Below are 72,089 nucleotides of genomic sequence, written 5' to 3' on the forward strand. Positions count from 1 at the left end.
CTTCTAAAATACTCTGTGTTGCTTTCCCACCCCTAGGGGTGCTAGGGGTGTGTGACCCCCACAGTGTTTGTGCCCACATTGTAAGTCATCTGTGTATTAAGTTTAGTGTAAATTGCTCCATGCATTCCAGAGTTATGCTGTCTGCTGAAATACTCTGTGCTGCTGCCTCACCCCTAGGGGTGCGAGGGTTGTCTTACCTCCACAATGTTTGTTCCCAGATTTTAAGTCATATGTGTACCACGTTTGGTGTAAATTGGTACAGGCATTCCGTAGTTATGCTGTCTCCTGATACACTCTGTGCTGCTGTCCCACCCCTAGGGGTGCTAGGGGTGTCTTACCCCCACAGGGTTTGTTCCCAGAGTGTATATCATATGTGCACCAAGTTTGGTGTAAATTGCTCCAGGCATTCCAGAGTTATGCTGGAATATATATATATATATATATATATATATATATCACTGTATATATACAAATGCTTTGTGGCATTTGCGTAGTAATGGCTTTCTTCTGGCGATTCGACCATACAGCCCATTTTTCTTCAAATACCTCCTTATTGTGCATCTTGAATCAACCACACCACTTTTTTTCAGAGAGTCCTGTATTTCAGCTGAAGTTATTTGTGGATTTTTCCTTGCATCCCGAACTATTTTCCGAGCAGTTGTGGCTGAAATTTTTGTTGGTCTACCTGACCGTGATTTGGTTTCCACAGAATCCCTCATTTTCCACTTCTTAATTAGAGTGTGAACACTCCTGATTGGCATTCTCAATTGCTTCGATATCTTTTTATATCCCTTTCCTGTTTTATACAGTTCAATTACCTTTTCCCGCAGATCCTTTGACAATTCTTTTGCTTTCCCCATGACTCAGAATCCAGACATGTCAGTGCAGCACTGGATGAAAGATGCAAGGGTCTTTCAGGAGTCCAGAAACTCAATGACCTTTTATACACACACACTGATTACAAGCAAACAGATCACAGGTGAGGATGGTTACCTTTAGTAGCCATTCAAACCCGTTTGTGTCAACTTATGTGCATGTTATCAGGCCAAAATCTCCAGGGTATGCAACTTTTGATCAGGGTCATTTGGGTAGTTTCTGTTGTCATTATGATTTAAAAAGAGTAAACACAGTTGTTTGACAATAAATGGCTTCACCCAACCACTAACCATGAGTGAAAGAAAAGTTTGTGAGTTATCATTCATATTCTCTGACAAATGGCCAGAAAATCACAAATTCTGCTAGGGTATGTAAACTTATGAGCACAAATGTATGTATGTATGTATGTATGTATATATTTATACGTGTGTGTGTGTGTGTGTGTGTGTGTGTGTGTGTGTGTGTGTGTGTGTGTATATATATATATATATATATATATATATATATATACTTCTTTGCACGCCCGGCACTCCTGATGCACATAAAATAGTAATGCCCGGTGCCCTCTCAGGCAGTGTTACTTGCTTGCATATCGTAATATCAGAGTGGCACTCACAGGACTTCTTCATAAATAACAGGGCATCACCCCATTAATGTCTGCAACGTTTCGGTTTAATTCAAAAACCGTCTTCAGGCTTACATAAGAAATACAAAAACAGTTCTTACCTATATACACGTAAAACACCATGTGCAAACCTATCCAGGTGCGTCCAGCTACTCCCACTTCCGCTGACGTCACCCGGACTGAAATCATGTGACTTCACATTAACCCATCACCCATAATCCATATAACAGTGTTGCACTAAAATACATAATAAAATGTTTAAATATTTTGCTGGTTCAATAATGCTTTGTCACTAACAATGATGCCCATCTATGATACAATAGACACAGATCCACGTATATTCAACATCCATTTGTATAATACGGCATTCTGCAATCATTTGGTATGTCTCTCTTAAATGACCCACGCTTGATGTTTATTTAGTAAAGGAAACTAGAAAAAGATAAAGATTCATTAAGACCATAAGGTGCTACTGTATTAAGGGAATAAATCCACTTAGTTTCGCAGCGCAAAAGCAATTTGTTACGATCACCCTGCCTGCGACTTTCAGGTATATGATCTAGTGATGAGCACCGGCAATTTTTCGGGTTTTGTGTTTTGGTTTTGGGTTCGGTTCCGCGGCCGTGTTTTGGGTTCGAACGCGTTTTGGCAAAACCTCACCGAATTTTTTTTGTCGGATTCGGGTGTGTTTTGGATTCGGGTGTTTTTTTCAAAAAACCCTAAAAAACAGCTTAAATCATAGAATTTGGGGGTCATTTTGATCCCAAAGTATCATTAACCTCAATAACCATAATTTCCACTAATTTTCAGTCTATTCTGAACACCTCACAATATTATTTTTAGTCCTAAAATTTGCACAGAGGTCGCTGGATGGCTAAGCTAAGCGACCCAAGTGGCCGACACAAACACCTGGCCCATCTAGGAGTGGCACTGCAGTGTCACGCAGGATGGCCCTTCCAAAAAACACTCCCCAAACAGCACACGACGCAAAGAAAAAAGAGGCGCAATGAGGTAGCTGTGTGAGTAAGCTAAGCGACCCTAGTGGCCGAAACAAACACCTGGCCCATCTAGGAGTGGCACTGCAGTGTCACGCAGGATGGCCCTTCCAAAAAACACTCCCCAAACAGCACATGACGCAAAGAAAAAAAGAGGCGCAATGAGGTAGCTGTGTGAGTTAGCTAAGCGACCCTAGTGGCCGACACAAACACCTGGCCCATCTAGGAGTGGCACTGCAGTGTCACGCAGGATGGCCCTTCCAAAAAACACCCCCCAAACAGCACATGACGCAAAGAAAAATGAAAGAAAAAAGAGGTGCAAGATGGAATTGTCCTTGGGCCTTCCCACCCACCCTTATGTTGTATAAACAGGACATGCACACTTTAACCAACCCATCATTTCAGTAGAGATGAGCGGGTTCGGTTTCTCTGAATCCGAACCCGCCAGAACTTCATGTTTTTTTTCACGGGTCCGAGCGACTCGGATCTTCCCGCCTTGCTCGGTTAACCCGAGCGCGCCCGAACGTCATCATGACGCTGTCGGATTCTCGCGAGGCTCGGATTCTATCGCGAGACTCGGATTCTATATAAGGAGCCGCGCGTCGCCGCCATTTTCACACGTGCATTGAGATTGATAGGGAGAGGACGTGGCTGGCGTCCTCTCCATTTAGATTATAAGAGACTGAGAGAGATTTACTGGAGCTGACTAGGAGGAGTACTGTTACTGTAGAAGTGTAGAGACTGAGTGGAGAGAGTTTACTAGTGAGGACAGTGCAGTTTACTTTATAATCCGTTCTCTGCCTGAAAAAAGCGATACACAGCACACAGTGACTCAGTCACATACCATATCTGTGTGCACTGCTCAGGCTCAGGCCAGTGTGCTGCATCATCTATTATCTATATATAATATTATATATATCTGTCTGACTGCTCAGCTCACACAGCTTATAATTGTGGGGGAGACTGGGGAGCACTACTGCAGTGCCAGTTATAGGTTATAGCAGGAGCCAGGAGTACATAATATATTATATAGTGAGTGACCACCAGACACACAGTGCAGTTTATTTAATATATCCGTTCTCTGCCTGAAAAAAGCGATACACACAGTGACTCAGTCAGTCACATACCATATCTGTGTGCACTGCTCAGGCTCAGGCCAGTGTGCTGCATCATCTATTATCTATATATAATATTATATATATCTGTCTGACTGCTCAGCTCACACAGCTTATAATTGTGGGGGAGACTGGGGAGCACTACTGCAGTGCCAGTTATAGGTTATAGCAGGAGCCAGGAGTACATAATATATTATATAGTGAGTGACCACCAGACACACAGTGCAGTTTATTTAATATATCCGTTCTCTGCCTGAAAAAAGCGATACACACAGTGACTCAGTCAGTCACATACCATATCTGTGTGCACTGCTCAGGCTCAGGCCAGTGTGCTGCATCATCTATTATCTATATATAATATTATATATATCTGTCTGACTGCTCAGCTCACACAGCTTATAATTGTGGGGGAGACTGGGGAGCACTACTGCAGTGCCAGTTATAGGTTATAGCAGGAGCCAGGAGTACATAATATATTATATAGTGAGTGACCACCAGACACACAGTGCAGTTTATTTAATATATCCGTTCTCTGCCTGAAAAAAGCGATACACACAGTGACTCAGTCAGTCACATACCATATCTGTGTGCCCTGCTCAGGCTCAGGCCAGTGTGCTGCATCATCTATATATATTATATATCTGTCTGACTGCTCAGCTCACACAGCTTATAATTGTGGGGGAGACTGGGGAGCACTACTGCAGTGCCAGTTATAGGTTATAGCAGGAGCCAGGAGTACATATTATATTAAAATTAAACAGTGCACACTTTTGCTGCAGGAGTGCCACTGCCAGTGTGACTGACCAGTGACCTGACCACACTGACCACCAGTATAGTTAGTAGTATACTTATATTGTGATTGCCTGAAAAAGTTAAACACTCGTCGTGTGACTTCACTTGTGTGTTTTTTTTTTTTTTATTCTATAAAAATAAAACTCATTCTGCTGACAGACAGTGTCCAGCAGGTCCGTCATTATATAATATATAATATATACCTGTCCGGCTGCAGTAGTGATATATATATATTTTTTATATCATTTATCATCCAGTCGCAGCAGACACAGTACGGTAGTTCACGGCTGTGGCTACCTCTGTGTCTCTGCACTCGGCAGGCAGTCCGTCCATAATTGTAATACCACCTAACCGTGGATTTTTTTCATTCTTCTTTATACATACATAGTTACATAGACATCTTCTCTTTATCAACCAGTCTATATTAGCTGCAGACACAGTACAGTACGGTAGTTCACGGCTGTGGCTACCTCTGTGTCTGCACTCGGCAGGCAGTCCGTCCATAATTGTATACCACCTAACCGTGGTTTTTTTTCATTCTTCTTTATACATACATAGTTACATAGACATCTTCTCTTTATCAACCAGTCTATATTAGCTGCAGACACAGTACAGTACGGTAGTTCACGGCTGTGGCTACCTCTGTGTCTGCACTCGGCAGGCAGTCCGTCCATAATTGTATACCACCTAACCGTGGTTTTTTTTCATTCTTCTTTATACATACATAGTTACATAGACATCTTCTCTTTATCAACCAGTCTATATTAGCTGCAGACACAGTACAGTACGGTAGTTCACGGCTGTGGCTACCTCTGTGTCTGCACTCGGCAGGCAGTCCGTCCATAATTGTATACCACCTAACCGTGGATTTTTTTTCAGTCTTCTTTATACATACATAGTTACATAGACATCTTCTCTTTATCAACCAGTCTATATCAGCTGCAGACACAGTACAGTACGGTAGTTCACGGCTGTGGCTACCTCTGTGTCTGCAGTCGGCAGGCAGTCCATAATTGTATACTAGTATCCATCTCCATTGTTTACCTGAGGTGCCTTTTAGTTGTGCCTATTAAAATATGGAGAACAAAAATGTTGAGGTTCCAAAATTAGGGAAAGATCAAGATCCACTTCCACCTCGTGCTGAAGCTGCTGCCACTAGTCATGGCCGAGACGATGAAATGCCAGCAACGTCGTCTGCCAAGGCCGATGCCCAATGTCATAGTACAGAGCATGTCAAATCCAAAACACCAAATATCAGAAAAAAAAGGACTCCAAAACCTAAAATAAAATTGTCGGAGGAGAAGCGTAAACTTGCCAATATGCCATTTACCACACGGAGTGGCAAGGAACGGCTGAGGCCCTGGCCTATGTTCATGGCTAGTGGTTCAGCTTCACATGAGGATGGAAGCACTCAGCCTCTCGCTAGAAAAATGAAAAGACTCAAGCTGGCAAAAGCAGCACAGCAAAGAACTGTGCATTCTTCGAAATCCCAAATCCACAAGGAGAGTCCAATTGTGTCGGTTGCGATGCCTGACCTTCCCAACACTGGACGTGAAGAGCATGCGCCTTCCACCATTTGCACGCCCCCTGCAAGTGCTGGAAGGAGCACCCGCAGTCCAGTTCCTGATAGTCAGATTGAAGATGTCAGTGTTGAAGTACACCAGGATGAGGAGGATATGGGTGTTGCTGGCGCTGGGGAGGAAATTGACCAGGAGGATTCTGATGGTGAGGTGGTTTGTTTAAGTCAGGCACCCGGGGAGACACCTGTTGTCCGTGGGAGGAATATGGCCGTTGACATGCCAGGTGAAAATACCAAAAAAATCAGCTCTTCGGTGTGGAGGTATTTCACCAGAAATGCGGACAACAGGTGTCAAGCCGTGTGTTCCCTTTGTCAAGCTGTAATAAGTAGGGGTAAGGACGTTAACCACCTCGGAACATCCTCCCTTATACGTCACCTGCAGCGCATTCATAATAAGTCAGTGACAAGTTCAAAAACTTTGGGTGACAGCGGAAGCAGTCCACTGACCAGTAAATCCCTTCCTCTTGTAACCAAGCTCACGCAAACCACCCCACCAACTCCCTCAGTGTCAATTTCCTCCTTCCCCAGGAATGCCAATAGTCCTGCAGGCCATGTCACTGGCAATTCTGACGAGTCCTCTCCTGCCTGGGATTCCTCCGATGCATCCTTGCGTGTAACGCCTACTGCTGCTGGCGCTGCTGTTGTTGCCGCTGGGAGTCGATGGTCATCCCAGAGGGGAAGTCGTAAGCCCACTTGTACTACTTCCAGTAAGCAATTGACTGTTCAACAGTCCTTTGCGAGGAAGATGAAATATCACAGCAGTCATCCTACTGCAAAGCGGATAACTGAGGCCTTGACAACTATGTTGGTGTTAGACGTGCGTCCGGTATCCGCAGTTAGTTCACAGGGAACTAGACAATTTATTGAGGCAGTGTGCCCCCGTTACCAAATACCATCTAGGTTCCACTTCTCTAGGCAGGCGATACCGAGAATGTACATGGACGTCAGAAAAAGACTCACCAGTGTCCTAAAAAATGCAGTTGTACCCAATGTCCACTTAACCACGGACATGTGGACAAGTGGAGCAGGGCAGGGTCAGGACTATATGACTGTGACAGCCCACTGGGTAGATGTATGGACTCCCGCCGCAAGAACAGCAGCGGCGGCACCAGTAGCAGCATCTCGCAAACACCAACTCTTTCCTAGGCAGGCTACGCTTTGTATCACCGCTTTCCAGAATACGCACACAGCTGAAAACCTCTTACGGCAACTGAGGAAGATCATCGCGGAATGGCTTACCCCAATTGGACTCTCCTGTGGATTTGTGGCATCGGACAACGCCAGCAATATTGTGTGTGCATTAAATATGGGCAAATTCCAGCACGTCCCATGTTTTGCACATACCTTGAATTTGGTGGTGCAGAATTTTTTTTAAAACGACAGGGGCGTGCAAGAGATGCTGTCGGTGGCCAGAAGAATTGCGGGACACTTTCGGCGTACAGGCACCACGTACAGAAGACTGGAGCACCACCAAAAACTACTGAACCTGCCCTGCCATCATCTGAAGCAAGAAGTGGTAACGAGGTGGAATTCAACCCTCTATATGCTTCAGAGGTTGGAGGAGCAGCAAAAGGCCATTCAAGCCTATACAATTGAGCACGATATAGGAGGTGGAATGCACCTGTCTCAAGTGCAGTGGAGAATGATTTCAACGTTGTGCAAGGTTCTGATGCCCTTTGAACTTGCCACACGTGAAGTCAGTTCAGACACTGCCAGCCTGAGTCAGGTCATTCCCCTCATCAGGCTTTTGCAGAAGAAGCTGGAGGCATTGAAGAAGGAGCTAAAAGGGAGCGATTCCGCTAGGCATGTGGGACTTGTGGATGCAGCCCTTAATTCGCTTAACAAGGATTCACGGGTGGTCAATCTGTTGAAATCAGAGCACTACATTTTGGCCACCGTGCTCGATCCTAGATTTAAAGCCTACCTTGGATCTCTCTTTCCGGCAGACACAAGTCTGCTGGGGTTGAAAGACCTGCTGGTGACAAAATTGTCAAGTCAAGCGGAACGCGACCTGTCAACATCTCCTCCTTCACATTCTCCCGCAACTGGGGGTGCGAGGAAAAGGCTCAGAATTCCGAGCCCACCCGCTGGCGGTGATGCAGGGCAGTCTGGAGCGACTGCTGATGCTGACATCTGGTCCGGACTGAAGGACCTGACAACGATTACGGACATGTCGTCTACTGTCACTGCATATGATTCTCTCAACATTGATAGAATGGTGGAGGATTATATGAGTGACCGCATCCAAGTAGGCACGTCACACAGTCAGTACTTATACTGGCAGGAAAAAGAGGCAATTTGGAGGCCCTTGCACAAACTGGCTTTATTCTACCTAAGTTGCCCTCCCACAAGTGTGTACTCCGAAAGAGTGTTTAGTGCCGCCGCTCACCTTGTCAGCAATCGGCGTACGAGGTTACATCCAGAAAATGTGGAGAAGATGATGTTCATTAAAATGAATTATAATCAATTCCTCCGCGGAGACATTGACCAGCAGCAATTGCCTCCACAAAGTACACAGGGAGCTGAGATGGTGGATTCCAGTGGGGACGAATTGATAATCTGTGAGGAGGGGGATGTACACGGTGATATATCGGAGGGTGAAGATGAGGTGGACATCTTGCCTCTGTAGAGCCAGTTTGTGCAAGGAGAGATTAATTGCTTCTTTTTTGGGGGGGGTCCAAACCAACCCGTCATATCAGTCACAGTCGTGTGGCAGACCCTGTCACTGAAATGATGGGTTGGTTAAAGTGTGCATGTCCTGTTTTGTTTATACAACATAAGGGTGGGTGGGAGGGCCCAAGGACAATTCCATCTTGCACCTCTTTTTTCTTTTCTTTTTCTTTGCATCATGTGCTGATTGGGGAGGGTTTTTTGGAAGGGACATCCTGCGTGACACTGCAGTGCCACTCCTAGATGGGCCCGGTGTTTGTGTCGGCCACTAGGGTCGCTAATCTTACTCACACAGTCAGCTACCTCATTGCGCCTCTTTTTTTCTTTGCGTCATGTGCTGTTTGGGGAGGGTTTTTTGGAAGGGCCATCCTGCGTGACACTGCAGTGCCACTCCTAGATGGGCCCGGTGTTTGTGTCGGCCACTAGGGTCGCTAATCTTACTCACACAGCTACCTCATTGCGCCTCTTTTTTTCTTTGCGTCATGTGCTGTTTGGGGAGGGTTTTTTGGAAGGGACATCCTGCGTGACACTGCAGTGCCACTCCTAGATGGGCCCGGTGTTTGTGTCGGCCACTAGGGTCGCTTATCTTACTCACACAGCGACCTCGGTGCAAATTTTAGGACTAAAAATAATATTGTGAGGTGTGAGGTATTCAGAATAGACTGAAAATGAGTGTAAATTATGGTTTTTGAGGTTAATAATACTTTGGGATCAAAATGACCCCCAAATTCTATGATTTAAGCTGTTTTTTAGTGTTTTTTGAAAAAAACACCCGAATCCAAAACACACCCGAATCCGACAAAAAAAATTCGTTGAGGTTTTGCCAAAACGCGTTCGAACCCAAAACACGGCCGCGGAACCGAACACAAAACCAAAACACAAAACCCGAAAAATTTCAGGCGCTCATCTCTACATTTCAGTGACAGGGTCTGCCACACGACTGTGACTGAAATGACGGGTTGGTTTGGACCCCCACCAAAAAAGAAGCAATTAATCTCTCCTTGCACAAACTGGCTCTACAGAGGCAAGATGTCCACCTCATCATCATCCTCCGATATATCACCGTGTACATCCTCCTCCTCACAGATAATCAATTCGTCCCCACTGGAATCCACCATCTCAGCTCCCTGTGTACTTTGTGGAGGCAATTGCTGCTGGTCAATGTCTCCACGGAGGAATTGATTATAATTCATTTTAATGAACATCATCTTCTCCACATTTTCTGGATGTAACCTCGTACGCCGATTGCTGACAAGGTGAGCGGCGGCACTAAACACTCTTTCGGAGTACACACTTGTGGGAGGGCAACTTAGGTAGAATAAAGCCAGTTTGTGCAAGGGCCTCCAAATTGCCTCTTGTTCCTGCCAGTATAAGTACGGACTGTCTGACGTGCCTACTTGGATGCGGTCACTCATATAATCCTCCACCATTCTTTCAATGGGGAGAGAATCATATGCAGTGACAGTAGACGACATGTCCGTAATCGTTGTCAGGTCCTTCAGTCCGGACCAGATGTCAGCATCAGCAGTCGCCCCAGACTGCCCTGCATCACCGCCAGCGGGTGGGCTCGGAATTCTGAGCCTTTTCCTCGCACCCCCAGTTGCGGGAGAATGTGAAGGAGGAGATGTTGACAGGTCGCGTTCCGCTTGACTTGACAATTTTGTCACCAGCAGTTCTTTGAACCCCAGCAGACTTGTGTCTGCCGGAAAGAGAGATCCAAGGTAGGTTTTAAATCTAGGATCGAGCACGGTGGCCAAAATGTAGTGCTCTGATTTCAACAGATTGACCACCCGTGAATCCTTGTTAAGCGAATTAAGGGCTCCATCCACAAGTCCCACATGCCTAGCGGAATCGCTCCGTGTTAGCTCCTCCTTCAATGTCTCCAGCTTCTTCTGCAAAAGCCTGATGAGGGGAATGACCTGACTCAGGCTGGCAGTGTCTGAACTGACTTCACGTGTGACAAGTTCAAAAGGTTGCAGAACCTTGCACAACGTTGAAATCATTCTCCACTGCGCTTGAGACAGGTGCATTCCACCTCCTATATCGTGCTCAGTTGTATAGGCTTGAATGGCCTTTTGCTGCTCCTCCAACCTCTGAAGCATATAGAGGGTTGAATTCCACCTCGTTACCACTTCTTGCTTCAGATGATGGCAGGGCAGGTTCAGGCGTTTTTGGTGGTGCTCCAGTCTTCTGTACGTGGTGCCTGTACGCCGAAAGTGTCCCGCAATTCTTCTGGCCACCGACAGCATCTCTTGCACGCCCCTCTCGTTTTTTAAATAATTCTGCACCACCAAATTCAAGGTATGTGCAAAACATGGGACGTGCTGGAATTTGCCCAGATTTAATGCACACACAATATTGCTGGCGTTGTCCGATGCCACAAATCCACAGGAGAGTCCAATTGGGGTAAGCCATTCTGCGATGATCTTCCTCAGTTGCCGTAAGAGGTTTTTAGCTGTGTGCGTATTCTGGAAAGCGGTGATACAAAGCGTAGCCTGCCTAGGAAAGAGTTGGCGTTTGCGAGATGCTGCTACTGGTGCCGCCGCTGCTGTTCTTGCGGCGGGAGTCCATACATCTACCCAGTGGGCTGTCACAGTCATATAGTCCTGAGCCTGCCCTGCTCCACTTGTCCACATGTCCGTGGTTAAGTGGACATTGGGTACAACTGCATTTTTTAGGACACTGGTAAGTCTTTTTCTGAGGTCTGTGTACATTTTCGGTATCGCCTGCCTAGAGAAATGGAACCTAGATGGTATTTGGTACCGGGGACACAGTACCTCCAACAAGTCTCTAGTTGCCTCTGCAGTAATTATGGATACCGGAACCACGTTTCTCACCGCCCAGGATGCCAAGGCCTCAGTTATCCGCTTTGCAGCAGGATGACTGCTGTGATATTTCATCTTCCTCGCAAAGGACTGTTGGACAGTCAATTGCTTGGTGGAAGTAGTAAAAGTGGTCTTACGAGTACGACTTCCCCTCTGGGATGACCATCGACTCCCAGCAGCAACAACAGCAGCGCCAGCAGCAGTAGGCGTTACACCCAAGGATGCATCGGAGGAATCCCAGGCAGGAGAGGACTCGTCTGAATTGCCAGTGACATGGCCTGCAGGACTATTGGCATTCCTGGGGAAGGAGGAAATTGACACTGAGGGAGTTGGTGGGGTGGTTTGCGTGAGCTTGGTTACAAGAGGAAGGGATTTACTGGTCAGTGGACTGCTTCCGCTGTCGCCCAAAGTTTTTGAACTTGTCACTGACTTATGATGAATGCGCTGCAGGTGACGTATAAGGGAGGATGTTCCGAGGTGGTTAACGTCCTTACCCCTACTTATTACAGCTTGACAAAGGCAACACACGGCTTGACAAATGTTGTCCGCATTTCTGTTGAAATACTTCCACACCGAAGAGCTGATTTTTTTGGTATTTTCACCAGGCATGTCAATGGCCCTATTCCTCCCACGGACAACAGGTGTCTCCCCGGGTGCCTGACTTAAACAAACCACCTCACCATCAGAATCCTCCTGGTCAATTTCCTCCCCAGCGCCAGCAACACCCATATCCTCCTCATCCTGGTGTACTTCAACACTGACATCTTCAATCTGACTATCAGGAACTGGACTGCGGGTGCTCCTTCCAGCACTTGCAGGGGGCGTGCAAATGGTGGAAGGCGCATGCTCATCACGTCCAGTGTTGGGAAGGTCAGGCATCGCAAACGACACAATTGGACTCTCCTTGTGGATTTGTGATTTCGAAGAACGCACAGTTCTTTGCTGTGCTTTTGCCAGCTTGAGTCTTTTCATTTTTCTAGCGAGAGGCTGAGTGCTTCCATCCTCATGTGAAGCTGAACCACTAGCCATGAACATAGGCCAGGGCCTCAGCCGTTCCTTGCCACTCCGTGTGGTAAATGGCATATTGGCAAGTTTACGCTTCTCCTCCGACAATTTTATTTTAGATTTTTGAGTCCTTTTTTTACTGATATTTGGTGTTTTGGATTTTACATGCTCTGTACTATGACATTGGGCATCGGCCTTGGCAGACGACGTTGCTGGCATTTCATCATCTCGGCCATGACTAGTGGCAGCAGCTTCAGCACGAGGTGGAAGTCGATCGTGATCTTTCCCTATTTTTGGAACCTCAACATTTTTGTTCTCCATATTTTAATAGGCACAACTAAAAGGCACCTCAGGTAAACAATGGAGATGGATGGATACTAGTATACTTATGATTGACGAGCGACTGCCGACACAGAGGTAGCTACAGCCGTGGACTACCGTACTGCGTCTGCTGCTAATATAGACTGGATGATAATGATATAAAAAATATATATATATCATTACTGCAGCCGGACAGGTATATATTATATAATGACGGACCTGCTGGACACTGTCAGCTCAGCACTGCAGACTCCTAAAGTAAGCTACTAGTAGTATCAAGAAGATAGAAAAAAAACAAAACACCACAGGTAGGTGGTATACAATTATGGATGGACTAGCGACTGCCGACACAGAGGTAGCTACAGCCGTGGACTACCGTACTGCGTCTGCTGCTAATATAGACTGGATGATAATGACATATAAAATATATATATATCACTACTGCAGCCGGACAGGTATATATTATATAATGACGGACCTGCTGGACACTGTCAGCTCAGCACTGCAGACTCCTAAAGTAAGCTCCTAGTATCAAGAAGATAGAAAAAAAAACACCACGGGTAGGTGGTATACAATTATGGATGGACGAGCGACTGCTGACACAGAGGTAGCTACAGCCGTGGACTACCGTACTGCGTCTGCTGTTAATATAGACTGGATGATAATGATATAAAATATATATATATATATATATATATATCACTACTGCAGCCGGACAGGTATATATTATATAATGACGGACCTGCTGGACACTGTCAGCTCAGCACTGCAGACTCCTAAAGTAAGCTACTAGTAGTATCAAGAAGATAGAAAAAAAAAAAAAACACCACAGGTAGGTGGTATACAATTATGGATGGACTAGCGACTGCCGACACAGAGGTAGCTACAGCCGTGGACTACCGTACTGCGTCTGCTGCTAATATAGACTGGATGATAATGAGATATAAAATATATATATATCACTACTGCAGCCGGACAGGTATATATTATATAATGACGGACCTGCTGGACACTGTCAGCTCAGCACTGCAGACTCCTAAAGTAAGCTACTAGTATCAAGAAGATAGAAAAAAAAAAAACACCACAGGTAGGTGGTATACAATTATGGATGGACGAGCGACTGCCGACACAGAAGTAGCTACAGCCGTGGACTACCGTACTGCGTCTGCTGCAGTGCTAATATAGACTGGATGATAATGATATAAAAAATATATATATATCACTACTGCAGGCCGGACAGGTATATATTATATAATGACGGACCTGCTGGACACTGTCAGCAGAATGCGTTTATAGAATAAAAACACCACACGACGAGTGTTTAACTTTTTCAGGCAGACAATCACAATATACTGGTGGTCAGTGGTCACTGGTCAGTCACACTGGCACTGGCAGTGGCACTCTGGCAGCAAAAGTGTGCACTGTTAAAATATGTACTCCTGCTATAACTGCTCCCCAGTCTCCCCCACAATTAAGCTGTGTGAGCAGTGAGCACTCAGCAGCACAGTCAGATATACAGTATTACATAGATGATGCAGCACACTGAGGGCACACTGAGGCTGAGCACAGATATGGTATGTGACTGTGTCACACTGTGTATCGTTTTTTTTCAGACAGAGAACGGATTAATTAAACTGGTGGTCACTGGTCACACTATCAGCAAGTAGTACTCCGTCCTAATATGCTCCCCAAAATTAGTAAATCAAGTGTCTCTACTCTCTACTACTCTCTAGTCTACTCTAAACGGAGAGGACGCCAGCCACGTCCTCTCCCTATCAATCTCAATGCACGTGTGAAAATGGCGGCGACGCGCGGCTCCTTATATAGAATCTGAGTCTCGCGATAGAATACGAGCCTCGCGAGAATCCGACAGCGGGATGATGACGTTCGGGCACGCTCGGTTAGGCCGAGCAAGGCGGGAAGATCCGAGTCTGCCTCGGACCCGTGTAAAAAGCGTGAAGTTCGGGGGGGTTCGGTTTCCGAGAAACCGAACCCGCTCATCACTAATATGATCTATCATTTTATACCTCAAACTTGTACGTTTTGAGAGCGCATGGCACAGCACAGAAGTGCCATTAAGTTGGCCATCAAAGGGAGGTCAAGTGAGCAACCTGTGGCCAAACATTTCAAGGCGAAGAGTCATAATCTATCAAGTTTGAGTTATAAAATGATAGATCATATACCTGAAAGTCGCAGGCAGGGTGATCATAACAAATTGCTTTTGCGCTGCGAAACTAAGTGGATTTATTCCCTTAATACAATAGCACCTTATGGTCTTAATGAATCTTTATCTTTTTCTAGTTTCCTTTACTAAATAAACATCAAGCGTGGGTCATTTAAGAGAGACATACCAAATGATTGCAGAATGCCGTATTATACAAATGGATGTTGAATATACGTGGATCTGTGTCTATTGTATCATAGATGGGCATCATTGTTAGTGACAAAGCATTATTGAACCAGCAAAATATTTAAACATTTTATTATGTATTTTAGTGCAACACTGTTATATGGATTATGGGTGATATGTTAATGTGAAGTCACATGATTTCAGTCCGGGTGACGTCAGCGGAAGTGGGAGTAGCTGGACGCACCTGGATAGGTTTGCACATGGTGTTTTACGTGTATATAGGTAAGAACTGTTTTTGTATTTCTTATGTAAGCCTGAAGACGGTTTTTGAATTAAACCGAAACATTGCAGACATTAATGGGGTGATGTCCTGTTATTTATGAAGAAGTCCTGTGAGTGCCGCTCTGATATTACGATATATACATGCATACATACATACATACATACATACATACATACATACATACATACATACATTTTTGGCGATTTCCATGGATGGACAGTGACATTTGTAAAACCGGTTCTTAGCAAGCACCTGGGACCTAAGGAGAAGCTACCTGCTAAGTTTCAGGATTGTAGGCCTTGTGGTTTAAGAGATTTCGTAGTGAGTCAATCTCCTTTTTTAGCCTTTTATATATAAGAAGATATATATAAAACAGTATATAAAATTACTAATGTTCTGACTGCCTTTTTCTCAGTGAATTCAGGATGGCCAGTATTACATGTTAACTTTTGCCATATTGTGGATTCCCTATTGTGGATTACAAATACATGCATGGGCAGTGGCCACCTAGCATTGAAAGACTGCGCATGCTCTGGGAACACACTGTGCATGTGTGAAAGCAGCATTGCATTTGCCATGCATTCGCAGCCTCAGTGAAATGCGATTGCAGAGTGATTGAAAGGAAGTGACATTTGTGGGTGTTAACGTGGTGTTTGTGGGGACTGGTTGGAAAAATGCAGGTGTGTTATGGCCGTTTTCAGGGCGTGTCTCTGACGATCGCTTGAGATTAAAAACATGACGCCGGTGTGACTGCATCCACATTATTCTGAGTAGGCATGGGTCAACCGCAACTGTCGATGGTACTCAATTTCAGCGCATGGATCGCAACTCTCCGACTGCATACGAAGAGTTGCGATAGCAATTTTAGTCTTAATAGCGATCCAAGCTGAATAAGAGCAAGTGTTACCAAGCAGTAAAAATTCAAGCTGATGACTGAGACTCTTTGCACATGTACCCCCCCAAAAATGAAAAACTGGATTTAAAATATAATAATTTAATCATAATTTCAATCGTATTAGTATCTTCTTGTAAAAAGCAAGTGGTGAGTATTGTTGTATGAAGGGCAGTTTCAGATATTTGATAGCAAAGGGCAAAACGATAAGGTGCAACCCTACTACAAAACAAAAATCATTGATTTGTAACTTGCAGCCTATTATCATTGTACATTGATAGTTTTTTTTGTTGTTGTTGTTTTTTTAGTCAATGTCCTTTTTTTCAACTTGGTTCTATTTACAGCATAGTGTACATTTTACACCTACAGTACACGTGTGCCGTAAATTTGTGTCATACTCTAAATCAGGCATACAGTATTGCAAGTTTTTCTCCCAGCTGTGACTAACAAACAACCTGTCACCAGATGGAGCCATTGATTATTTTCTGAAACTGTTACTATACTAGCAGTGCCAGAGCAGGGCCGTCTCAATAGTAGTGCGGGCCCCTGGGCAAAGTATTGCACGGGGCCCATATTCACCTATCCTTCGAGGGGGGATTTGGACATAGAAACATAGAATGTGACAACAGATAAGTACCACTTGGCCCATCTAGTCTGCCCCTTTTTTTTTAACCATATTTTTTTACCTTAAACCATATTTGAGCCTTATTTTTTTGTAAGGATATCCTTATGTATATCCCATGCATGTGTAAATTGCTTTACTGTTTTAGCCTCTACCACCTCTGATGGGAGGCTATTTCACTTGTCCACTACTTTTTCTGTGAATTAACCTTTCCTCAAATTTCCCATGAACCTACTTCCCACAAGTCTCAGTGCATGCCCTCATGTTCTAATACTTTTCTTCATTTGAAGAATGTTTCCCTTCTGAACTTTGTTAAAACCCTTGATATTTTTGAACGTTTTTATTATGTCCCCCCTTTCCTTTCTCTGCTCCAAACTATACATATTGAGATTTTTGTCTTTCTGTGTATGTTATGTGATGTAGGCCATGCACCATTTTAGTTGCCTTTCTTTGTACAGTCTTTAATATATTAATATCCTTCTGAAGATATGGCCTCCAGAATTGAACACAATATTCTAGATGAGGCCATACAAATGACCTATACGTTGGCATTATTACTTCTTTCTTTCTGCTGCTGATTCCTCCCCCTAAACAACCAAGCAGCTGACTTACATTCCTCACTTCTTTTACCCCTTTTCCACTAGCTCAAAAAACACTGGTAAATGCACGGAGGGCGCGCATTTACCCATGCTTTTTGCTAGTGAAAATGGCTCCCTCAGGAAAAATCCGGATCAAGTTACCCGGGTAGCTACCTGGGTAGGACACGGTAATGATCCAGGTAAGATGTAGTGTAAATGGAAGCCATTTACACTGTATGGAAGGGCGGCGCTGGGAGATCATGTGATCTGAAATCAGAGCCGGATTAAGGTAGGGGCGACAGGGGCGCCCCGAGCAGTAAGCCCGTCCGCTCTGCTTTGTAGTCTCCTCTGTACCTGCCGCTAGCAGCGCCAGCATGGTCCCCAGCCGCGGAGTTAATGTCTGCTGACAGGCCAGAGTAATAGGGTAAGGAGTGGGGCAGGGGCTGGTGGAGGTGTGGGGGTTGGGGAAGGGTGGGGGGGGGGGGGAGGCTGACTGCTGGCAGATGGCTGGTTTGGGGGCCTCCACAACCTACATTGCCCTGGGCCCCAAGCCTTAATCCGGCCCTGCCTGATATAGTGACTCGTAGATCCTTCTCCTCCTCAGTAGTTTCCAGTATAGTGCCATTAATATTATATGTAGCTTTTGGATCTTTGAGACCCAAGTGCATGATTTTGCATTTTTTGGCATTAACCTGTAATTGCCACGCTCTTGTCCATTCCTCTAGTCTACCTAGATCCTCAATCAATTGTTTTTACCCCTCCTGGTGTGTCTACCCTGTTACATACCTTTTGCGTCATCTGCAAAAAGGCATACTTTCCCTTTAATGCCATTTGCAATGTTACCAATAACCAATAAACATATTAAGAAGCACTCGTCCAAGTACAGATCCCTGGGGTACTCCACTGGTAACATTTCCCTCCTTTGAATGCATGCCATTTACTACAACTCTCTGGGGGTCAATCAGATCTGATTGCTAGGCAGTGATTTTTGCTGTCCTGCCATCAGATAGTCGTCGCCTACAGGGGGAGTGTATGTTCGCTGTGCAAGTGTGTGATCGCATGTGTAGCAGAGCTGCACAAACTGATTTTGTGCAGTCTCTGCGCAGCCCAGGACTTACTCAGCTGCTGCGATCACATCAGCCTGTTCAGGACTGCATTTGATGTCAGACTCCCTCCCTGAAAACACCTGATCCCGCCTCAGTTTTCCTGGACACTCCCTGAAAATGGTTAGTTGCCACCCACAAATGGCCTCTTCCTGTCAGTCTCCATGTGAACGCCTGTGCGAATGGATCCTTCGCACAATCCCGTCACTGACCAGCAATCCCCGTTGCAGCCGTGCGATGCGGCGGCACAGTGCAGTGCATATACAGTTCAGATCTGATTGCCCAATGTGCAAAAATGCACAGCAGTGATCAGATCTGAATGACCCCTTCTGTTTTCTATCCTGCAACCAAGATCTTATCCATTTAACTATCTTAGTATCCAATCCCATGCTTTCAAGTTTATTTAGCAGTCTGCGATGTGGAGAGTGCCAAAACCCTTCTAAAGTCTAGATAAGCGATATCTATGGCTCCACCTTTATCTATTACTTTAGTCACACAGTCAAAAAAGTCAATTAGGTTTGTTCTGCATGATCTCCCACCAGTGAATCCATGCTGTTTGGGATCCTGCAAATTGCTGGATAATCTACAACTCTTTCTTTTAAGAGAATTTCCATCAATTTCCCTACTACTGATGTAAGCCTCTTCCTTGCTTCCACTTTTGTGCAGTTCACTCTTTTTCAGTCCCCTGGAATTACTCTTGTAGCTAGTGACTGGTTGAATAATTCTGTTAATGGTGCTACTAGCACCCCATTAAGCTCTTTTAGTATCCTTGGATGCATCCCATCTGCAGGGTTGTATCTACCCATTGGCCAGGATGGTACTTGCCAGGGGCACCGGGCAAGGAGGGGGCGCCGCTTGGTGGTGCCATCCACGGGCAGGGGGTAGAATCCAGTAGTACTGTCAGACTTGGTGAATGTGTGATAGTGCCGGTTGCCGGTGCCAGGCAGCAGTACACCGCACCTCACTAGTAATCAGACTTAACATAAATTACACTACTGATGTCACTCAGCTGCCCTGAAAATGCAGACTAACTAACCCCATTTGCCCCACGCCACCACTGCAATAGTCTGTCACCACCCCCTGCCCATCACGAGGATGCCTCTGCCTGTCAAAAAGATCAGAATATGATCCAATTGCATTTGGCGGTCGCACATGCACAGGACGGGGCGCTGAGAAAAGGAATATTGCAGTCACATCCCTGAATGCGGTTTGACCGCATTCCCTTTATAAAAATAGAAATATATTTATTAGTACTGGTCCACATTTCCATTTTTTATATGTATTCCCCATATGTCTTCTATAGGCAGTGTTTCCTATAGGGGTACTACGTACACCAGTGTAATGTGATAGTGTATGGCATAATTTGAATTGGAACTACTATTGTGTGGCCACGCCCCTTCCCCATAAGACCTTTTTTTAATACACCCTCCTTATTTAAAATATGTGTGTGTGGGGGGGAGGCACCAGCCCTTACTTTGCCAGTGGCGCTCGGACCCCTAGATACACCCCTGCCCATCTGGACCCATTGATTTATCCACTTTCAGCTTTGACACATCTGTTAGGACCTTATCCTCTGTAAATGTACTAGTTTAATTTTTCTGAATATCCCTGCAACTGAACTGTGGCCTCTTCCTCTCTCTTTCAGTAGTGAATATTGAGCAAAAATAATTATTAAGATGATCCGCTATTACATTGTCTCCCTCAACAAGACTCCCAATCTCTATCTTTAGTCTTATTATCCCACCTTTTGTTTTTTTCCTTTTGCTTACTGTATATACCTGAAAAAAAGTTTTGCCTCCTTTACCCACTGACTGGGACATTTTCTCCACAGCTTGTGCCTTTGCACATCTGATTACCTTCTTAGCCTCCTTTTGTCTAACAAGGTATGTCTCTTTGTCTTCATTTTGTGTCTGCTTATATTTCCTAAAAGCCATCTATAGATGGAGCCAAGCTCATCTGAGGTGGCTCCATTGCAAACGAGTACTCCCGACGTGACTAGGCGATCCATCCACCTAGTCATGTCGGGAGTGCACGGAGACGCTCCCATTCAGAACATCTCTGTCCAGGTGCGCGGATGGAGATGCTCTCCATTCAAGTGAATAGGGTGCGTCTCTATCATGGGCGCACGTACCCGGGGGACAGGGATGCTCTAGGTGAAAGGCTCCATCTGTATTTTTCTTTTCCAATACTTGCTACTTTTTTCGCAAACCACACTGGCTTCCTTTTCCTTGTGTTTTTCCTAACACTTTTGATACAAAGGTCTGTTGCTGAGCACCTGGAACTCAGGGAAGTATGCGGCAACTGGGAAGTTTCAGTACTCACGGGTAAAGCTGCGGCTAAAATGGATGGCCGCAGCAACTTGTGATCTACCCCTGACTTTGTTACTAATCCCAGTGGTCGGTTGGTGCCTGCAGGACTAGTCTTCTCCTTTAGTAGTTGCATTTGAATGGCTGAATTAGGTCCGCCCAGACTCCGATGCCCCCAGGTCTTATGAGGTAACAAGGCACCAACCGAGACTGCGAGTGAGTAAGGGGAAGGCTAACTAACCCTGCAACACTAAATACAGGAGTGATAGTGAAAGCAACAATGCTCTAAGATGTTATAAGCAAATAAACAGTGAGAGCAACAATGCTCAGGGATGTTATAAATAGAAATGCAAAGAACTGTTTGTGTGGATACTCCACAAAAACCTGAACACAAGGCTGGCTTGATCTGGTCAGGTAATCGATCAGGCTAGGACTCCAGGTCATGGGCACAACACAGGCTGACAGGATCTCCTACAAGCTGACAGGTTCATACAGAAGCAGGAACTATTACCAGCATTTTGGGAGTGACCAGGAAGGGAATATAAATGGAGCTGCACCAATCACCGCACAAACCCTAAATTACAAAATACCATGCAGCTGCCCTGCTGCATGTCCCTGTACCACAGCTGAGTACTTCCTTCTCAGCTGTCTGCTTCTGGCGTCCCCATTTCCAGGGATCCGGCGGCTCTCAGAGCCCGGCATCTGCCTGTTGCTAGGTGCCGGGCGGGGACCAGGAGATCTTGTGCCTGGCCTCCGCCTGTTGCTAGGCACCGGGCAGGGGTTCAGCGGAAGGCGCTGCGTCCCGGCTCCTAAGCAACGGCCAGGATGCGTGCCTCCCGACGCTAACAGTTGCCTTGAATATTGCACTTTTTAACGTGTCCGACCTCTTCTGCACTCCTTCTAAGTTCCTTCACTCTGCCAAAGAATTGCTTACACAATTTCCCATCCTTACAAAATCAGCCTTCCTAAAATCTAACACCTTTGTTTTTGTATGGGTTGAGTAAGTCTTTGTCTTTATGCTGAACCATACTGCTTGATGATCACTGGATCCCAGGTTTTCACCCACTTTTAAGTCAGATATTCTGTCTCCATTTGTAAGTACTGTATTAAGTCTAATATAGCGTCTCTCCGAGTTGGCTCCCTCACCAATTGTGGAGGGATGCTCCCTGCAAGGAATTAAAAATGTCCCTACTTCTAGTGGAACTAGCAACGGACACCTCCCAGTTTACATCAGGAAAATTAAAGTCTCCCATGATTACTTCTCCCTTTAATGCCATTTTAGTGATGTCCTGCAATAGGTTCTTGTCCAGTTCCTCTTCCTGACCTGGTGGCCTGTATATCACCCCAATATGAAGAATTGACTTCTCCCCTGTTTCTATGGTCACCCAAAGTGCTTCCGTTTTTTATTCAATACTTTGTATTAAGATAGTATTTATGCTCTTTTTAAAAACAAATACATTGATGCCCCTACTCCTATGCCTCCCATTATGTCCTTCCTAAATAAAGTATATCCCAGTATACCTATGTCCCAGTCATAATTTTCATTTCACCATGACTCTATAATAGCCACAATACTTAGTTCATCCCTTGTCATTATTGCAATTAGTTCTGAGATTTTATTTTCTAAGCTCCTAGCATTTGCACACATAGCTTTTTGAGTTTTGTTTGTGCTTTTCCTGTTCCTATCTATGTTCATCTCTCTGTCTATGCTTATTTGGTTTTGATCTAAATTATCTTTTGTTGCTGTGGATATGCTTCCTATTCCCTTTGATTGCAGAAACAATACCTCTGGGTTGTGGGAGCAGATTGCTTTATTTCTATTTGGATCACTGCCCATCTCTGCTAGTTTAAATAGTTCTTGGTGATCGCTGCCACCCGGGTGAGCCGCGGTCTTGGATGAGGGTGCTGGGGCCTATCACTGCTACTGCACGACGCACATACCGGATTGGACTGGCACGGCTGGCACTCCGTCTCCGGCTGCATATTGCCTGAGTGGGCGCTGTGCTATACATTTCCTCCCCAGGTACAAACTTGGTCTGTCTACCCCAACTGCTTCTTTTACTAACTTCCTCATTTTCACTTTCTGCACACCCCGAATCTTTGAACCTCCCCACCTCTTGTGTCACCCTTACCCCCCTCCTTCCTTACCATCATCATATGTTCCAATTTACCCCATCTGTACTCCCTACTTCTTGTCTTGCTGTGTGTGCTGGAAACAGAGACTGCTGGTGGCCACAATAACTGTATCCAGCTGGGAACTTTACATAGGCTGCTTACCTTTAAGCTAGTTTGCAGCTGTGAAGGGCTCACTGAGACCCTTAATCAAAGTGGGACTGACCTACTGTTGGTCGTACATTTGTGACTGTTATCTCATTATTTTTTTATTATTTTTTCTGTGTCCGTTTCTGTGTCAAAAACTGCCCCAGATGTCCTCTATTTACTCCTGCTGGGAGGCCTCCCGTATCATCGGACACTACGTGGTACCGGCTGGTACTGCTCCGGCACATCCTACTCTCAGAAGAGAACTCTCCATTTGGCCTATTTGATTTCCGGCCGCAGACCTTCTTTGCAGTCTCTGCCTTACGCATCCTAATTTTACCCCGCTGTCCACTGGTTCCTTTTGGAATCTATTTGTGCTGTTTGTTATTTTTCATATTTTATTGAATATCGTATTTTATCTTAAATTTTTTTTTTTTTTCCCCCTGCGGAGAATCTTCTGTGACGTTTGTTATTTTACCAGATTCTCTATTCTGTATTGCTTGACATAACATATGGTTTATGGATATATAGAATATTGCTTCTAGTCATATGTTTTCTTACACTTGCAAGTTAAGTTGGTGGCCTTACTGATTGTATGGAATTTAATCTACCGCAGTGGTGCCATCTAGTGGTTCTTTAGTTGAATTTCTCACACTATTGAATGTGATATTTTTTGTTTTTCTCCTGCTGGGAATTTTTATGTAATGTTTATTGTTTCTTCTCACGCTGAGGATTCTGCGTGATATATTCTCCTTTCTCCTCCTGCGGAGTGCTTAATGTGACGTTTGTTATTTTGCACATACCAGGAATTCTATGCGATATTTCTCTGTTCTTCCCATATGGGAACTTCTATATGACGTTTGTTATTTTTCTGCTTCAAAATATTCTGTGTGAGATAATTTTCTTCTCTTTGCCCGCTGTGGCCTAAATGTAACGTTTGTTATTTTTATTCGATATTTCCATTCTGTATAGCTTGACATCTCAAATTGTTTTCAAGATATAGGTTTGCACCCAAGTCGGGGTCTCCCATGCGGGTTGCGGTATGCTTTAGATAATAGGCTTGGCCTAGCACCTCCGCCCAAGCTCTATATGTAACTGCTTCTGTATCTTTGCCACTGTCCATATTAGGGGAAACAATATTTAGAGGTGACGTTGATTGCCCCATTTTTCACCCTCTGGGGTATGGACAAATACCTCGACAAGACCATGCCCCCGAAACAATCCAACACTTCCTATAAGGGGGGAAAGGGGAAAGAGCCCCTCCCTAAATCAGGTCCACCCTCCCCGGTTGGACACGGGTCGGAACCACCTAATTTGCCCAGTGACAAAACCCCTCCTCTAACAGCTAAAGAGATTTCTGATTTTCTCATGCCCTTACTTGATAGGCGATTTGACGACCTTCAAGCCCGCTTAGAATCGGGCCTGGCTCGCATAGACTCTCATGCAACGCGTCTTACCGCGTTGGAGACGAGACTGGGAGACACTGAGGACCTGGTCCAATCCTGTCAGGCGGGGATAGCTTTCCAGCATACCTATATACAGCAACTGCAGGACAAAGTCGAGGACCTGGAGAATAGGTCTCGTAGGAATAACCTCAGATTTATAGGTGTTCCGGAGTCCTTGGTGGGCCAGGCCCTCTCCTCATATCTCTCTGTAGACCTCCCAAACTCGTTGGGAATTATAGACGATATGGAAATCCCACATCTCGAAAGAGTCCATAGGTTGGGTGCGATGCAGGACGGAGCGCGGCAGCGCTCGCGCCCGGTCATTGCTCGCTACCTTGATTATAGAGCCAAAGAACAGGTTATCTCGGCCTACCGTAAAACTAGAGAACTGTTGGTCAAAGGTCATAATATCTTGATATTCCAAGACTTCTCAGTTGCAGTGGCTCAGAAACGAAAGGAATTCTCTGAAGTTTGTTCCTATTTACACAGTAAAAACATTAGGTTTGCTCTGTTGTACCCAGCTAAACTACGGGTCACAGAGAACGGTAATTAGATGTTTTACACGGACCCGGAAGTGGTGAGATCTCGTTTTCTGACTCATAAATCCCCATCAAAATCACCTAATGGATAGGATGTTGGTCGGGAGGGAACAACGGGTTGATTATATCGGGAACTCCCGCCTCGGGCGGATATGTGCTAGCCATTGATTGGTGTAGTATCCAGTTTATAGATAATATAGTACTATACTATAAGTGTTCACCTTAATAATTTAATACTTATTTTGTTGAATTTTTGTGTGCGCACCACTGGACCCAGTTGGTGCCCACTACGGTTTTGGAAGTTGAGAAAATGTTGGAAAAAGGAGTTACGAGTCATCATGGTTCATTATTGTTGTTTTACACATTAAGACTGTTTTATAGATTTTATGTCATGCTGGTGTTTGTATGGTTGAAATTGCTGATGTCCTGGCGACCTTGGTGTGGGAGGGGGGCCGCAGCTATCCGCCTGAATTTATTGATTACCAGTCAAGTTTCACATTGCCCTGAGGGGATTGGGTAGCCATGCCGTCTGTAGTCGCTTCCTCAGATGAGGTACTACCCCCGAAGCCGATACAATTAATTTCCAGGAAAGTAGGGGGACTTAATTCCCCAATCAAGCGACGACGTGTGACCGCACACCTCAAACGTTTCCACCCAGACGTTATTTTCTTACAGGAGACCCACTGGCTGGTGGGGGAGAAAAATGTCCTGAAGGCACCATGGCTTGGCCCCTGTATAGCTGCCCCCTTTCGAACGAAGTCCAGAGGGGTAGCGATACTTTTTCAGAAAAAACTACCTGTTACTATCCTGTCAGAAATCATAGATCCCGAAGGCAGGTACATCATTATGGACATAGAGCTTTTTCATACCAAATACACACTTGTCAATTTATACGGCCCCAATGTCAATACACATACATTTATTCAGGACATTGCCCACATTCTTTTAAGCAGAACTAACTACTCCTTGATAGTGGGGGGGGACTATAACATGGTGGACGACCCCACAGTTTACAGATCACCAAGTGTGCCGAGAACTACTGACTCCCAGAGCAGGCATCTATTGGCCTTTCGAGACTCACTAGACCTCTCTGACCCATGGAGATTGCTGCACCCGACTGACAGGACACATACCCATTTGTCGCTAGCACATGGAACCTTGTCTCGTATTGACAGGTTTTTAATAGCTGATGACTTATTATCCCAGATCGCGGGGGTAGACATACTCGATATATTGATCTCTGATCATGCCCCCGTCACGCTAGCGCTGGCCCATCCCTATATGCACCCGACAGATCGTACTTGGCGGTTCCCGCAATATTTGGCAAATTCAGAGGATTTTAAATCATACCTAACCTATCATTGGACCAATTACATTGATGACAACATAGAATATTGGGACAAGCCCGAGATTTTCTGGAATGTATCAAAGGCAGTGATGAGGGGTCATATTATTAGTTATGTCTCTCTGAAGAAAAGAGACTCTAAATTGGAATACACAACGTTAAAAGCTACTATGTCCAGGACCTTCCAAACATATACTGCTAACCCTACAGAGGCTACTCTTGACGAATACAAACAGGCCAGGCGCCTACTTGAAACCTATTTAGCCACCCAAGCGAAACATTCCTTAGACTACACCAAAAACAAATTCTACAGATGGGGCAATAAGGCTGGTAGATTATTGGCGGTCATCTCTAGACCTCCCCAAAAACGTCACGTTATAACTACCATACATCACCCCAGGACCGGTCGGGTTATCACAAAGTCGCAGGAAATAGTAGAACAATTCCATTCCTACTTTCAGTCCTTGTTCCAATCGACACAAATAGACACTGAAACACAAACACAGTTGCTCACGGATGACGTGCTGCCCCCTCTGACCAGAGACCAGAGAGAAGCCCTTATGGGTCCAACAACGGCGGAGGAAGTTAACACCGCCATCTCTAATTTGCCCCATGGCAAGTCCCCGGGCCCAGATGGTTTGTCGGGTGATTATTACCGCATGTTACAGGCCCAAATTGTCCCCTCTTTACTGGAACTGTTTCGTGCAATACACAAACGGAGTTCCCCGTCCCCGCTTTTTAATGAAGCTTTTATTACACTTATCCCTAAACCTGACAGGGACCCAAATTTCCTCTCCTCCTACAGACCAATTATTCTCCTAAATGTAGATTACAAACTTTTAGCTAAGATTATGGCAACGAGACTCCAATCCATCCTTCCTGATATTCTCACCATGACACAAATGGGTTTTGTGACTGGCAGACATGCGGTTAAGGCGATCCGCACGGCACTGGCGGCGGTGGCGGCATCCCAGTCTCCCTGCACAGACTCTAACATGTTTCTTAGCCTCGACGCCAATAAGGCTTTCGACATGGTACTATGGCCACACTTATTTACTGTGTTGGAGAAAAGGGGGTTTGATGTGTTTTATTAACTATATACGATATATCTACAGCACTCCATCCGCCTCGCTCCTAATTAACGGGATCAGAGGTCAACGGTTTTTCTTGGAAAGGGGAACCCGTCAGGGATGCCCTTTATCGCCCCTTCTATTTAACTTGGCTCTTGACCCACTGCTTAGAACACTGCAGGACTGGTCTGTTTTTAGAGGGATAAAAGTGGGTAGTCAGGAAATTAAACTATCAGCCTTCGCTGACGACATCCTTCTTTATATTTCGGACCCCGAATGTTGCCTAGCTCAGATCGTGGACAGGATTACTTCATTTGGCCGCATATCGGGTTTTAGTATTAATATGGACAAATCGAAGGCCCTGCTGTTGTGCGGCGCTGTAACATGTCCAACTTGGGCCACACGTTTCCCCTTTCATTGGGTGTCCAGATATATCACATACTTGGGTATTTGTGTCCCACGTTATATTTCAGAACTCTATAAAATCAACGTACATAAGGTATTACACACCTTGACCGAAGATGTCAAGAGATGGGAACGCCTTCCACTGTCATACCTTGGTAGGGCCAATCTTCTGAAAATGGTGGCAATACCTCGCCTACTATACCCCTTGCAAACACTTCCCATACTGTTAACGAAGCAGGACTCACAGCAGATTAATAAACTTATTAGAACCTTCATATGGAAGGGGGGCCGAGCTCGTATCGCGCTACGTAAGCTTACTCAGCCTAAATCCAATGGGGGTATTAATTTCCCAGATGTAGTGGTTTATAACCACGCTGCTCTTCTGAGACACTTGAGGGACTGGTTGCAGAACAGCTCTATTTACACAAATACATCCCTCAAACAAAGCTTCCTTCCGACTGTAGCCTTGACATGTTTCCTCCATCAGCATGACTGGGAAATACCTGAACACATTCGGTCTAACCCTCTTCTATGGTCTACCAGAAAGATGTGGCACATACTGCGACACAATGCAAAACTAAATCCGTATTACTCCTTACATCTACCCCTAATTAAAAACCCAGACTTCTTAGACGGCATGGCTGCTCACCCCTTCCAGACTTGGAGGGAGGAGGGCATAACATCAATTCGCTCACTAGTGGCAGTGGGAGACCGCCGCCCGCTCACCCTCTCAGAGGTCTCAGCGAGGCATGAGGTGATTGTCTCATCTTCCCTTCCATATCTACAGACACAATTCTATGTCAGACATGTCCTCGCACATTTTGCGGATGGGGACTGGACCAACTCCCTGGATAGCCTCTTAACACATCCGGTACCGAGATATAAGGCCATTTCTATCCACTACACTTTCTTGAGAAAAATATTAGATCACGCTACTGTGAGGGGTGGCATGTCCTCTTGGTTGGCTCACTTTCCTGATCTGACCATACCAACTATGGAAAAATCGCTACTTTACTCCAGAAAGGTCCTCCCGGCAAGCATGTGCACTGAGTTGTTTCTTAATGTATATCATAACACCTACTTATCCCCACTACGGCGCTTCCACATGGGAGCGACCGACTCGCACTCTTGTCCAAAATGTCATCAGAGTGAAGCAGACACTTTTCACTGTTTGTGGACATGCCCGATTGTGCAATACTTCTGGCACCTGGTTAGGAGATATGCGGAGGCAAATCTAATTACCCACGTGCCCTTCACCCCTGAATGGGCAGTCATGGGCATTATTGATCCTGCCCTCCGCATGCCATCGGAATGTAAAAAACTACTGATAGCCCTAAGCGCTGCGGGGAAAAAGACTATACTACAGGGTTGGATAGATAGTACACCACCACAAATACCACTATTCCTAAACAAGTTACATCATATATTTAGGATGGACTGGGTGGAGGCCATTGTAGTCAGGGGTAAACAAGTGGAACGATTCTTTCACCTGTGGGAATCCTACATCCCCACCCTGCCCCTTACCACACGCCTAAACATTTATAACAGCCTCAAAAACACCACGTGGTATCTAACTAGACTGGCCACACAGGAACAACCGGTATCCCTGGTCTAGGTATGGATGGCTGTGGCGGCCTCCCTCTGGGTTGCTTATATCATGTACGATAACACTAGCATGATTACTGTAAACCTTTCTTTTTGGAAGAATAATGTCTTAACCGATGATTAATGTAGACACTGTTGATGTATACTGCTTGATCTTAATGTTTGTGTATTATAACCTTATGATTTATGTGCTTTTTGTGATTTTCATGATGACTCAATAAAAAGTTATTTAAAAGTAAATAGTTCTTGGTAAAGCATCCAAGCTCTTCAGTTAGTATTCTCATGCCCCTTGAAGATGGGTACAGGCCATCACTTCTGTATAAGCTCCTATCTTGCCAGATAGTGTGACTATGGCCTATAAATCCAAATCTCTCCTTATTGCACCATGTCCTTAGCCAAACATTAACGTTTCTGATGTGATGAGTTCTGTATTCCCTCTGTGTACTGGCAATACTGCTGAAAAAGTTACAGTGGTTGCCACCTGCTTTAGAGCAGTCCCTAACTTCCTAAATTCATCTTTCACGGCCATGAGTTCAGCATTAGCCATGTCATTTGTGGACAATGACATCTACCTCCCCATCTTTTCATGCTGCCTTCACAATTCTTAGCATGCGCTCTTTATCCCTTGGAGCTGTGGCTCCAGGTAAGCACCTTACTTGTTTATCTACTTCATTTGCATTTCCCAGATGTATTCCTCTAATAATGGAATCTCCCAAAAGAAGTGCAGTCCTTTCTGGAGATATAATTTTCCTGTTCATTTTCTGTTCCTGTAGTTAGTAGAAGTCCCCATATCCTCTTGCTCTGTAGTGCCTTTATTAGTTGAAACTTCCAGCCCTGCGAGAGCAGCATATGAGTTTTGCAGTGTCACAGCTTGTGGGAGGTATCTTTGTCTCTCTGGAATTCTCTGCATTTGAGAGCCCACGGTAGTCCAGGCAGAATATCTTCTGGTGGCTCTCTGAGGTAGTGGTGGCCTCAAGGACACAGACATCCTACTGTACATATCTCAGCATGCATTTTAGCTATCTCCTCCTTCAGAAGAGAAATTTTCTTACACATTGGACAGCAGCTGAATCTCCACAATGTCTCTCGCAAAAAAAATGCATTACATCCACTGCACTATACTAGCTCAAACATTGCATCAGATGATAATGGCATTGCCAATATTTGTGCTCCTGTTTGTGTATTATAACTCACTTTTTTCTGTATTCTAACTCACCTGCTTCTGTTTCAAACTCACAATTTACTTAAAAAGCCAAGCTTCACTTTAGAATGCAAGCTTCTCACAATTTGGTAATATCAGTGGCAGCTGTCTCCCCCTCCCCCCATAACATGACTGGGCCCCCTGCGTACTTGCATAGGAAGCACCCCCAGCTCCTCTGTGGACAAGCCTTTTCATTTGAGCCACCTTGTCCAGGATGGAGAAGTCTGACTCTGCCTGGGAAGGTCTCCAGGGGATGGCTAGGGAGCAGAAGATGAGCAGGCAGAGGGCAGACCCTCTCCCCCAACCCCATGTATCTCTGCCCAAACTACTGCTGGTAAAGTTAACAGCCCCAGGCGGCTATATACTCTGGCATGCAGAGCCGGCCCTAGGCATAGGCAAACTAGGCAATTGCCTAGGGCATCTGGTATGCCTAGGGGCACAAGCAGCTTCTGCTGATTAAAATTATATGCGGCATGTCTATATTCTGTGTGCAGAATTTTGTATGCAGATATAGTCACAGTCACACACAGTTTATAGGCATGCAGCATATCATTTTAATCAGCAGAAGCTTCTTGTGCATCCTAGTCACATAGCAATGCAAATAAGATGCATTTTCATAAAAAATAGGCACCCGACATTAGCAGTGCTGCCAGATGACTCACGCCAGGAACTGTAAGTGTCATTATGTGTATAAGGGAATTAATAATGTGTAACATATGTGTAAGGGGCACTATGTGTGTCATTATGTGTATAAGGGCACTAATAATGTGCGGCATATGTGTAAGGGACATAATGTGTGTCATTATGTGTATAAGGGCATTAACAATGCGTAGCATATGTGTAAGGGAAATTATGAATATAAGGGCATTAATAAGGGTTGGCATAATGTGTAAGGCGCATTATGTTTATAAGGACCTTAATAATGTGTGTCATATGTGTAAGGGGCATTACTGTGTGGTATTAGGTGTATAAATGCATTACCAATGTGTGGCATTATGTGTATAAGGTGCTCTACTGTGTGGCGTAACATATAGAAAGGGCACTACTGTGTGGTCTAATGTGAATAAAGAGCAATATGGTGTGGTGTAATGTGAATAAGGAGCAATTCAATGTGATGTTATGTGAATAAGGGGCACTACTGTGAGGAGTAATGTATATAAGGTAAAGTGGTACTACTGTGGGACGTAATGTGAATAAGGGACACTATTGCATTATAAATTGTGAATAAAGTTGCACTACTGTGAGGCATAAGTTGAATTGGGGGTACTATTGTGTGGCCATGCCCCTTGCCAACAAAATCACATACCTTTTTGGGCTGTGCGCCAAATGTGCACACTGTTCTTATTTAAATTACAAGGGGTAGGAAAAAAAAAACCTGACTGCTATGGGTGGGGGGTGATGGTACTGGGAAAAGGGTGCAGGGTCAGAGGCGGAACTAGCGGTGGTGCTAGGGGGCACCAGCCAAAATCTTGCCTAGGGCATCATATTGGTTAGGGCCGGCTCTGCTGGCATGGATGGCTGCTGTGGGACAGGGACACTGCTGGGCAGGCAGTTGGGATCGCACTAGTGACTCTCAGGCTACAGTTCTGCCATAGTCCTGGGGAAAGGGCAAAGTGAGAATGCTGCAGGGAAGAAAGGTGAGGTGTGGGGGCATTGGTGGTATCGGCAGAGGGATGCTATCAGCCATGGCCTGTGGGATTCTGGGGTCCTCGGGCAACCGCCCATTTAGCCAATAGGTAGAGACGGCTACCTTTGAAAAACATAAGTACCCCAACAAGCTGTCCAAGCAAATACAGTATCAAAAATGTAATGATCAATTTGTGTGTTACATTACCAATAGATTATGCAGCAAAATGTCAGATATGCAGACAGGGTGACAGTACTGTAATAGTGCTCATGTGAAAAAGCAAACAGATAACCCCAACTAGTTGTCCTATAACATTATTGATCCACAGGCAATTGTTCTTTACAAAAAGCTAGGCTTATTCTTCTTGGTCTCTTCTGAGGTAACAGCCCCAGCAGCGGCAGCAGCAGTGCTAGCGTGTCATAGATGCAGATGGACTGCCAACGAATGAGGAGGGGGATGATGAAGGCATGGCAGTGATAACCATTTTTTCTCCATTTATCTGCCACAAAATGGGTTTTGATGTCTTTGTCTTATTCATCAACATGGACTGCGACAGTAATATAAAGGTGAGAATGTATAACTTATATTACTGTCACAGTCTATGTGAAACATTGTTGCTGAGACAGGTACAGTATCTCTGTGCATGAAGCCTCTACCAATCATGGGGAAACATAACATGAAGAATATCTTCAAGGGTGTGATACTGCAAGAACTGTCTGGTGTTGATGGAGGAACAAGGAAGGAAGTTTGTCTGCAAATGTCTGTGATCCTTCTTCAATGCAAAATAACCTCTGTTAATTAGCTGAACTTCTGATTGCATACCTCCCCCTTTGCCAGCTGATATAGTTGGAGCATTTAAGAGCAATATTATCAAGGCCTGCAGTCAGGACTTGGCCTGCTTGCAATTGTGAAGAATGCAATTGTTAAGAATATGATTTAAGAATGGAGTTAGAACCAGAGTTTGAACTGGATTTGGACTACGCTAAAATCTCGAATAATACAATTTCCCCAAACACTGCAACTCGGGACCATCATGTGGCCTCTCCTCACCTCTGCCTTGAGAACACCAGGACCAATGCCTACTACTTCTCTGTCCAAGAACATCATGACTGCCCCCAAGACTACCCCTCAAGCTGAGCAGGGAACTGAGGGGCGTGCGCATCAGGACCAGATTTTGCTGGGTCAGTTCCATTGGACATTAGTGTGCACTCCACATTCTTACACCCACCCGCACTGCTCCCCACACTCTCACACACACCCGCACTGCTCTCATGAGACCAGGACATTTATCATTTTCACAAATTAATGTTTTCCTGCAAATGTGTCTTTCTCTTCTTTCTTGTTACAGGGTACTTTCCCCCCACTGTGTGCTATTCCTGTAATGTGTACCTCCATTGGTTGCACACCCTGCCAGCAGTAACCTACACAGTGCGCCTCACATGGCTGCCTCGGATGGTTCCTCCATGGGCAGGGTGTGCTTCATTTGGATCTTTCCATGCAGGATATAGCATACTCCTACACTCGTGTCAGCTTTCCCATGAATGCATTTGGCCCTTGTATGGCTCATCTCCCACTGTGTAACCTTCGTAGTGCGCCCAACATGGCTGCCTTATCTGGTAAACTTGTGGATGGGATGAAAAATACATGGACCTGATGGTTTTACTGGAACCCTACTCTGAACCTAAGGACTCTGCAATCTCCCCGTTTTGTGTTCTCTTCTAGGGGTGGACTATTCCACCCTAGGTAATCCTACGCAGAGCGCCTAAGATGGCTGCCGCACCTGGTACCTTGTGAGGGTGGAATACACAACCCCTGGAGGTTATTACCCAAAATGCTTACACCAACCCTGCATTATGCTTTCTGTCTTTATTGTCTGTGTGGTTTATCTTTTGATGTAATACTTAAATCTTCTGTATTATGTGCATTGTTTGAGTTCTAGTTGGCGCCGCGGATGGCTGCCTCGGTGCTGCTCTGCCAAGCAGCCTTTGTGTTTAGTCCTACATGTATAATATGTCTAATATGTTGAGTCTATTGTACAGTTGCAATGTGCAGTATCAACTCATACGTGTAATGTGTGTAATGTATGCTATGTTCTTCCCCCTTCGTATGCTATGTATTCCCCCTTCATGTTGCTGCTTGGCGATGCATTGTACCACAAAGAATTCCTAGTGTACGTGAGTACACCTGGCCAATAAAGCTGATTCTGATTCTAATGTACAGGTGTACCTGCTTTACCATAAAATCAATTCAAGCCAAGCCTATTAAAGGTAGAGTATTCTATGAACATGATATAAAGAAATTGTTATGTGCTGGCAACAAGAGTCCATAGACTTTCATGTAACAGAGAAGATCCAACTATAAACCTAGGATGCCCATTATATTATGACATCTACAATTTGATGTTGGGTCCAACCACCATTTCTTGTATACTGGTACATTTTCTCTAATTTGTTACAGAGTTTAGCATTGTCTCTCCCACTATACAAGACGTTGCTGTGTTGATAGTTCCTTAAAAACATTTCCTTGTTTCTTTTACAGCTGTCAACTAGTTTAGCCTGTTTTAAACAATGATCTAAAAATATTTGTGCAGACTGATTCTGACCTTTGATCAACAAAGAAGTGTAAATCCCCTTGCATTATTTGCATTTTAATGTTTGATGCATTTCATTATTTATTAATTTATTTGTTTAAAGTTGCAACATATGAAATTGCAAAGGTTTTATTAGTAAAATGTAATTCTATAAAATTGTTCAGTACAAGCTAACTGCATGTAAGCTAACTGCAGTGAAGCAATAGGTTGCTGGCATGCATTCACAAAATAGGCACGGGTAAGAAATAAGGCCTATGTTTAAAACTCATACTTATAAATCAAGGACTGTGGGCTGAAGGGCCTCTAATAGGCAAAAGCTAAACTATGATGAACACTAAAATTATTACCTGTATAAAATACAGGGGAGGGATCCTGGAGTGCACATCGGTAATGAGAGGTGCGACCCTGCGGAGACCTTTCAGTACTGCATGCAAAGACAATCATTGTAATAAATATCTTTTCACTAGAGTGTTGCCCTGGGGTCACTCGGCTGCTTGGGTTTGGGGTGTCCCACGCCCTGGACTTGTACTCCCCCCCACAATATGTTAGGGATTTGCCCGATTAATGAGGTCACCTGGACGTTGGTGGGCAAGCTGTTATTTTTGGCCATAGCTATGCGAAGAACCTCACTCAAAATGCAAAATTTTATTGCAATGATTATTACTAATCAATTGGTAGAGTTTGAATTGTGCACCTGCAAACTTGGAAATTTACTAAGCTTCCGATTTGATTCAAGATTGCATTTTCAGATAAAAATGCAACTTGGAAATTTACTAAAAACAAATCTCGGCAGCATTTGGCCAATTTGTATTGAGATACAGTGCCGTCCACACAAATACAAATCAACAGACCATCGGTCAAACACGGCTATTTTTTCACATACACCTCATACAACACGGGAATATACTAAAGATTCGTATTCTGAATCACTGCCAACAATAACCAAACACTGCCGGAAAAGCATGGAATTCGTACAGATATAGAACTGTCAAAGTCAGAAAAATGTTTCTATGCACGTTGCCATATTTGCACCGCACACTGGTCTGCGCTGCGCATGCGTACGCTCTCCCGTGAAGGCGCATACCCGCAATAGCGTGCACCCGCGGGCGCACGGTATGCGTATTTACGGTAGAGTTTATGTAATCGTAGCGTGCGACTCATTCGTTACATATTTTCACAATTAATGTAGTTTATAGATCATGATCCCTTTGATAGTTTCTGAAAGTTTGGTTAATATAGAAAGTCCCGGAATGGAGGAATTCCTCTTTGTATTGTAGGAAGGGTCTGGCAAGAGTCATACAGCAGTGTTTGGTACCCATCGGAAGAGTATTTACTTAGCAATATTCCGGTGTTGGTTTGGAGCGTATAAATCGCTCGTGCGGATAGTTATGGACATAAGAAGTTTATGTCCATTTCTATTATTTACTCATACTCAGGTATGCGGCGGGAAACCTAGTTCCCCACCCACCTGAGCTGTTTGAAATCGTCACAGCCTACCTGTATGAATCAACCTATGACCTTTTGTTATGATGCAGGGCCGAATTCCGACGTCCAATGGACAATGGGATTGTAGGGACTGTAAGATTGCATTGTGTGTGGGGCATAAATAGGCAGGCCGACCACATCCAGCTCTCACTCTTCAACGGTTCTCATTGCTGAAAATCGGGTGCTGGATGTCCAGGCGCATGCGATCGTTTACCCTTGTGCGTAAGTTTCACTCCGTAATCATATTGTCTTACTGTGAGCCAATCTCTCTCTCAATCTCTCTCTCTCTCTCTCTCTCTCTCTCTCTTCTCTTTCTCTCGTATCTCCCATTGACTAGTATTGTATTGTATTAGATCAGCATAGTATTGTAGTGTATTTCTTGTATAGTTATTTGGTTAGGAAGTCTCTGTTATATTGTAGTGTATCATTTGTACTGTGATTCTTTTTGCAAGTATAATAGTTATAATACAGATAATAGGCTTTGGACCCTAAACAGGTATCTGTGTATTTTCTCATAGTGTTGTGTTCACTTGAGCGTCGGTGACGCTCAAGCAGCTTTGTAGTTAGTCAGGTTACACAAGGTTGCACTTACACCCTGTATTCACATTAAGGTATTCTGTGTATTTCATTGATAAAGGTTTAGTCATAAAGGTATAGCGTTGTGAGCGCCTGCGCCGCTGGTGATCTCCTCGTGGTCTCGAGCGTCCGCTACGCCGTAGCGAATCATTACTCTAATCATAGCCAATAACGTGCTGTCCTGTGATCTCTGGGCCGTGAGCGAACGAGACGCTTGAGCGTCTCGCCTACGGCTGAGCGATCGTTACGCAACTAGCGTACCCTTACGGTACTTCTTAAGTAAACAGCGTACTGTGTTCTTAGACTTCATTAAGGGTTGTTTATACGACAAAGGAATTTAACATTGTCAATTGGGGACTCGTCCTGTCCTTCTCATATCTGCACTAGGTAGATCAGCAGACATTATCCCCCAGCAAAGGGTGGGAGGTTGTCTCGCAGTGCTGACGGGATAAGCGTCTGCTTCGCTTAGATAAAGAGTGCTGAAGGAATCCGGGAACCGGAAGTAAGAACAAAACGCTTGTGTCTTTTAAAACTGTATTTCTCTTCTGTCTTGCGTATACACGCACGCATACATATCTGCATTTCTTTTTCAAATTTCGTATATCACTATTCCTGTTTGCCAATTTTTATAGTTGATAGAAAGTGCTAAAAGAGATTTGCTGTTATTTCATAGTAGAGGTAATAGTTAAAATATAGACCAACACACGGCTTGTCTGGGAGATAAGGCAGTCAGTGTGGTGTGCGGTAGATGATCAGGGATCATCTACATTGATAAAGGTAGAAATTGTGTTACGGTGGATCTTTGTTTTGCGTACACGTGTCTCTAACAAAGACTAGCGTACGCAATCCAGAGGCAGACGCACGCAGCGTACATTACGCAACGTAGCGTCCGGTTACGCCCACGTAGCTCAAGTCACGAAAAGTTGGATTTTAGCGCAAAGCGATAATTAACGCAAAGGCGATAAATAACGCACAGCGGTAGATAACGCGACGCGGTAAATAACGCAAATCTATTTTTGGAAAAATCTGAAATTTAGTTTAACAGATCCTGCTCCTAAATTGGTAACACAGCTGGGCTGAAGACAATTTCTGCGCAGAAATAGATATAGAAACAAAGTGTACATGTGTTGAGTGAGTGTGTTTTTATCACATAAGTTTATATAACTTAGAGGTTGAACCAAAAGGAAAGTCGGGTACTCGTCAAGGAACATACGTGTAAGTGACATATACGGTGGCTAGGGAGGCATCCCTGGTTAAATAATATTTGAGCATTAGAGTATAGCGGACCATAAGGTAACAGACCAGGAGGTCATAAGGTAACAGACCAGGAGGTCATAAGGTAACAGGTAAAATAGACAAAGAGGTCCGCTATAAAGGTACAAGAGGCACAACGCCAGGGGTGTTGGTGCAGAACCCATATAGGCCATACAAGCTCATGCTGAAGGAATTCGCAGCCGAAATTTTCGATTCCATTGATCTTTCAGTACACTAACAAGTAGTGCTTATGTACTGAACGATTATACCGCACGTAATTGTGTGCAGTAGTTAGTAATCTGACCTAATACCATTAGAGTAAAGTGGTCACAAACGCTATTTGTACATTCTGACGTGATTTGTGTAATTTTTTATTTTTGGAAGGGAAGTTCGCTGGTCACTCAGGAACTATCTAACAACCCCACCTTTACTGGAAAGAGTAAGTGTCCTGCGGGTAACCCTCATATGTTCCAGTAAACAGAAGGTTCCATAGGGGCCCTGTATCGAGTACGCCAGCACCATATCGGTGTGATCAGGTCGTATTGGTCGAGGTGGGCGAGTGAGTGGGGTACTCGGTAAACCGCCACCGCCGGCCTATTGTGAATAATTTGGTTTGCTGTAAGGGTTCGCTGAAGACCGTGATATAAAGATCACAGGAGTAGTAAGCAACACCTGCAGATTATGGGGGCCAATTGTTCAGGTAGGGGGCGATCAACCTCGGTTCGGGTTGATTCAGAGAACCGACCAGTTGGGTCGGCAAGGTACATCATGTGTGAAAAATACGGAAGTCACACAGAATCTTTATGTGATGAATGGGAGAGAATGACTGTACAAGACAGGGAGAAATTCCCAAGAATAGGTAGCTTCAGTCCAGAAGTGTTACAAAATATAAGGAGGAGGATATGTCTCATAAAATCAACAAAGAGACGAATTCAGCATCATGATTATTTACAGTTGTGGCAGCAGGAAGGTGAGATACAGAGAGGTTTGGCTCTGGCGGCGGGAGCTGGGGCAGTCAGGAAGCTGATAGCCACAGCCCCTCCTCCACCATACATTGCAGGAGAGAAGTTGATTGCGGAGAGAAACGCACTGGGTTGTAAAACACAAACTCTTAGTAACCCTGTAAATGTCAATGATGTTAACCAAGTAACCCAGGCAATTATTAACCCGTGCAAGTTGTACCCTGTTTTGAACTTTCCTCAGGAGTGTGATCAAGAAGACGATTCGACAACAATTTCAGCGCTCTCTCTAGCGGCCACCATATCAGAAACCACAGTAGGAACTGCACCTCTCACGAGATTAGTGAAGGCCCCTAGCGGAGGGATAGGTGAGGTCGTGTCAACGGGTAAGTATGGCACCATGCATTACACTGAAACAATTTCACCACAAGCTGTAGAATCTACACAGAATGAAGTTGTTAGAGTTAATCCAGTTAAGGTGATAGTAGTTCCCAATGGGAAAACAGATGCATCAGGAGCCACACCCGTTAGGAACATTGCCATGTATTGCCCGTTTACTAGAATGGAATTGAGGACTATAGTGTCTGAATTCCCAGACCCCAGAAAAGATTTAGTGGCAAGCCAAAAATACATCAGGGATCTAGGAAACACTTTAGAGCCCAATAATAAGGATTGGCAGATAGTGCTAAGAGCTTGCTTACCCTCCAATGTCGACTCAGTTCAATTCTTGACTGATTGTGGACTAGATAAAGATGTACCGCTTACAGATGTGTACGACAAGGATAATGTAAAAAGGATAAATTTGCAGCTAAAAGAGTATTTCCCAGCCGTGGTTAAATGGAATAAAATATTTTCCATTAAGCAAAAGGAGTCCGAAATGGCAACAGAATATTTTCACCGGGCACTATTAGAAATGGCAAAATACACTGGTATAGAAGACATTAGGACCAACCCAAACCATCAAGAAGTAGCAGTATCTGTACTGATGGATGGTTTAAAGGAAACATTAAAAGCTAGGGTACAGACCACGCAACCATGTTGGCGAGGTCTGTCGGTGTCCACTTTGAGAGAGGCTGCTATTGATCACGACAGAAACATCACCAGGCACAGAGAGTCGCAAAGTGATAAGTTGATGTCAGTAAGTATACAGGCGCTGACCACAAAGCAGCCTGCGTATGTACCATCGAATCCTGTAAGTAAGTCAACTGTAATAACTTGTTATTCCTGTAACAGACCGGGACACTATGCACGAGAATGTAGAGTAAGAAATGTACCAAAATCTTTTCAACCCCCTAGACAACGACACGACACACGACATTGGGAGCAGGGTCCACAAAGGCGGAGTTTTGAGCCACATACAGGGGAAACAAAAAGATATCCCCCGAACAGAGACTGGCATGCCTCTGGTAGTTCCCAGCTAACTCCCTCACAAGTAGTCGCTGCCAGCGGGGTACAGGCAGGTCACCATACCCAATAGGGGTGTGGCCATACCTGTAATCTGCAGCCAGTTAAATTGATTGCCAGTCTTGGAAGCGAACCAGAGATTGCAATCAATGTAGCTGGTAAAACTTTAAACTTTCTTGTAGACACAGGGGCGGCCAAGTCAGTGATAAATTCGACAGTGGGCATGAGAACCACTGGTAGGACAATTCCAGCCATGGGAGTAACAGGAGTAGTCCAGCACTACCCTGTTAGCAAACCAGCCGAGATTACAATAGGGCCTTTGCATACCAAGCATTCCTTTTTGCTGGCTGCATCTGCACCAACTAATCTCCTGGGTAGAGACTTACTATGTAAAATGGGTTGCGTCATTTATTGTACGCCTGAAGGTGTATTCTTGGACATTCCTGAGAATCACGCTCAGGAAGTACGAGACATGTTAGACTCCCCATCAAAATTAATGTCACATTCCATTATGACAAATAGGAATCCATCCCAAGTAGAAGAGATGACATCTCAGATACCAGAGTCACTTTGGACAAAAGATGGACAGGACACTGGATTAATGGCAAATGTAGCTCCAGTAGTTGTACAAGTAAAAGATGGTAGGATAGCTCCAAAAATCCCACAGTATCCTCTGAAGCCAGAGGTGGAGTTAGGAGTTTTCCCAGTAATAGAGCGCTTGCTACAACAGGGCATTCTGGTAAGAACGTCCAGCACAGCCAATAGTCCCATCTTCCCTGTTAAAAAGAGTGGGGGGAGGGGTTACAGACTAGTGCAGGATCTAAGGGGGATTAACAAAATAGTTGAGAGTCAGTTCCCCGTAGTGCCTAATCCAGCTGTCATCCTAATGCAAATTCCTCCCACTGCCAAATTTTTCACTGTTATTGACCTCTGCTCCGCTTTCTTTTCGGTACCTCTGCACCCTGACAGCCAATATTTGTTTGCTTTTACATACAGAGGAGCCCAATACACATGGACTCGGTTACCCCAAGGTTTCATAGATAGTCCAAGTATATTTTCTCAGGCTTTGCATGATTGTTTACAGTCTTTCCAACCAGAGAGTGGATCAGTATTGATACAGTACGTGGACGATTTACTGCTGTGTTCAGATTCACTGGAAGCCTCTCTGAAGGATACGAAACAACTCCTGTTTCATCTTTCAGACACAGGTCACAAGGTTTCCAAAGACAAGTTACAATTATGCGAAACTAAGGTAAAATATTTGGGACACTGTCTAACACAAGGACTGAGACACCTGACCGCTGATAGAATCCAAGCCATTAGAGACATGACACTGCCACAAACCCAGCAACAGATCAGGACGTTTTTAGGAATGTGTGGGTATTGCCGTAATTGGATCCCAGGGTTTTCCATATTGGCACTACCTTTGCAGGAAATGGTCTCTTCAAACAAACCTGATCGGATTTCGCATACAGACGAATCCGAAACAGCATTTGAGAGACTTAAGCAATGCCTAACGCAGGCACCAGCACTAGGTATGCCAGACTATGGGAAACCCTTTGAACTATACGGAACAGAAAGTGCTGGGTGCGCAGCAGGTGTACTAACCCAAAAACACGGTGATGCCAGCAGGCCAGTTGCATACTACAGCGCTCAGCTAGATACGGTAGCGCGATCCCTCCCCACATGCTTGCGAAGCGTTGCTGCGATAGCATTGCTAGTGACAAAAAGCGAAGATGTCGTGCTAGGCCACAACCTCACAATCCATACACCACATGCGGTATCTGCCTTATTGAATTCTGCCCAAACCAGACACGTCTCATCAGCAAGGTTCACAAGATGGGAATTGGCATTAATGGCCCCAGTAAACATCACCATAAGGAGATGCAGCGCATTAAATCCTGCAACATTTCTCCCAGGTGTGTCTGGTCAGACACAAAGGGTGGAAGGTGAGAGTGATGGGGAAGGAGGATTTAATGCAAAGGAAGATACACATGATTGTATGGAATATTTGACCCAAAATTTTACCGCAAGGCCTGACATCAGTGACAATCCACTGGAAGATGCAGAACTCACGTTCTACACTGACGGTAGTTGTCATAGACAGTCAGACTCGGGAGACTTGTGTACTGGATACGCAGTCGTCGATGACCAAGACACCATAGAAGCGGAACCGCTAGGCCCACCTCACTCAGCCCAGGTTGCTGAACTGGTCGCCCTAACCAGAGCATGTGAATTGACTAAGGGCAAGTCAGCCAATATCTACACCGATTCTAGATACGCCTTCGGGGTAGTACATGATTTCGGAGCCCTATGGCGCCTCAGAAATTTCATGACGGCAGCTGGTACACCGATAGCGCATGCAGCTCACATAAAAAGGCTTCTAACAGCGATACAGGAACCCGACAGAGTGGCTGTCATCAAATGTAAAGCACATACATATAGTCAAGACCCAGTGTCACTTGGTAACAGCCGAGCAGACGAAGCAGCTAAGCTTGCAGCTGCTACCCCCATACAGACAGACACCACACAACTGATGGTATTTAATACCATCAACACACAGAAGTTGTGTGAGATGCAGAATTTGTGTTCCACACAGGAAAGAGCAGTCTGGAAGGCAAAGGGATATGGCCAGGAGTCCTCAGGGCTCTGGACGGATGGACATGGTAAACCAGTGGCCCCCAGAGCATATCTTCCATGTCTGGCTGAAGCAGCTCATGGGTTGACTCATCTAGGCAAGGAGGGAATGTGCAAATTGGTAAGAGCATACTGGTGCGCCCCAGGATTCTCCTCTCATGCGAGTAAAAGAGCAATGTCATGCCTTACCTGTCTGAGAAAGAATATTGGAAAGGCAATACCTACAGAACCATCCCATATCCCACCTGCCGGCGGCCCTTTCCAGGTAATACAAATTGACTTCATTCAATTACCCCCATGTCGAAATTTGAAATATGTACTTGTTTGTATAGATGTTTTCTCGAATTGGGTCGAAGCATTTCCAGCAGCTACAAATACCGCTATGTTTACAGCTAAAAAAAATTGTACAGGAATTTGTATGTAGATATGGTATCCCTAGAATCATTGAAAGTGATAGGGGTACCCATTTTACCGGTGATGTCTTTCAAGGAATGTGTAAATTAATGGGTATTGATAGCAAGCTGCACACTCCGTACCGTCCACAGGCGAGTGCGAAGGTCGAAAGAGTGAACAGCACTATTAAAAATAAATTGAGTAAAGTAATGGCAGAGACAGGATTGACGTGGCCAGAAGCTTTACCCATTGTTTTGTATAGCATCAGAACCACTCCCAGGTCCCCTCTTAATCTGTCTCCTTTTGAAATCTTGTTTGGTCGACAACCGCATGTCATGATTAACCCTCAGGATGATTTGAAATGTAACAATGAAGTAACTGTAAAATACTTGGTTAACATGAGTAAACAGTTGAGGAATCAAAATGATAATCTGAAATTGGTGGTTCCTGATTTACCAGATAGTAATTGTCATGACATTGAACCTGGGGATTATGTAATGATACGAAATTTTCTACGCTCAGGTTGTCTTATTGATAGATGGGAAGGACCATACCAGGTCTTATTGACTAGCACCACAGCATTGAAGGTTGCTGAGAGAGAGACTTGGGTCCATTCATCCCACTGCAAAAAGGTTGCTGATCCAGAGAGGTCCCGTGATAAGGAACAGACGGTAGAGGTTGTATCACTGGAGTGTCTGTTCCAGGAGGACTGAGGCGGCACCTGAGCCTTGAAGACCGAAAGCAGCTGTCGACTCCCCACTCCCTTTTATTGTTTTCCTCCACTTCCCATCCCCTCCCCCTTAAAATTTCTTTTTCCCCCTTCTCATTCTTCTCCATTTCCTCCTCAAAGATGGACTTGCCCCAAGAGACTGTGATCCGGATTTTGATGTTAACTATGATGTTGACCAGAGCAGTCTGTTCCGGCGAGAGTACCATGGAGGTCGAGAGAGGTTCTGGAATGGGTTCCGATTATGATGATGGAGGCGTAGTTTTCCAAGATCAACCAAACCAACAAGCAAAGGCGAGTATCAGAAAACGATCCGATAGAAGAAATTGTGATGGATTGTTAGCTGAAGAAAACTGTATCTGTAGGCTTTGTGACAATTTGGTTGAAGATGGATGCATAAAGAAATGCCAATCCAGTTTTAATATCCATATGGACCGGCATCCATTGAGTGACTATCACTCCTTAGTGGGTAACGTGTTAAACCAAACAGATTGTTGGGTATGCTCTCAAGTACCTCAGGGTCATAGCAAATCAGGGCTAGTACCATTTCCTTTAACGTTAGGGGAGGTACTTGAGCTAAGTGGTGGGAGACCGGTGGACCGGAGGTTTAATATCTCCAGCCCTCCTAGTTTGAAGCTCCACCAATACCATGTGGATAGGTCCCTCTTATGTTTTAATATCTCCAATCCCCGTAAGCCGGGAAATTGGGAAGTGTCATGGAGCAACCTTACCATGACCTTTTCACACAGAGCAGATAGAATGCCTACAGATACAGAGCTTGTACGCCACATAGCCAGTAGAGGAAAATCTTTCCGGTATCGATATACCTTAGGAAATAGGATTACTAGAGTTGGAGAGGTATCACCAGGATACTGTGCACATATCGTACAGTCTGATACGTGCATTAAGCAGATGGAAGAATTAGGATCAGGAGATTTCACCTGGAAGGTGTGTAATATGGTCATGTCCTTCTCCGTCCCATATGTTCTCCCCGATGATGCATATTTCATATGCGGGAGAAAGGCGTACAAGTGGCTTGCCCCAAACTCTGAAGGATTGTGTTATATTGGAAAAGTATTGCCTGAAGTGATGACTGTAACACATGACAAAATGAAGGACATACACCGTGGTGCCCAAGCTCCTTATACTCACACTCATTACGAGCACCGAGTTAAAAGACACCTGTCAGAAAGGTTAGAGCATCCGGCCTCTGATCTAATCCATGAATCCACCGGGATTCAGGTTCTGGTGGCGTTAGATTTCACTCGTACCGCTCGAGGAGTGATGAATTATAGATACATCTCTGCGCTTGCAAATTTGTTAGATAATATCACTGAAATGTATGATGACACGTTTAGATACACTGGAAGAGAACTTCAAGCTTATAAAACAGAACTAGTTCAGCATAGGATGGTTCTTAATTATCTTACAGCAGTAACAGGCGGATATTGTGTTACATTGGCAACACAGTACGGCATAAAGTGTTGCACGTATATCACAAATAGCACCGAGGATCCGGTAGAGGTCATAGACCAAAAGATGGACGATATTCTCCAATTGAAGTGGGAATTTCGTCGAAAACACAATCTCACCCTTGCTGCTGTAGGTAATGAGCTGACTGGTTGGGTGTCATGGTTGAACCCGCGAAATTGGTTCTCCGGTTTAGGAGACTGGGCTCAAGGAGTCATAATGGATGTTGGAAAGTTTCTACTATGTATCTTGGGTGTCGTTATATCGATTGGATTGATATTTAGATGCGGGCAGGCTTTAATGAGGTGCAAACAAAGTACAAAAGTGATGAGCTTGAGGAGTGAGGAAACCGTAATTAACCTGGATTTGATTTATGACCCAATGATAGAAACCAGAATGTGATGAAAATGCGATTATACGGTCCGTTTCTTTCACCTGTTTTTCTGCTTTTCTCCAAGATACAAAGACCCCCTTGGACGAGGAAGTTGACGAGACGCTATACAGACAACAGACAAGCACCAAAGATGAAGTTTTGACAACCTATGATATGGACACTTGATGAACTTTGCCATGGATCCCCAGTTTCCCTAGTATTTTTAAACTCACGCTAGCCCAACATTTTTGTAAATCTGATGGCACTGACAAAGCTATTTGCTCATGCCCAAGGAGCAATACAGCGCAAAGAAGACGACTCTCAACAGATACCGAACAAAACTTCAACAACAGATGTACATTTCCCTGACATAGAATACCACCGCATTTACCGTAATTATGTCTTTTCTTCATTTCTACAACCCTCAGGTAATGACACACATAGTCGATAGGGAATACAGGCACAGATATCAGCAACCACATACTTCCCCCATTCATGTATCATCAACTAAAATGTGCATCCCCATTTTGTTACAACTGAAAGCCGAAATGAGCTCGGTAAAGTTTGACAGCCCATCCACAGACCTGTACCACGGGATAAGAAGGAATTCAAATGTATACTTCGCAATACCTCGAAGCTTGATTTACCACACGTACGGCACGATGATACATGACCCCCCAAACATGGACTCATACACACACGCTTCTGCTATCTCACTAGGTCATACCCTCTTCACACCTACTCCTCTCTCCTCCCCTACCCAACCATGGAAATCAATTAACCCCTGACTTACATTTTTCTCCTTTTGAAATGTTTTAGAAGGTGGCAGTTATTATTGACTGCCAAAGGGTGGACTGTCAAAGTCAGAAAAATGTTTCTATGCACGTTGCCATATTTGCACCGCACACTGGTCTGCGCTGCGCATGCGTACGCTCTCCCGTGAAGGTGCATACCCGCAATAGCGTGCACCCGCGGGCGCACGGTATGCGTATTTACGGTAGAGTTTATGTAATCGTAGCGTGCGACTCATTCGTTACATATTTTCACAATTAATGTAGTTTATAGATCATGATCCCTTTGATAGTTTCTGAAAGTTTGGTTAATATAGAAAGTCCCGGAATGGAGGAATTCCTCTTTGTATTGTAGGAAGGGTCTGGCAAGAGTCATACAGCAGTGTTTGGTACCCATCGGAAGAGTATTTACTTAGCAATATTCCGGTGTTGGTTTGGAGCGTATAAATCGCTCGTGCGGATAGTTATGGACATAAGAAGTTTATGTCCATTTCTATTATTTACTCATACTCAGGTATGCGGCGGGAAACCTAGTTCCCCACCCACCTGAGCTGTTTGAAATCGTCACAGCCCACCTGTATGAATCAACCTATGACCTTTTGTTATGATGCAGGGCCGAATTCCGACGTCCAATGGACAATGGGATTGTAGGGACTGTAAGATTGCATTGTGTGTGGGGCATAAATAGGCAGGCCGACCACATCCAGCTCTCACTCTTCAACGGTTCTCATTGCTGAAAATCGGGTGCTGGATGTCCAGGCGCATGCGATCGTTTACCCTTGTGCGTAAGTTTCACTCCGTAATCATATTGTCTTACTGTGAGCCAATCTCTCTCTCAATCTCTCTCTCTCTCTCTCTTCTCTTTCTCTCGTATCTCCCATTGACTAGTATTGTATTGTATTAGATCAGCATAGTATTGTAGTGTATTTCTTGTATAGTTATTTGGTTAGGAAGTCTCTGTTATATTGTAGTGTATCATTTGTACTGTGATTTTTTTGCAAGTATAATAGTTATAATACAGATAATAGGCTTTGGACCCTAAACAGGTATCTGTGTATTTTCTCATAGTGTTGTGTTCACTTGAGCGTCGGTGACGCTCAAGCAGCTTTGTAGTTAGTCAGGTTACACAAGGTTGCACTTACACCCTGTATTCACATTAAGGTATTCTGTGTATTTCATTGATAAAGGTTTAGTCATAAAGGTATAGCGTTGTGAGCGCCTGCGCCGCTGGTGATCTCCTCGTGGTCTCGAGCGTCCGCTACGCCGTAGCGAATCATTACTCTAATCATAGCCAATAACGTGCTGTCCTGTGATCTCTGGGCCGTGGGCGAACGAGACGCTTGAGCGTCTCGCCTACGGCTGAGCGATCGTTACGCAACTAGCGTACCCTTACGGTACTTCTTAAGTAAACAGCGTACTGTGTTCTTAGACTTCATTAAGGGTTGTTTATACGACAAAGGAATTTAACATTGTCAGAACTTTCAAATAGACCTGCTTTTGGCTGGTGTGTTTGGAGAATCATGCATGGATAAGTGAGATCCGTGCGTGCGTCTCTGTGTAAATGTGTGTATAATAGTTAAAATAAAAAAATTGTGTGGGTCCCCCGTCCTAAGCATAACCAGCCCCGGGCTCTTTGAGCCGGTCCTGGTTGTTAAAATACTGGGTACCCAATATTTTAAAAACCAGCACTGGGCTCTTGGAGCGGTCCTGGTTCCAAAAATATGGTGGGAAAAGGATGTAGGGGTCCCCCATATTTTTTAAACCAGCACCGTGCTCCACTAGTCAGGGGATAATGCCATAACAAGGGGACACATTTGTATAGGTCCTTGCAGCTGTGGCATTAATTCCTCAGCTAGTGACACCTGGCCGGGGTTCCTGGGGGGACCCCCCATTAAAGGGGTTCCACCCTCCAGGCACCCAAGGGCCATGGATGAAGCCCGGGGCTGTCCCCGCTATCTGTGGGCTGTGGATGGCGGGCTGATAGCCCATGTGTAAAAAAATAAATAAATCATATTGGCTTTTACCTGTGGAACTACAGGTCCCAGTAAGCCTCCGCCGCATGCTTGTACTTGGAGAACCACAAGTACCAGCAAGCGGGGCATTAAAGAGCTCACTGGTGCCTGTAGTTCCACCTATAAAAGAAATATTACAATAAAGACAGTACACACACACACACACACACACACACACACACACAGTGAAAGTAAAACTTTAATTAAACATACATGCACACTTACTCACATATACTTACCTAGTGTCCCACGGAGCCCCTTTGTCCCCTTGTCCATGTAGAATCCACGGGATACCTGTAAATAAAAAAATTATACTACCTAATCGGGTGATGATCAGTACTCTTCGTTCCATGTAGGCATTCACAGGGTTAAAAAAAAATGTGAAAAATCCGGTCCACGCAACTTAAGGGGATCCTGAATACTGCCTGTATTGTAATATTTATTTTACAGGTGGAAATACAGGTACCAGCGATCCCATTAATGCCCCGCATGCTGGTGCTTGTGGTTCCCCAAGTACCAGCATGCATGGGAGGCTTGCCGGGACCTGTAGTTCCACAGGCAAAAGACAATATTAATTATTTTTTTATACACATGGGCTATCAGCCCATGGATGGTGGGGACAGCCCTGGGCTTACTCCCTGGCCCTTGCGTGCCTGGAGGGGTGAACCCCGGCCAGAGGTGACTAGCTGAGGATTTAATGCCATAGCCGCAAGGACCAGTATAAATGTGTCCCCTGGCTGTGTCATTATTTCCTTGACTAGTGGAGCCTGGTGCTGGTTTAAACAATATGGGGTATCCCTACGTCCTTTTTCCCATATATTTTTAGAACCAGGAGCCCAATGATGGTGTTTCAAATACAGGGATATCCTATGCAATTTTTTCCCAGTATTTTAAGCACCAGGACGGGCTCAAAGAGCCTGAGGATGGTTATGTTCAGGAGGGGGGACCCCATGCAAAGTTTTTCTTGTTTTTAACTTTTTAAATACTTTATACATTGAAGCCCTGCTCACTGATCCAGCTGGGCTTAATTGTGTCATGTCCGGCAGTGTTTTACTAAACTCTCCCGGAAAACACTGCCCACAAAATACAAATTACATCGTCATCAGGGAACTCGAATAGAAAAAACACAGTAGTTTAGTAAATTCCAGTGGGTTTTTTTCCAAAAAAGTTGTAATCTCAATCGGCCGATGTCAGCCGAGATTGAAATTGGTTGCAACATGGGCCCTCATTCCGAGTTGATCGCTCGCAAGGCGAATTTAGCAGAGTTGCTCAGGCTAAGCCTACGCCTACTGGGAGTGTATCTTAGCTTCTTAAAATTGCGACCGATGTATTCGCAATATTGCGATTACAAACTACTTAGCAGTTTCAGAGTAGCTTCAGACTTACTCGGCATCTGCGATCAGTTCAGTGCTTGTCGTTCCTGGTTTGACGTCATAAACACACCCAGCGTTCGCCCAGACACTCCCCCGTTTCTCCGGCCACTCCTGCGTTTTTTCCGGAAACGGTAGCGTTTTTATCCACACGCCCCGAAAACGCCGTGTTTCCGCCCAGTAACACCCATTTCCTGTCAATCACACTACGATCGCCGGAGCGAAGAAAAAGCCGTGAGTAAAAATACTATCTTCATTGTAAAGTTACTTGGCGCAGTCGCAGTGCGATTATTGCGCATGCGTACTAAGCGGAATTTCACTGCGATGCGATAAAAATTACCGAGCGAACGACTCGGAATGAGGGCCATGGTTCTTAGTAAATTTACCCTCTTATCTTTGTATGCAGTACCTGTACAAAATAGTTGGCGGTAAAAGTTCCCAGCTTTTATTTATGAAATAATGATAAATTAACTATTGAGGGGATGAGAACATATTGAATTAGCTTTAGCCAAACAAACCTACCATAAACGGGAGCAGAACATATGTCCCAGACACAACTTGGACTGAGGGAAACCCTCCTTAAATTGAGCAGACAGGGCGTTCCTCAAGGAAATGGCCAAAGATCTCAAGAGCAGAACACCTCACCTTACTCAAAGGGATGCTGCCCACAATCACATCTTACAGTGACTGTGACCACCGAAGAGAAATGCTTTTACGACTAGCCTAATCTGAAAACAATAGGTTAAACCAGTAGTTCCCAAACTCTCTTGACTCACGGAGCCCTAGCCTAGAGTATCAACATTTTTTTCACGGCAACCTGAGGCCAAAAGTTTCTTCTTGAGAAATTTATGAAAAATTATTAAATTAAGTAAATTGTGCTTACCTGTCATCCTTAGGTTCAGTTATGTGGTGGTGGACAGGGTTGTGCTTCTATTGGTTCACAGATTATGACTCGCAGCCACCAGCTCTTGTTTAGCTTTATGATTGGCAACCACAAGCTCTGGATTAGCCTATCACATAGACCATAAATATATTGAGTAGGTCCTGGAGCACCGACCCATGTGTCAACCCTTGCAAGTTCCTCACCCAGTTTGGGATCGAATGCTGGTTTCTCTTTAGTTTTTTATTTTCTTTACACTGCCATGATTTCTTTGTATGTTTTTTAACTGTTAGACAACAACAAAATATGACAGCATATAGAAAATAACAAACTAAAGAGAAAACCACAAAACAAACAAAGAAAAATACAAAGTGGGCCAGCGGATACATCAACAACTGGAATGGGATAAAGACCCTTACCACAAACAAGCTACTTAAGCTGCATTAAAGCCCACCTTTCTACACAGCCTACAGGCCAAAACCATTCACAGGAACCTGTCAATCACTATTACACCATTAACACAGCTCTTAAGCAGTGGCAGCTGCTGCCCATTGGCTGCAGCGCAGACCACATACAATATAGCAGGGAGAGTGCTTATAGTACCTTTAGTGTTACAATGTAATATGTGCCATGACCTGGCTGTAACCAGGTATCAGTGCCTTTGTATTGTTGTGCTGTTTTTAACCATTTGTCTCTGTCAGATAAATTGCGCTTGTTTTTATGTTATAATACCTTGAGGTCAGGGCCGGATCTAACCCTTGTGGCGCCCTGGGTGGAAAAATAGGGGTGTGGCTTCATGAAGGGGCCAGGTGAGTTATCCCCCCCAGTAGTATTGCCTCCAGTAGAGTTGTTGTGCCCCCTAGTTTGTGCCCCCAGTAGTATTGCCAGCAGTAGAGTTCTGCCCTCAGTACTGCCCCCAGTAGAGTTGCGCTGCTTACAAAAAAAAAAAAAAATTAATACTTAGAATCCCCACTCCTGATTCCTGACCGCTGCTGCCCTCCATCTCTGGCCGCCGGCGCCGCTCCTCTGATCTATGGGAGAGACGCCATGACGTCTCTCCCATAGCACCGCATAGACACTAGTGGTCAATCATAACCTTTAGTGTCTATGTGCCGCTCCCACAATGCAGTGCGCGATGACTTCATCGCGCACCGCACAGTCAGCACCGCACAGCACCGGGGGGGCACCACCAGTAGCGGATCTGGCAGCGGCGCCCACCGGATGGCAATGGCACCCTCCGGAAGGCAGCGACCCGGGCAAAAATCTTGCGTGCATGTAGCAAGATCCGCTACTGCTTGCAGTGGGTATATTCTTTGTGGAATATGTGTTTCTGCTAATACTAATACAAGCCTATTTTATGAGACATTTGAGTGTAAGAAATACGCACCATGTTCCGATCTTTGTTTTCTTTTTAACATCATATTCCCAATCTATATGGATTTGTGAAAAGTCTGAAGACTGAGGGCCAGATGTACTAAGCTTGAAAAGTGATAAATATCACTGTGATAAAGCACCAGCCAATCGGCTCCTAACTGTCATTTTTCAAACACAGCCTGTGACATGGCAGTTAGGAGCCGATTGGCTGGTGCTTTATCACAGTGATATTTATCACTTTTCAGGCTTAGTACATCTCCCCCAAAGACTTTTAAGATAAGAGTTTTTATATACATTTTGCACTTTATCACATTGGTGTAGCACTATTATTCACTGTTATCACCTTTTCTATATATATTACTAGTGTGTGTCACAGCCAAATATCACTTAAATTCAGCAGCCACCTTGGATGTGTGAATCTATCCACACAGTGGCCTATGAATAAGATTTCGATTAATCCAAGGAGATCACGTGATACAAAAATGTTACATGGTTTCACACAAAATTCTTTATTGCATGTACAATGAAGTACAATCAAATACAAACATCAATAAATAATATAACAATACTGTTTTATAAAGTATCCACAATGTTTTAAAATAATTTAATATGCAGCTCTCTCCACAGATGCCAGTATATCAGTACAGGAATATTGCATGATCTTTACTCATACTTACCGACTTTTACTGTCTCTTCTCCAGGCTTCTTCTGGAAAGGTGACACCGCTAGCCATTTTGGGAGGCAGGGCCGGCTGAGAGGTCATTAGGCCCCACTACGGGAAAAATGCACGGGGCAGGGCTTAATGAGACCCATCTCCTCCATACAATGCCGATGATTACTGTGGTTTTCTCTGCATCCTGCCTGCTTCACTAGGAAGTGGGTGGGATGAGGGAGGGGTTCCCATTCTTCCAGGGTGCTCAGGACTAGAGTATCAGTATGTCTTTATCCCAAGTAATAGTGAATTACTATATAAAATATAGGAGAGAAGCATACATAAAAAGGAAGATATACCATATTAAATAAACTCCGGATACCATATATCACATGCTCTGTCCGCTCTAAGATGGCTGATGCCACGTGACAGTACAACTTCAAAGTAGACATATAAATATACTTTATTTGAAAAAATGCTATATTTAACAAGAAAAACAGCATAGCAGTTCCCAACCTAGAAAGTATATGATATTATTATTTACTATATTGTGCTTTAACTACCTAAATTTATTGGAATCTTGGTACCATAATTAAGCACTGCTTAATTCAGCATGCAAAAACTAAGAAGCTAAATAGGAGTAAAACGGTAGTGTATTTAGAGTTTCTAAGCACCATACACCCCTTCCCTAAACACCCTTCCCCCACTAACATATTAATCTGCTCAGAGGCGGAACGCTGGGAGGCAACGGAGTCGGCTGCTGGGGGCATTTCGCCTCCGTTGTCTCAGGTCTGTGCCGGCCATAATGAGTCAGATTGACTCATGCCTGTATGCCTGTCGGCCACGATGTCCCTCCAGCGCTCACCCCTTCTGCGCGGTTGCAGTGGCTGTAGGAGTTGGAAGAGGAGTTGTTGCTGCTACCGCTGCTACAGGAGGGGGGACACCGTGCGAGGCACTGCATATGCTCCCACCGGGCTTTCTGATTACTTTGAACCCCCCTTCCTACCCGCCGAATCATTGGCGCATCTGACCAGGTGGAGCTCGACTGAGACGGCTGCCTGAATCTACTGCAGGGGGATCCGCAGCGGCAGAGAGCAGCTCTTCTCCTGCAGTAACTTCCTATGGGACTCTTTCTCCGTACTGGTCCGCAGGTAAGACAGCGCTCAAACTATATGGTGCATGCAGTGGTGCTGGAGCCCGGGCTGGTTGCTTGTGTATGTGCAGGAGAGGAAGGGGGGGGGGGAATGTGTCTATTATAAATTATTGTGGCAGCTTATATTTGCTAGATGAGGGAGGGGGATTGGTGGAAGTATGTATATGTGTGGTTGGAGAGATGGGATCTACAATAGACGACTGTTGTCTATATTTGCTGGGATGGGAGTACTGGGGATGGGGGGATCTATGATAAATGATTGCAGCAGTCAATATTTGCAGGGTTGGTGGGCTATTATGATTGCAGCAGCCTATATTTTCTGTAGTGCATAGGTGTGTGGGGGGCATATGCATGTGTGCTATATATATATGTGTGTGTGTGTGTGTGTGTGTGTGTGTGTGTGTGTGTGTGTGTGTATATATATATATATATATATATTTATCTAGAGACACACATATATGTGTATTTGTGTGTCTATTACTGCACACACACACACACATGGAAAACTTCCCTCCCCCATAAAAATCCTGCATTTGCCCCTGCAAGGCGGTGTTGTGATTAGTAGAGGCAAAACCGTGCTCGCCTCGGATTCACTCTGGTCTGCCCCCCTGCTGTCTGACCTCAGTTGATTCATCCCCCCCCCCCCCTTCCCCTTTGCTAAGTCCTTCTGCCCAATTGGATCCCTCCTAGCACTCCTCCCCCCCCCCTGTATGACCTCCCTACAACGCCTGGACATGCTCCTGATGAGGTGGCGGATGGTCTCCTGAGGGATCTCCTCCCAGACCTGGACTAAAGCATCCGCCAACTCCTGGACAGTCTGTGGTGCAACGTGGTGCTGGTGGATGGAGTGAGACATGATGTCCCAGGTGTGCTCAATTGGATTCAGGTCTTGGGAACGGGCGGGCCAGTCCATAGCATCAATGCCTTCGTCTTGCAGGAACTGCTGACACACTCCAGCCACATGAGGTCTAGCACTGTCTTGCATTAGGAGGAACCCAGGGCCAACCGCACCAGCATATGATCTCACAAGGGTCTGAGGATCTCATCTCGGTACCTAATGGCAGTCAGGCTGCCTCTGGCGAGCACATGGAGGGCTGTGCGGCCCCCCAAAGAAATGCCACTCCACACCATTATTGACCCACTGCCAAACCGGTCATGCTGGAGGATGTTGCAGACAGCAGAACATTCTCCTTGGCGTCTCCAGACTCTGTCACGTCTGTCACATGTGCTCAGTGAGAACCTGCTTTCATCTGTGAAGAGCACAGGGCGGCAGTGGCGAATTTGCCAATCTTGGTGTTCTCTGGCAAATGGCAAACGTCCTGCACGGTGTTGGGCTGTAAACACAACCCCCACCACATGTATATATATATATATATATATATATATATATTTATATATATATACTTCCAGTGTTAGCCGGCACTCACAACCAGGGATCAGCTTGCTCCGGTGCCTGTTTAAACAGCATAATATCGATCCAGATGGAAGGGCACTCGGAGACCATAAAAAGTGGAAAATTTATTTCACGTCATTAACGTTTCGGGGCAGCAAGCCCCGTCCTCAGAATGAACACAGCAGAAAAACAAGTAAATACATTTAAATAGAACCCCACACCGTCGGCGTCGCCATCCTTCACTTCCGCCGTTGCGTCTCCTATACCCTGCTGTATCCGCCGCGTCATTTCCGTGCACAGGGCTAGCGGTTGCCAGGGGAACGCGGGCATGCGTTCCACCACAGGCCAGCGCTGCGTTCCACGGCTAGCAGGCGTGGGGAGCTCAGTCAGGGAGGAATCTGCGAGGGGAGAAAAAAGGGATCGGAGGCGCCCGCATCAGACAACAGTGCAACTACTATGCCCCTATACAACAGTGCATAGACACATAACAAAACATGCAACTAAATCAGTAATATTAAAAAACATATACAGAATCTGAGAAAGGATGCAAAAACAAACACCTGCAGCAAATATATATATATCCTAATGCAGAATTTCAAAACATGTTAAACCATGATGTAGAAGACAATAAGCAGTACAAGAGAACCTATGCCTAATACTAAAGAATAGTCGCTATACCAGTGTGTTCCAGTTTATTTTTTCATTAAGACCACCTGGATATATAGTCCCTAGTCGGGTGATCCAGCGCGCTTCCTTGATAAGTAAAGTTTTAGCTCTATCCCCACCATGTAATGACAGGGGGACGTGATTAAACATAAAATATCGGAGGGATTCTAAAGAGTGGCCAGCCTGTTTAAAATGTTTAGCCACCGGTTGGTCAATCTGTTTGCCCTCAAGGGTCAATTTGATTGCCGACCTATGGGCAGCCATTCGTTCAGAAAACTTACGAATGGTTTGCCCAACATAAAACAATCCACAGGGACATATTATGATATAAATGACATGGGTGGTGGAGCAGGTAAGCACAAATCTGATGTCATATTTTTTCTGGCTGTGAGGGTGTTGAAAGGCTTTGCAGCTAAACATGACGTGATCTCCATAAATTTAAAAGGAACAAGAAATTAACGGTGGACACCGACTATGAGGATAACCAAGTCTATCGCTGGTTAGTTGGGGGAAACTCCACTGATCCAAATAAGAGACTGCCACGTATGAGAAGACCTTGGTTCCGCAAGTCTAATCGGAAAGAAAGTACTCAGAAATCCAGCTCTGAGAGCGAATTTGCAACATCAGAAACGGAAGATGCTTCCGCACCTTTGAACATCCCTTTAGAGGGCACATCACAAGAGTCCGCAAACCCTATAAGATCACTCCCACCCGCCGGCGTGGCCAAAACAAAAGGGGTAAGAGCCGTAACACAACACAAGAACCGTTAATCTTTAATCTCTCTAACCGTGTGTTAAGCACTACTGAACTTGCGGTCCTCAACAAAGGACTCAGTTTTGTCCCCACTAATCTTCATGATCCCTTCAATTGGAATAGGGACCTTCATGCATTCTCACGCAGACTTCGCCAAAGAGAACATTTTCAAGATAGACTGGATGAGTCTGAGACCTCTATCTTTTCCACTTTTCTAAAAGAAATCATTTAGATCATCATATGATCTACCTTCCACTAATGCCTCATTGAAAGCGTTCCACAGATTATTGGATGAGTCCATTATCAAGTTTACCGCTGCTCTGTCTAAAATCAAATTCAATCTTTCCAGAGAAGAGTCCCAAGCTCTCATCTCATTGGGCTCCTAGGAAGACATAGTGATTAGGCCCGCCGATAAGGGCGGGGCCATTGTGATCCTCAACCTGGAGGATTATAAAGCGGAGATATATTCGCAACTGGCACATTTGGAAGTTTATCAAAAGCTGACTACGGACCCAACATCAAAATATCAGAAGGAACTGGACTGCATCCTAAATTCGGCTGTGCTGGAGGGCAAATTACCAGCAAAGATGTTGAAAGCACTTTCCATCAGATACCCTAAAGTACCAGTGCTGTACACTTTGCCCAAACTGCACAAACACAGTTCAAAACCCCCGGGTAGACCGATCATCTCGGCCCCCGACTCTCTCTACAGGTCCGTGGCGCAGTTTCTGGATTCTATCCTGCAACCCTATCACCCTCTTCAATCAAAATTCCTGAAAGACACTACCTCTTTCCTGTTGAAATTACAGGATTTCAGACAACTCCATGAAGGGATGTTACTCTGTTGTTTAGACGTGTGTAGTCTTTATACTGTGATTCCCTCATGCTGGGGGCTTGGCAGCCATGTCTTCATTTCTTAGTTCTCATCTCCCTCCTGATGTGTTTGACCATGACCTGTTTCTTACTTTGCTTGAATTGACTCTCCGTCGTAACTACTTTTTGTTTGACGGACAGCTCTTTTTGCAACTCAGGGGGTGTGCGATGGGGTCCCCTGTGGCCCCATCGTACGCCAATATATATATGTTTGTACAAGAGAATGAGATGTTCTTCAATAATCATGATATCAGTGATAATATTTTATTGTTTTGTCGCTATATCGATGATATCTTCCTATTATAGACGGGTGGTGAAAGCTCATTTAGGAAGTTTATGTCAGATATCAATTGTGGAGACTCCTCCAATAAATTTACATTCACTTGTAGTACCAGTGAAGCGCATTTTCTTGATGTTGCCATTAGGGTTGACAATGGTATCTTGACTACTGAGGTGTTTCACAAATCTACCGATCGAAATACCCTGTTGACGGCATCTAGCCATCCACTGAGTCCCTAAAAAATGGCTTACCTCGGTCCCAGATGATGCGTATTGCACGCATTGTTAGTGATCCATTGGTACTTAACAGGGAAATTGATTTATTGATTGCAAAATTTCTGGCCCGGGGCTATGATAACTGTCTTTTACAGGCTAATAAGGCTGAGATTTTGTTGATACCCAGGCATGCGCTATTTGAACCAGTTAGGAAGCAACGTAGGCAAAAAATCCCTTTTCCCTGTGATTTTTCCACTTCCAATTCCATTATGAGACGGGCCACTCGGGCATTATGGCCTATAGTGTCCACTGACCCAGATCTGAAAGCGTTACACCAGTCCGTCCCGGTGATGGCATTTAGACGGGGGAGGAATATTAGAGATAGAGTGGTTAGAACTGATATCACCGGGATGGGAGCTTCTAAATTACCTAAGGTACACTATAAAGTACCAGGTTGCTATTGGTGTAGTGGATGTACCACCTGCAGCTTCATGTTTAGCTGCAAAGCCTTTCAACACCCTCACAGCCAGAAAAAATATGACATCAGATTTGTGCTTACCTGCTCCACCACCCATGTCATTTATATCATAATATGTCCCGGTGGATTGTTTTATGTTGGGCAAACCATTCGTAAGTTTTCTGAACGAATGGCTGCCCATAGGTCGGCAATCAAATTGACCCTTGAGGGCAAACAGATTGACCAACCGGTGGCTAAACATTTTAAACAGGCTGACCACTCTTTAGAATCCCTACGATATTTTATGATTGATCACGTCCCCCTGTCATTACGTGGTGGGGATAGAGCTAAAACTTTACTTATCAAGGAAGCGCGCTGGATCACCCGACTAGGGACTATATATCCGGGTGGTCTTAATGAAAAAATAAACTGGAACACACTGGTATAGCGACTATTCTTTAGTATTAGGCATAGGTTCTCTTGTACTGCTTATTGTCTTCTACACCATGGTTTAACATGTTTTGAAATTCTGCATTAGGATATATATATTTGCTACAGGTGTTTGTTTTTGCATCCTTTCTCAGATTCTGTATATATTTTTTAATATTACTGATTTAGTTGCATGTTTTGTTATGTGTCTATGCACTGTTGTATAGGGGCATAGTAGTTGCACTGTTGTCTGATGCGGGCGCCTCCGATCCCTTTTTTCTCCCCTCGCAGATCCCTCCCTGACTGAGCTCCCCACACCTGCTAGCCGTGGAACGCAGCGCTGGCCTGTGGTGGAACGCATGCCCGCGTTCCCCTGGCAACCGCTAGCCCTGTGCACGGAAATGATGCAGTGGATACAGCAGGGTGAAGGAGACGCGACGGCGGAAGTGAAGGATAGCGACGCTGGCGGTGTGGGGTTCTATTTAAATGGGTAAGTGTATTTACTTGTTTTTCTGCTGTGTTCATTCTGAGGACGGTGCTTGCTGCCCCGAAACGTTAATGACGTGAAATAAATGTTTCACTTTTTATGGTCTCCGAGTGCCGTTCCATCTGGATATATATATATATATATATATATATATAATTTGTCTAAATGCAGGGGTGGGGGCAGCAATATTTATCTTGCCTCTGGGCGTCTTGGACAAACTTACGCCACTGAATCTGCTACTAAACAGTGGACAGTGAATGTATGCAGTGATTTGGACCTATTCTCAGGATTCGAAAGACTCATACAGTAAAATAAATGATGATGCATTAATTACAAACTGTACATTGCAACTTGAGGCTGGATGAAGTTTAATATAGTGTTATCAACGCGGGTAAAATAATAAGTTAATTGAGGAGTAGAAAATAGGTCTAGGGGTTAGTCATCTGGTGGTTTCGCGACTATTGCTTAGGTGATAAATTCTCACTTTGTTATATGGGCTGAGGTTTAATGAAAGGATGTGGGTAAAATGCATATTCTCTCACTTTCTCCTGTCTGAAGGAAGTGAAACAGGCAATTTTTATTGTACAGCAATGACTATTATTATGTTTTATGTTGTGTTTGCTTATTTCTCTGTCAGTTACACATTTACCATTGAAATGCTACAGTATAGACAGAGAGGTATCTTTGGATTCCTCTCCCATAGCCTGGAGTGGGGTGGTCTTCAGGTTTGTTCTTCGGGAGGCTTGCCACCTAGCAACAGCAGGTGGGCTAGGCAGCAAGCCTTCCGAAAAGCGCTGATGGAGAGGAGAGTGAAAGAATTTTCACTCCCCCCCACATCTCCAGGGGCTGGCCGGCGCGCGCGCGCACGTTACGTCACGTGCGCGCGCGCCCCAGCCTCTGATTAGATTTTTCTGTCAGCGGACATGGATGACTGTGTCTCTGTCTCAGCAACAGACACACTTTCACTGTCCTCCATGGCTGGTGGTTCTACAGTGAAGAGAGCCCATAAAAGGGCAAGTAACTCTTCTACTTCATCCTCTGAATCCTCAGAGGATATTAATGTAAAGAAAAAGAGGACTTTTTCAGTCAGAAACTTCCTGTCCTCTGACTCTTCTGACATGGAGGTAAGCAAATCACCTCAACAAAACACAGGGTTATCCCCTAATACAGGGAGCCCTGCACACAAGAAAAAACTTAAAAAGACAGATAAAAATAAGTCTTATAAAAAGGGGACCTGTTCAGGTGATACTCCCCTATTTCCTGGCATTGTCCGTAGCAGACACCCTAATAGTGCTCGAAGCAAGCACACATCCCCTGCCCGTAGCTGGCATCATATATCTGCCCGGAGCAGGCAGCATGAAGGGACCCGTTCTCAGCATATGGGGTCACCAACAAAAAAGCCACACTCTGCCCATGGGGAAAAAAGTCACTCCCCTGCAGTGGATTGGGAATCCGAGGAAGTGTCAAGATCCTCTGCCTCCTCCCAGCGCGGGGAATTTAGCGATATCCAAATGGCTAGAGTAGCTTTAGCGGGCAAAACACCTCCGCCTAAACTTTACACTTCACACTGGGCACTAAAACTAGATTCAGAAACGCAGAAATTTGCCCAGTTGGCATTTAGAGCAGCACTCATTAAAGAGGATGAATTAGTGTTACGCTCTTACACAGGGTTGCCAGATGTGCCAGCACTATTTGCACCTAGCATAGACCCTGCCCTCACTTCCATAGTGGGTGAAAAGAGATATAACGATACCACCGATCGTACTCTTAAGAAAATACAGTATAAGATAGCAGACGCAGCTAGCCCTCTCCTATACGTACTGGATAAAGCGGAAAGGGAAGGTGAATCCAGCGTCTCCCTAGATTCACTAGTGGCTTCTAAGCTTGCTCTCCTAAAGGCTATTAGCAGAGCAACACTTATCATAGGCCAGACTTTTAATTACATCACTAATACCCGCAGGTCCAGATGGTTATCTAGTGCAGGACTAGCAGACCTAGCCCCGAAATCACTAGAATTCCCCAATTTAGACAATGCAGACTTATTTGGGCCCCAGTTTATAGAAGAAGTTAAAATCAGACATAAGGCCCGAAAATCCTTTTCTGACATCAAGAAAGGGAACGAACAGTTCAAGAGGCCCTTTCCGCAGGGGGGCCGGACTTCAAGAGCCGCAGGTCCGACTCGAGAATTTCGAGGCACCAGAAGAGCCCAGACAGGAGGCTTCGGTAACAGATCCAACGACACTGCCAGAGCGTCTACCTCCAACGTCTGGAACAACTCCAAAAGAGGTCGCAATTACGGTAAGCACTCCAATAACACACAAAACACTCAAGGAATCTTTCACAGAATGGCAAAAGATTACTACAGACAATTGGCTATTAAAAATAATTCGGGCTGGGCTAAACCTTCCCCTGATTCGCTTCCAGCGACAAATAAATTATATTCCTTGTTCAAGGAACTGTAGTCCCCAGCTAGACAAAGTACTTTCGTTAGCACTACTACAGGGAAAGATAGAACCAGCAGAACCAACAGTAAAGGGCTGGGTTAGCCATCTATTCTCAATATTAAAACAAGACGGCTCAATAAGACCAGTGTTAAACATCAAAGGGCTGAACAAATACTTAAAACCAAAGAAGTTTCGCATGGAGGGTATTTCAGACATTCCATACATTCTCACAAAGGACTGCTTCTGCATAAAAGTAGACCTAAAGGAAGCTTTCCATTCTATATCGGTCCACCCCAGCCACAGGCGTTTCCTCAGATTCTCCTGGAAACAAAAATTATACCAGTGGACTGTCATGGTATTTGGCCTATCATGTGCACCCTATACATTCACACGGGCTATGAAAGCAGTCGTTGCCCACCTGCACCAGCAGAGCGTCCTGTGCATCGTGTATCTAGACGACATACTACTTGTACACCCAGACCTAGATACACTTACCAATCACAGAGAAATAACTCTCTCCTTATTAGGAAACTTGGGCTTCACTATAAACACACAAAAATCGGTACTTACCCCAACCAAAACACTTACGTTTCTAGGTTTCAACCTGGATACCCATTCTTTCTCCCTAGCAGTGCCGCTGGAGAAATGGTCAGACACAAAGACGTATATACAAAAAACGTCCACAAAATGCAGATTATCCCTACGCGACTTAGCAACTATCATAGGAAAAATAATTGCAATGTCCCCAGGCTTTCGGCATGTACCCCTACTATGCAGGGAAATGCAAGGCCTTTTGAGAACACTTATTCACGCTCACTATGCCTGGAAAAACACAATTTTTCTTTCCAGAACGGCAAAGACAGAGATATCTTATTGGAACTGTCTCTCTCTTCCTCCTCCTCGCCCCCTCCTAGATCCCCCACCTTCAATGACGATAACCACAGACGAGTCTTTGACAGGTTGGGGGGGATTCTCTCGGGAAAAAGCAGTCAGGGGCACTTGGTCAACCGAAGAATCCCAGCTGCACATAAACATACTAGAGCTACGTGCAGCGAAACTAGCCCTGAAAGCGTTAGTTCCCGCCCACATGAAAGACTCCTCTATTCACCTATGCTTAGACAACACGACCGCAGTGTCATACATAAATAGAATGGGGGGTATCAAGTCAATATCGCTATGCAGAGAAGCTTTGGATATTTGGAATTGGGCTACTCAAAGGGAGATACTCCTCCTTGCGTCCTACGTCCCGGGACAGTTAAACGAGCTAGCAGACTCCTTGTCCAGAGAAAAACTTTCTCTAGATTCTGTAGCCCTGAAGAACAAAGTCTTCAAAACAATAATACAGACATTCGGGAACTTAGAAATAGACCTATTTGCCAGTCCCACAAACGCTCAAATCCCCCAATTTGTGTCCAGAATATGGACAACAGGAGTATTGAGAATGGATGCAATGTTCTTTCCGTGGACAGATATACCTCACCCATACGCCTTAGTTCCCCCGGCACTCCTTCTGAAAGTGCTTCAGAAAATCAGGGAAGAAACTACGCAAAGGCCCCAAAATTCCCCTGGGATTATCCAAGGAGTGTTTCCAGGGAACTCAGGACACACTAGAGACTCTACCCCAGGGCATGTGGATGGCAATATTACTAGGTTGCTAACCGACCTCTCTTCCTCTCCAACAAGAGCCCAAATTAATGCATCCTTAAGACCTCGTACAATGGCCAGATATTGCGCAATAATTAAGGAATTTGAAACATGGCGATCACAACAGATAACCCCCGCCCAAAACTCACTAATCCACTTAGCTCTAGACTTTCTAGCTTCTAAATACATAGAGCTAAAATTGTTATCCTGCACCAGATATGTAATGTTTACTACTAATTAAGCATCATTTACCAAAAACCAGCTACTCTAAATGCCTAGGACACTCCTATTTATATCATGGATCGGCTGGAGGTGCTCCTGGAATTATGAAAGACTCATATGCAAGAAAATGTTGTGGGGACTAAACCCAAAGAAAATTCCTTTTTTGGAGCACTCTTTTGAAATAATTAAAGATATATTGTGTAAAGAATTAATGACTAGTATTAAAACTTAACTTTTATTTCTAACCTATCTAAAATGAAAGGGAGAATATACAAAAACAAATACACCAACATTAGACACTACAATAATTATCACTCGTGTTCAATGAATATCACTATTTCCCATTATATCAAGAGTGAATCAACATGTACATATACTGTAGTTACTTTTCTTCTTTTTTCTTTTTTCTTAAAAATGGAATTGCAAAACACTATGGTTGCTGAAAGATTTTTTTTTTTATATATAATAGTGCACGTTTGGCATATGTCAATGAAACTCACATTTTTTGTTTAGACACGCACTTACATATGTCATGTGGCTATCTTGCAACGGAGGAAGAAGTTTTTTTAATCTATGTATACATCATGCAGTCGCATTTAGTTTAAACCACCTCCTAGACCAGGGGTGGGGAACCTTTTTTCTACCGAGGGCCATTTGGATATTTATAAAATCCTTCGGGGGCCATACAAAAATTCTCAAGTTAAAAAATTACCCTGCCCCCCAGTAGGTCTGCCCCTTAGAGGTACTGTGTGTGCGCGCCTCCGGCGCGCACGAGCCAAAAAAATGGGTGTGGCCAGTTAAAATGGGACGTGATACACATATGCCCCCAATAGTGCGGTGCCAGATCCACAATTGCCCCCACAGTGCCAGGTATACAAAGGCCCCCCACAGTGCCAGGTATACAAATGCCCCCCACAGTGCCAGGTATACAAATGCCCCCACAGTGCCAGGTATACAAATGCCCCCACAGTGCCAGGTATACAGATGCCCCCACAGTGCCAGGTATACAGATGCCCCCACAGTGCCAGGTATACAAATGCCCCTCACAGTGACAGGTATACAGATGCCCCCACAGTGACAGGTATACAAATGCCCCTCACAGTGACAGGTATACAGATGCCCCTCACAGTGACAGGTATACAGATGCCCCCACAGTGCCAGGTATACAGATGCCCCCACAGTGCCAGATATACAGATGACCCCACAGTGCCAGGTATACAGATTCCCCCATAGTGCCAGGTATACAGATTCCCCCATAGTGCCAGGTATACAGATGCCCCCACAGTGCCAGGTATACAGATTCCCCCACAGTGCCAGGTATACAGATGCCCTCTGCCCTCCCCCCTTCCCTCTCCTCTCCCCTCTCCCTGCTGCTTACCGTGGACGGACACGGAGGAGAGCGCGGCTGTCGGGTGAAAGCGGCGGCGTGTAGTACTTCAAATCAGCCGCCGGTTCGAGAGCCAATCAGAGCTCGCGGACCGGCAGCTGCGGCTCCTGATTGGCTGCCGGTCCGCGAGCTCTGATTGGCTCACGGACCGGCGGCTGGTTTGAAGTACTACACGCCGCCGGTCCCACTCGACAGCCGCGCTCTCCTCCGTCTCCCTGTTCTGACAGCTGAGACACGCTGCCGCCGGACTGAGCGGCAGCGTGTCTCACTGACACAAGGTGGTGGGCCGGACCAAACGGCTTCGCCGGCCGTATACGGCCCGCGGGCCGGAGGTTCCCCACCCCTGTCCTAGACATTTCTCACAACTTACATGTTGCTCAGAGGTAATTTTTACTATCAACAATCATGTATTCCACATAACTAATTCAGCTCTGTAATACTTCTGTGCTCATTCTCAGCTCAAATTACATTAAGTTGCCCTGTGGCAAATTGTTGCAAAAATTGGATTTCTCTCCAACATATTTCCCTGATGAAAAAACGGGGCTCAAGCGGCCTCACAGTTGTGTATGAAAATAATCACATACAATGTTGCCATAACAAACACATACAATGTTATCAAAGACATATCATCTCTAGTAAATACTCTGAAACATTTTTCTTTCACAGAGAGGTGTTACCCTCCTTGTCCATTTACAATAATAGGGCAAACGGAACTACAAATCATCACAAATGAGACCTTATGCCCAGACTTGATCATATATGGTATACGGTGAGGGACAAATGTCCCCTTGACTTTCACCGTTATGCCAATGTGATCTGTCAGAAAAATATTAAATAGATTGTAGGTGCACCTTTATTTAATTATACCCATAGGGCTTCATTTGTGTTATATTACTGTGAAGTGTTTTAGGCTGCTTGTGTGGAAAATGGAGAGGAATAGTACAATCCAATATACAGTTACCCCCATCTGCTGCCCATCCTCATCAAGAGAGCGGAAGAAGAGTGAGAGTAGGGGCACTGATGGATTGATAGAAAAAGAGCCACGGTATCCCCCTGCGTCTCCGTTTCTTGGTGTTAGAGCAGCCCTGTTACCAGAGGCATTGCAGGGCTGCAATGCGTCGTGGGGACCAGTGGAATACCTGTGAAAATAGAAAAGGAAGTGTATGGACCTGATATATCAGTACATCTTCTATAATCAATTTAACTTAGAGGGTCATTTAATAAATTGATATATCTTTATAGATATGACCCATTGCGTATTAACACCCAAGAACATACAAAAAGCACAAATTAAAAATAAAAACCTTGTTTTTAAAGAAGAAGACGGGATGATGGCAACCAGTGGGCATAAAGAGTTTAAATGGTTAGAGAAAAGCATCTATATATATCATGCTGCAGCCTGCGGCTGGAGAGCTACCAATTTGAAACATAATCCTGATTCACCTTGACCATTAATCAGCAGCACCATATCCCGTTTTCAAATAGCATTTTTCATATACCGTTAAATACCTCTGTATATGTGTGCTCTGTATGCTGCAACCTACGGCTGAGGCACTAATAACTCATTGTACTGTCTTGGAACACCCTGATATAGCAGACTGTTAATCAGCAGCTCAATACTCTATCTTTAAGTGCCGTTTTCACATGCCAATAAACATAGCTAATTAACATTCCTCAAATAGTAAATTCTCCTGCCGCCCAGCGGAATACCCTGATTTCAAGCAGCATCTCCACATGCCTCTGAACTTAGCCAATATTATTCTCACATGCCGTCCGGCATCTCCAGCCAGTAGATCTCAAATATCGGCTTCACATGCCGCCTGATACCGCTGCCTTGCCGGGTCTCGAATAGCGGCTTCACATGCCGCTCAACACAGCCTCCTCCTGCAGAGAGGAGCTGAACAGTGGAACACACCGTCTCAGCTAGACGTAAGCTTCACAAACGAGCTTGATCACCCTACGCCTGCTCAGAGGAATTCACCTCTCTAGACCCATACTACCAAAGTACTCAAACACCTGGGACATAGAGCCTTTTCTCTCTTTTCTGTCCTCTTGGAACACAGACACTAATATCAGCCTATTATCTCGCAAACTAGCATCTTTGCTAGCTTTAGCTATAGCTGCTAGAGGGGCCGAACTCACCCTCATACACATCTCAGATCCTTGGCTTTCACTCACACCCACTGGATACCATATCATACTCAAGGGTCACACTAAGACCTCTTCCTTTAAAAGCCTGATCGTGGAATTTGACATTATCCGAGATCCTCAAGACTTATCTCTGTGCGTAGCCTCCTGCTTATCAACCTATCTATCCCAGACAGAACAATTTAGAGATGACATAACACAACTCTTTATCACCTGCAGAAAACCATATCGACCAGCTAGACCCTCAACAATTAGGGGGTGGATAGTGGCTTCTATGAAAGAAGCAGGTATCGATACAAATCATTTCAAAAGCCACTCCCTACGGGGAGCCGCTGCAACTATAGTGGCTGCCAAAGGCATTCCTTTACAGTCCATCATGCTAGCTGGAAGATGGTCCTCCGCTAGAAATTTTGTGAAGCACTACTGGAGACCAACAGACTCGCAAAAAATCGAGTTCCTCAGAGCAACCACCAGGTATGTGGTAGTCTGCCCACCTGCTGTTGCTAGGTGGCAAGCCTCCCAAAGAACAAAACACTAGTTTGCAGGAATCTATGACCTGCAAACTGGATTTATTCTAGGGAACAGGATTGCCACCTAGCAACAGCTCCCACCCAACCCACCCTCAACGTTGCTAGGGCTGTTGTTTCCTCTGAAGAACTCTTCAGATGATAACTTTCCGCTCTCGTATTACCTAAGGCGCACCCAGAGATCAGAAAAAGCCACAAGCAGCTGCCAATAAGGAACAAAAGTAGACTGTTTTCCGCCTTGGATATTTTCACCTGAAAGTTATAACATTTCTACCAGTTTCTAATTATTCTTCACCGCTACTAAACCTAGTGGACAGTTTAGACAGTTACCTTTCCCCACTTCATTTAGGGGAACGTTGACTTGAATGTTAAATAAACTAACTTTGGTTTTCAATACTCTTCGCGTGACTTTCTCGCACAATAATCCATACATAGCTAGTAAAGCACTGGAGCTACGTAATACAACCTATTTTTTGGGGGGACAGGTTTGTCACCAGTGAGCTTCCGAAAAAGTCTAATCAGAGGCTGGGGCGTGCACCCACGTGACCGTGCGCGCACACGTGACGTAACATGCGCGCGCACGTGATGTAACGTGCCCGCGCGTGCGTGCCGGCCAGCCCCTGGAGATGTGGGAGGGAATGAAAAGTATTTCACTCTCCTCTCCATCAGCGCTTTTCGGGAGGCTTGCTGCCTAGCCCACCTGCTGTTGCTAGGTGGCAATCCTGTTCCCTAGAACAAATCCAGTTTGCAGGTCATAGATTCCTGCAAACTAGTGTTTGCTGAATGCTTGTTGCAACATTTTGTAAGCAGACCCCTGAAAATCATGATTGCAGAAATAGATGTGAATTAAGAGGCATATTGTGGCATATTCCTAAGTAGCCTTTATGTGGGAAAGGCATATGGCCAGTTCATTGCTGTACTCTTATAAATGTAATGTCATGCTGTGCAAATCAGCCTTTATCTCTTCATATGTGGACTAAAAGGCTTCTCGCTTTTCCCCCTGTTTCTAAATAATACATTTTTATTGTTTTAAAGCAATATTTCATTTGCAATGTATTTGGAGTCTTAAAGCGGACACTTTGAAGGACTTTATCAGCAATTCTCCAGCACTGTTGGGAACTATTGGGAGGTGTTGGCAGTTGTTCTCACAGCTCTATCATTCAGATCTGTATATCCATACTGCTTGGATAACACAGCTGACAAGACACACTGGAGAAAACAGGGATGTAGTTATGTGCCCAGCGGTCAGGAGAACACTGATCACATTACCTCCCCCTACATCCTTCCCCCTCACTATCCCGACGATCGGCATGCCGACCAACAGGGACTACACCCATAGAGTGGGAATATAACTTCGCCACCGAGGCCGTAGCGTTGCAAGTGCAGCGAGCCCACAAGAGGCTGTTTGCAACCACCACCCCCCTCACCCCGCCGGCATTGCTAGCCGGGATACCGGCGGAGGTATGCTGCACACCCAGCAGTAGTTTCTGCTTATGTAAGTTTCTGCTCAAAGTGAGCACAAATACCTAAAGTAAACACAAATTAACTTAAAACAGAGTTTACTATAAAAATAAACATCACAAATCACTAATTTACAATATTGCGCAAGGTGATTATGGATTTATTAGATGTACAGTAGGAGACATTTTTTGGAGCTAGATAATATTTACTGTATATCATTATAAAGAAAGTAAGTGGGAATTTAGTTTGTTCATTTTAATTCTACACTGTCTTCCTGTTTTTTCAACCCATATACACAGTCATTTTTTTATCGTTTTATGTATACAGTACTTGTCTAAAAAAGTATACTTGTTCTAGACAGAATTCTATCAAACCAACTGAAACTAGCTTCCCTTTTGATGTTATGTGAATAGATGAAGTTCAATGCACCATTTGCTTCCTGTTTTAACACAGGAAGTTTGAAAGGTACATACTGTATGCGGGTTACTTGCTTCCTTAGAACAATGTTTTGCTTATGCTTCAGTTGTTGTAGTGGAAAATTTGAAGTGGGGGTATGAAAATATCAGGGGGGCATTACTGAGGCAGTCCCAAGGCCTGAACCTTCCTGATATTTCCATACTCCCTGCATCACACCACAGCTCTCCTCTCCGCACTGCACCACAGCTCTCCTCTCCGCACTACAAAACAGATCCCCTCACCGCCTGTAAAAAAAAATAAATGTTCTCACAAAAACACACAGGTTCAGTGAAACAAAACAAAATCCCAGATAAGCCGCATCTTGCGTCGGCTTATCAGGGTAAATGGATAGCCCCTGGTAAGAAAATTAGCTGCGGTAACTGAATGCAGTTGATTGGATACCCCCAGAAGGTGCGATTTTCTCAATACTGCTTCTGCTAAAAAATGCATGTGAAGAGCCGCCCAGAAAGGTAAAATATGCCCTCCCATGCGATTGCAAATGTGCATATACAGTAGCATAATTGCGATGCATACGCAGAAATCGAATACTATCAACAGCTGAGGTTGACCCAGAGCTACTCAGAATAATGAGAATGCAGTTGCACCGGCAACGTGTTTTTAGTCGCAATCCTTTGCAGCTGACGTAAGATGTATGCCCCGAAAGCGTACATGATCAGCCTGCGTTTCTCCAACCACTCACCACAAGCGCCATGTAACCTCCCTCAAACGGACACTGCCTGGCAATCGCTATGCAATCGCACCTTGCTGGGCCTGCGATTGCATTGCGGCTCTGACGCATGCACAATGCGTACGCAGCACATGCACAGTTGTCCGATAATCGGCTAAATTGCAATCGAAGCTAAATAAGGCCCTGAGTGAAGCAAATCTAGCATATTGGTAGACTTCTGTAATCACTTATATTTCTGGAATAATTATCCTTTCTTTACCTAATACGAAGTACAGTACTATCCTAAAATGGGCTGGCAACCCCTCTGGTTATTTACAGCCTACCATAGTTCTCTGGCCTTGGAATCTGCAACATAAAGGTCTGAGGTCTTATGCGCACAGGGGGTCATTCAGACCTGATTGCTTGCTAGCGTTTTTTGCACCACTGCGATCAGGTCAGAACTGTGCATGCGTATGCACCGCAATGTGCAGGGGGCGCGTCACACGGGCACAAAGCAGATTGCTGCCCAGCGATGGATTGTACAAAGAATCTGTTCACACAGGCATTCGCAAGGAATTGACAGGAAAAAGGCGTTTGTGGGTGTCAACTGACCGTTTTCTGGGAGTGTTTGGAAAAACGCAGGCTTGTCCAGGAATTTGCAGGGAGGGTAGCAAAGATATTGTGAAGTGACAAACAGTGCGCAATTAAGGCTGCTAATAATACAGTGCACCACCAGAGGCTTTTCCCACCTCTCATATAAAATACAATGGAAAAAAAGATACATGGAATTCCGCTCGACCAGCGCCTCACTCTGCGTCAGTAGAGCCTTATTTTCACCCAGCTCTCAGATCCATATCATCCTTCAGACGTTTTATACAGGAGGAGATTCTCAGTATAGGTCACAGGAATTTTACCGGAAAGAGAGATAATGGGCAACCATAGTGTGATACTGTTTAAAAATTTAATACATCACACATGACAACATGACAATTAAAAACAATTTTAAAACACAAAAACCACACAACTGTGGTGCAGACATTCACTGGT

Source organism: Pseudophryne corroboree, chromosome 4 (genome assembly GCF_028390025.1).
Source record: "Pseudophryne corroboree isolate aPseCor3 chromosome 4, aPseCor3.hap2, whole genome shotgun sequence".
Classification (NCBI taxonomy): Eukaryota; Metazoa; Chordata; class Amphibia; order Anura; family Myobatrachidae; genus Pseudophryne; species Pseudophryne corroboree.